The sequence below is a fragment of the Chenopodium quinoa genome, unplaced genomic scaffold, assembly GCF_001683475.1.
Source record: "Chenopodium quinoa cultivar QQ74 unplaced genomic scaffold, ASM168347v1, whole genome shotgun sequence".
Taxonomy (NCBI): Eukaryota; Viridiplantae; Streptophyta; class Magnoliopsida; order Caryophyllales; family Amaranthaceae; genus Chenopodium; species Chenopodium quinoa.
Window position 1 is genome coordinate 2,977,235 of NW_018743448.1, and position 72,089 is coordinate 3,049,323.

Sequence of the window (72,089 nt, forward strand, 5' to 3'; positions counted from 1 at the left end):
CATTTTGGCTTGGCTTTCCATCATCTCTTCTAGGCTAGAATTTTGTGGAGGTGGTTGAGTGTAACAATTGTCTTGTTGTGCTCTAGGACCTCTCACATTGGAATTAGCATTTTGGTTGTTAAAGCCTCTATTACCATTATTATTCCAATTGTTTCGGTTATTAGAACTCCCCCCTTGGTGGTATTGGCCTTGATTTCCATAGTTTCCTTGATTGTTATGATTATGGTTACCATAACCACTTTGTTGGTTGTAATTACCTTGGGGATTTTGGTCCCTTTGGTTTCTACCACCCCATTGGTTGTGGTTGTGGTAATCATAATCATTTCCTCTTTGATTGAAATTATTCCCTTGCCCTCTTTGATTGGGTGGTAAGTATCGTTGGTTGTCATTCCTAGGTCTATTATCATAAGACAAGGCATTGACATGTTCATTTTCATACTCATTACCATCATCATTAAGGGGTTGGGATTGGGAATCAAAATTACAAGAAGATGTATCATGGTCATAAGACCCACAATTATCACAAAATAAGCATCCACTGGGCATGTTATTAGATGTAGAAGTAGAAGGGTTAGAACTCATACCTCTCCCCTTAGATTGGGAGGAAAAGTCTTGGCGCGAAGTGGAGGACTCAAGCTTAGCTTTGATCGATGTCATCTCCTTTCCAAGATTTGTAATTTGGGATGTCAAGTTGTTTATAGCATTGAGGTGATCTACCGAATAAGCCGCCCCCCCACTCTTGCTTGTGGATTCTCTTTCATTTTCTTACCAATCCATGTGGTGCCTTACCACATCTTCAATGATCTCAATCACTTGATCTTCGGTTTTATTCATGATTGGCCCACCGGCTCCCGCATCCAAGCTTGTTTTGCCTTGAGAACTCAAGCCTCCATAGAAGATTTGTAAAACTTGGTATGTTGGGATTCCATGGTGAGGGCACTCTCTTTGGTACTCCTTGTACCTCTCCCAAGCTTCATAGATAGTCTCACTACCCCTTTGCCGAAAGCCTTGAATTAGAGCTCTTGCCTCGGCCGTCTTCTTTTGAGAGTAGAATCTCCCTAAGAAAGCCGTGGTGACCTCATCCCAAGTCCTCAAAGAATTGGGTCTCACCTCCTTCTCAAGCCATTCGAGAGCCCTTCCTATTAAGGAGAAAGGAAATAGTTTTAGTCTCACAAACTCTTGAGTGACCCCATTCACCTTGATCGTGTTGCAATATTTCTCAAACTCGTTCAAATGTGCAAGAGGGCTCTCGTGTTTTTCTCCACTAAATTGTCTCCTCTCAATCAAATTTATCATTGCGGGCCTAATCTCGAAGTCATTGGCCGGGGTGTTTGGGGGAGCAATCCCACTTGAAGCTCTATAAGCTCCCGGAGTTCCCATCTCCTTCAAAGGTCTTGGAGGTGGTGGTGGTGGGTTGTCACCCATTGGATTTCTTTGTGGTTCCGGGTTGGATTCTCTTCTTGGGGAAGTGGAGGACCGCGAACGAGATCTCCTTCTTCTTCTAAGGGTTTGCTCAATCAAGGGATCGTAAGGCACCAACTCACGATGTTGAGTCCTACGCATACGCACTCAACAAACACAATTAGTAGCAAGGCTACAAGCGTAGCCAAAAAGGAAAACAACTCTTTTTGTATTTTTTTTAAAGGTGAATTAGACTCAAGCAATCAAATAGCAATCAACAACACCGCTCCCCGGCAACGGCGCCATTTTGACGAACGCTAAATCGGTCGCACAATTTAGGCTCATTCAAACACATTTATAACAAACACCTCACTCAAACAAGTACAATGGCAAGCAAAGGTTCGGTCCACGGAGAACGGGAATCAAATGCTAAATAATCTTAATGCTCAAGCTAAATCGAAATCAAGGTATAAGTGGTGATTAACTAACAAACTACAACTAAAGGTTGAATTCAAGGGATTAAAACACTAGGGGGAATGGGATTCACTCAACCAATAACAATTAGGCAAATAGGGAGGAATGAGGGTAATGGAATAGCAAAGACCACATGTAAGATCAACATCAAACGATATGAAAACAACTCAGATTACTAAGCTTAGATCCCTCATTAACTTAGCAACAAAAGATACATAATCATATTGCAATAGGTAATGAAACATTCAACTCACATTTCCATGTCGAACCAAACATTTCATGCCATCAAGTTCAATAATCTAGGTTAATTACTCCTATCATGAAGAACTAACAAGCAATCCCATATAATCAAGTTTAGTCGCAATCCATCATCAAAATCACTCCCAAACTCACATAATCACCAATAGGTTGAGTTTCACCCAACCCTTAGCCAAGAGGACTACTCACAATTCATTGTGAGTGCATGCAAATTCCAAGTTTGGATTATAAGCGATTCTAAGATTTGGAAAAACAAGTGATTATCTATAGACAAAGCTAACATGCAACAACAATATATCAAGATTGAGAGAAAATCAAGTGGCTTACAAAACAAAAAATAAAATCAGAAAATAATGAAGGACAAATGAAAGAAGTTACTATTGAATCTTCAAAAATGTTGGATAATTGCTGAAATTCTTGAGATAAATCTTGAAATTTGCTTCTACAATGATTAGATTTGGAGTTTCTAAAACTAAATCAACTAATTTAATGAAGTTGCTAACTAAGAGAGAGTATCTTTTTTGCTGAAAACTATTCTACTGTTTTTCTTCTCTCTCCCCGAAAAACGATCTCAAAAGGACCTTAAATAGTCCGTACAAAATTGGCTGAGATCGGGAAAAGGTCCGACCGAACTCTGGGTAGGTTCGGTCGGACTCAGGGTAGGTTCAGTCGAACTCTGTGTAGGTTCGGTCGAACCTCCCTGATCCTTGTTTGGTCGAACTTTTGAGGTTCGACCTCTCCTGCAAAATTGCTGAAAACTGGTTTGACACTGCCTTCACTGCACCCAGGAGGTTCGGTCAAACTTTTCAAAAGTTTGACCACACCTAGGTTCGACCGGACCTTTCAGAGGTTCGGCCACACCTCCTCTTGCACTTCCTTTTCTTGCTTCCTCTCCTTCCCTTTTGCTCCTCTTGCCTTTGTCCATGGCTTCCATACTTGGCCAAGGGGCCTCCCACCGTGCATAGGACCGTCATGGAACCTGCAGAAGATACCAAAGTTCACGAGAGCATGGGGATGATAAAATAATGCATAAAGATTATCAAAATAAGCGCAAATAATCATTACTTTTCATCAATACATAAAGAAGCCATAAGAGGATAAATGACGTGGAAAAAACTAAGAAAAATAAGAGGAAAAAGACCTAAATTCTACCCCTAAGAGTGACATAAATGTCACTCATCATCTTCACCCAACCCCTAGCTAATAAACTACTCACTAAACATGGTGAAGAACAACATAGATACAAGTTCTAATTCTAGTATTAATCTAACATGTTGAGAGGAATAATAAAATCTAAGTTGATTGACATGCAACAACAAATAATTAAGATTAGAGAAGAAATTAACAACTAAGAGCAATTAAAACAGAAAATAAAGAATAAGAGTGATCGGGGGACAATAGGTTGTTGGTCTACTATCCTAGATCAAATTTACAATTTATAATCCTAACCTAACTTTATCAAGTTTACACTAGATAGTGGCAAGCTAGGGTCGAACCTCAAGGACTAAGTGTATTAATTTGAGGAAATTAGACTAGTAGGAAGGTTGTGAGACAAGGTGAGAAACATCTAAAACACTACTTAAAGCAATTAACAAGATATTAGGGAAAGGGGAAGCGAATTACATTAATGAATTCAATAAAACGTCGCAATTAGATGATCATGATCTCAATTAGGAACGATTAACACACTCAACTCACTCCCGCGCAATTAAGCGTGCTAATTATCCTACTAAGCTAATTCACTCCCGCGCAACTAGCCTAGCAAAGGTATGGAAGAATATAGACTCTCAATCAACTCACTTCTGCACAATTGATTTAAAGCACAATTAAGAACCAAGAATCAATTAGCTAAAAAGATTCTAGTCAATGTAAGCATCATACAAACACAATAATCAAGAATCAATTGCATACTAATTACAACCAATCACTTAATTCATCAACATAACCTTCATCCATTTCCCTAGAACAAAATCTAAGCAAACATAATGAATGAAAACATGGAAAACAAGGTAAAACTAGAATTAAAGCAAGAATCAAACAAGTAAACTAATTAACTACTCTAATCAACAACGAAATAAGCAAAAACAAGAATTAAGCAAAGCAATAAAGGTGAGAGAAATTTAGAAAATCTCATTGAATAGATGAGAAGAGAAACCACAAAATTGCTTCTTCAAGCTCTCAAATCTCCATTAAAATCCAAGCTTTCTCTCTCTAAAACTACTCCTAAACTAGAGAGAGAAAATCGTAATCTAAACCTAATCCTAATTAGAGGAGAGAGGAAATGTAAAACTCCCCTCAAGGAAGTCTAAGAAGTACTCTTTTTATATTACAAGAAGAGAAAGAAAGAAATCCGGAAATTAAGCTTGAACAAGACCTAGAAACCCGCGCCCGCGGCAAGGCTTCTCCGAGGCATCTGCAGAAAGTTGCAACGCCTGGGAATAACAGAGGGCCACGCCCGCGGCAAAATTAGCCGCACCCGCGGCACAAATAGCCGCGCCCGCGACGGCTACGCAGCCTGGTAGCGTCTTGCAGATTCAAATGCCATAACTTCTGTTCTAGGAGGCCTCTTAGGATGTGCGACCTACCGTTGGAAAGTTCTTCATGTCTAGTTTCCAACGCAATTTTAATCGCCTCAATCCAATCTGTAAATCAAATGTTATGGTTGAAAGAGTGAACAAGACTCGGTTTAAGGCCTTCTACGAGCTTCAAGCTTTCTTGTCTCAAGCTTCTTAGCTTCAAGCTTCTTATATTGAACTTTATTGCCTTTTCTCGGGTCATAAGCATTGAAGAAAGCGTCAAGTACCTACACAAATAGACCAAGAGAGAAAAGAGTGAAAGAACACATAGAAAAACATGCAAATCAAGCTAGAAACCGAGCAAAAAGCATATTATTCACAACTGAGGCCTAAAACCTTAAACTATGACAAAGATAACTAAAACAAGACTAAAAGGAATATAAATAACAAAGAAACACCGAATTAAACCTAAAACTAAGGGAGAAAAACGCCCTAAAATGTGTTATAAATGATACTTATCAAAGAGATAGAGGAAAGAGATTACTAATGAAGCTTCAAAGTTGATAAATACTTGAAATCAAGAGAATAATCTTCAATACTCAACTCGATGTGATGACACGACATGACTCAACTGTGTTTGTGTGACTCAAAAATGCAGAAAAGCAAAAAACTTTCGTCATTTGTGGAGGGTATCGACTTTCTGCCAAAAAAGAAAGACGTAAAGTGTCGGAAAAAATGAAGTTTTTGAACTTCCCCCAAAAGGAAAAATATGAAAAAAATTAATCAAGTAATGATGCATGTTGAGTAAGCTTAATCAAGTGTATGCATTGGTCGTTGTATCTCATGGTGCGAGGATTGTAGCATCCTAGATTATCTCAAGTGATGACTCGATAAAGAAAGTATTTAGGTAACTTAGGCATGGAGGCTAAGTACTTCATACTTTGTTATGCAATGATGATTATGATAATGAGTAATTCGAAGATGACAAGGTATGCTTCAAAGTTGTATTAAGATTTCATGACGGGGTTCCTAATTAAGGGAAGGATTATTTGGCTATGTATGTGTAATGTGTGTGAAAGTGACACTAAGGTTAAGTTGCAAAAGCTAAGGGTGTGGAAAAATATTTTGAGAAGAGTCAAATGGAGTGTTAGGCTGGGTAGGCTAATGATGTAGGGATCAAGCCCCCAAGTCTAGCTCTTAATGGATAGGGATGAACATTGAAGATCCCTTGATATGATCATACATGTATATGTGATGGATGTGAATGTGAATGAATAAATTTTTATTACGGCCGCACCCCAATGTGAGGTTACCTACGTATTCGTTAGGAATCAGGCCAAACGTAGCTCTAGCCGAACCTCGCACAAGTGTTTGTATACCTCAAGGAGGTCTTTCAAGGGTTGTAATGGGGTTAGGCTAAAGGTTAAATAAAAGAGGATAAAAGGCTCAAGGCCCAAAATAAGCCCCTAAGGTGTGCAACCTTTGAATCTTGGTATTTGTATGCTTGAGGTTTTCTCACTTTTAGTTAAACTCTCTTTTGTTTATTTTTTGCATTTGAAATTTGTCTTTGAATTTTCTTTTGTATAAGTGTGGGCAATCCCGATCATGTGGTCTATCACTCACTTGGCATTCATGTTTCTCAGGCATGGTGCCAAGCACTCGATAGGAGACGCTATATGAGACGTGTTCATATCATAGACATTGGAACACTTGCCCTTTTGCACACTTTTTTTGCTTTTTAAACTTTTTAAATTTTTGGTAAAAATCACTCAAGCTTTTGTATTTTGCTTTGAAAATTGCATAAAGTGTACACCATCCCATCCCAAGGTTAGGTAGATGTGGGTTAAAAAAAATGAAAGGCCAATTGTTAGGCGAGGCTCAAAGTGGTTTGTCAAGAAAGGAATTGTAATTCAAAGGGTGAAGGTGATATGATGTGGATACAAGGGGTTCCTCAAATCATTGGTATACCTTATACTTAGTTCGACATGGATTTTTTATTTATTTATTTTTTTAAAACGAACTGTGATGCAATGATCATAAGCAAGGAAATAAAATGCTCATTTTATTGAAATGAAAAGGGTAAAAATCAAACTCATGAAAGTAAATCTAAGAAATGATGGAGGGTGCCTATGCTAGACTTATTGGGAAAAAGAAATAAAAAAAAAGGAAAGAAATCATGAAATCTTGTCATTGAAGCACACCTTCTGCTTTGTTCTTATCATCACTCAGTCTTCTTGTTAGCTAGGAACGGGAAGCTTGTTGTTATCGATCAAATATTGGATGGCCTCTTTTAGCTTCCAACAACTCTCGGTAGTATGACCCCTACCTTGATTGTATTTGCAGTGTGCATTTGGATTCCAACTAGGCAACCTCTTTTCAGGTGTGGGATCTTTAATGGGTCCTATAGGAGTGATAAGTCCCTTGGCATGAAGGCTATCAAAGGCAGTATCATAGCTCATCCCAATAGGGGTGAACTCTTTCCTTAGTTGTTTTCTTGGCCCTTGATTATCCATGGCTAAGACATCATTGAGGTTAAAGGTGCTAACATTGTCACTAGAGTGGGTAATTTCGGAAGAAGAAGGATTATCGTTCATTTTTCCTTTCCAGCCACCATTGTTTCTATTGTTAGCAGCTTTCGATTTCATTAGGTCATCCTCAATTTCAATGCCTATGTTATAAACAGCTTTGAAAGTATTCAAGTTGCATTGATATTTCAAATGTTTTTGGTATTTCTCTTGGCGGTTCTTAATGAACATCCTTATAGATTCTTTCTCATTAAGAACTTCAATCATTCTAGCGGAAGTTTCCCTCCATTTATTATTGAAAGTAGTAAATCCATCATTTTCTTTTTGTTTAAGTATTTCAAGGTCCTTATGATAAGTTTCTACTTGGATATTACATTTGTATCTATCAATAAAAGCATGCGTGATAGATTCCCAAGTAGCGATCTTCTTGGTACTCATGGATAAAAACCATTGTTGGCATACTGGTTCAAGAGAAAGTGGGAAGAGCGAGGGAACAACCTTCTTGTCAATCCTCTTGATCTTCATGATTGTCTCAAATGCCCTCAAGTGGAAGTAAGGGTTGTCAATAGCTCTGAACTTGGGGATGTCATCGGAAGAGAACTTGTGCGGAAGAAGTTCTTTGTCCACTGAGACCCCTTTGGAGCTAATCCCATGGTACTTGTAGTCATTACACATCTGACTCAAGCTTTCTTCTATGCGCTTGATGGTCTCGACTGGTACTTGCTTGCTAGGGTCGTGAACCTAAGTGGTGATCCCCTTAAGCATCTCGGTGAGTCCATTGACGGTTTGTTTAAGTTGGTCGACTTGTTCTTGACTGGCCATTATTCTGAACCTTCTTCTTTGTCGAATCGGTCTATCAAAGAGTAGTACTTGAAAGAAGGTGTTGTCCTTGATCAAACGCCCTTCTCTCCTCGACCAAACGCTGTGGGAAGGGAAACCATGGACACTCATTGTCAATTACTTGACTCAAACTCGATTCAACATGCATAGATAGGGAAAGATCATAGTGTATGGGGTGAATTGTATGTATGCGGGAAGCACGTAAGAGGAAAGCATGTAAAGAGGGAAAGTGTAATGTATGAGAAGTATATGGGAAAGTATATGTGAATGTGGAAGGATATGGAAATTTTTAGAAATAAGATGAACCCTCAACTCAAATGACGGAAAGGACGACTCATGCATGGACCTAAGACATGGTCATGATGTAAAAAAAAAAGTATGTACAAAGTGTGTGCAAAGACTTGTGAGTGAAAGTGATATGTTTAAGACTCGTGTAACGACCATGGGACTATGTGATTAGACTCAACAAAGACCAAAGTGAGACCTTGGTTATTAATGAAAATTAATTAATCATGTGAATTAGACTTGACATGAAGACTCGGAAAGAAACAACTGAACCATCGCGCAACGATGGAACTATCGCGTTACGCCGGCTCCATCGCTACGCGATATTTCTATCGCGTCGCGATGAGAGCTGATGCTTCGCGTCACAAGCAAAACTTTTGCGCCAGAACTGGAACGTTAGTTTTAACTTGTTTTTGATATTTATTTCAAAAGGGTAAGCTTATAGTCTTGCTAAGTCAAGTATATTTAGACTATATCAATCTAAATTTAATTAGTTAATTAATTGAGCAAAGTCCATCTTTAGTCATTAGTTAGTTGATTAAGACTTTTTAAACACAAGTCAACACAAGAGGTTAGTTTATCACAAGCAAAAATATGCACAAGTAGGGAATGCACAACTAGTCAAATAGTCACAATATGATGCAATGAGTTTGCAACCTAACCATGGCTCTAGTTCTCTAAAGTTCATGGATTATGGTAGTCAAAGAGGGTCCATGGTTATGAGTCCGGATGCATTGCGCGGAAGCCTTACCTTTGGAAGGGTTGGCGCGTATGGATGGGACCCCGCAAGTTAGACTTACTTCCATGGTTTGGTGAATTCACAAACTCGGATGTACCCGTCGTTGCATAGAGCGTTCGATTGGTTAGATGGAGCGTGAATTCCCAAGGGCTAAAATCATATGTAGAACACATATGGGCTCAGAAAAGAAGGAAAAACTCAATCAGGAAGTAGAATAGGTGAAACAGTACTAGAATCGGTCAAAACAAGAAGGCATATTCCTGGCGTGGTGTCAGAAGAACTTGGCGCGAGAAAATAAGAGCCATCACGCAGCGATAGCAACATCACATCACGATATAGCCACCTCATGGCGATGAATCTTGTCGTTGCGACAGTTCCTACGCTTCAAGGCAGTTTTCTGTGTTCTTCAAATTTTCCTATTTTCGTAGTATTTTTTCGATTCTAGTTGTGAAAGATATTTCCGACTTTCCCTATGTGTAAAAATCCTATGTTTTTTACGCATTTTGGATGGTATTTCCAATGCGGACCTTTTTATGCTTATGCCACAATGTTAATCAAAATTACGCACAATGAATATCTAGAATTTTTTAAGTCTCATCCACTCATTCTAAAGTCAATTGCCAAAATAAATTTTAGGAATCAAAATTAAAAATCCTCCCCAACAGAGTCGCCAAAAAACTGTAGGGAATATTTCAACACTCAACTTTAAGCCCCACTGTGTTCATGCACTTAAGCATGGTGGCGTCCAAAGGGAAAGAAGCTAGAAATAAAAGAGTTGCCAACAAGTTTTAGGAACTTGTAAACCGTTCACAAGTGTGAAGGTTACACCCCATTTACGATCACGGAGATCGCTAAGTCCATAGTGGTTTGGAACCATGACTGGATATTCGGGGATGGTGGTACGAATCCAACCTAAAAGAGATTGAACCCGCCCTAAATCGGCCTCTACTTAATTCTTATGATATTCATGTGCGCTTTCTGATCAACATACATACAACAAGTTAATCCTAAACCTGTTTAATCTACGTTGGTTGATTATTAATGCACAAATAAATATATTATTGGCGATCACTTGAATTAAAATCATATTAAGCCTAAATCAAATTATTAATTATCTTATTAGGCATGATTCAAGTACAAATTCCCCTTAAACCTACAAGAAAGGGCGTGATTAAGCAATAAAAATAAATAATAAATAATCAAGTAATGTAATTATTATAGTTGACACAACAATCATCATAATAATAAATAGCAATATCTCCAAAATAATATTAGCATGATCCTAGGCATGATACTAAACGGATTAATAACAAACCCTAGCATGTCACTAAACAATAAAAATCGAAGCTTTAGCCTAAATATGATACTAGAAACCAACATGATATTATAAATATTAAAGTAACACCCTAACATGATACTAGGAATTAAAATAATATTCTAAGCATGATACTAGAAATCATAAAGACATCCTAACATGATACTAGGAAATCAAAATAATATTCTAAGCATGATTTCTATATCAAAAGCAAGGAATAAAGATAATAGATCTACTCACTATGATGCCTCGTATCTCTTTCTATCAAAACAATAAACACGTTAGTAACTTCAAGAAAGAAATAAATCAAATAAACAAATCAAATAATAATTGAAATAAGGATTTGGGACCAAACCCTCAGAAATATCAACCTTTCTCGTCGAGGTCGAAAGCACCTACAAGATTGGCTTGGAGTATTCAAGTCTCGCAAAGGTCGTATGGTGTGATGTGTGTTTAGGCTAAGGCTAAGAAAGAGAGAGAGAGAGAAGCTTATAGCGTAGACAGGAATTAAGATGATGATTGTTGGTGATCAAGCTTGTTGATGATTGAAAACGGGGTAAAACGACCGTATTTAAAGAAAAAACGAGCGAAAAGATCGGAAAAAGACTCAGAATCCGACTCGGAGTAAAACGCCTTTCATCGTGTGACGATGGTTACATCGCGTCTCGATGCTTATATCGCTGTGCAATATTTGCATCGCTCTGCAACATTTCCATCGCTGCGCGATGCTTTTTAGAAGATAAGATCCGTACGGAATTCGACTACCAATCAAATTGGGTTAGTCGAATATCCGTACTTATCCTTATTTTATCAAAATTAAATCTTATAAAAACACATGTTTTGTCCGATATAAAATCCTTAAATTTTAAATTTTCAAAAAGAGGATAAATTAGAATCTTCTAGAAGATTCTAGAAGCTAATAATAAATTCTAAGGGTTTTAGGAATGATTTTTAAGGTTAATGGAACCTCCACATGATCATTGGGTCCGTAGGTAAGGCTCGGTTTGGGCCCAGTTTAGTATTTTTGTCCTAACTTCCTCGTTATAACTCGGATTTGGGATTATAATATATCGTTGGAAAGCTCTTTTCAATCCCCATCAAACTACATAATTATTGGACCCAGATTATGTAACATCCTAGAAATTCCTTTCCTTTAAAATACTTGTTTTGCCCTTTTTAAAATATGAATTATGAAATCTAAGACATTATCGCCACCGTGAAAACGGCTTAGGCAAATATTAAAGACACACAGCGGAAAACTATCTTTTAAAAACTTAAATGAAATAACGTTTAATAAAATCAACTCAAATTTTAAAACCAACTTACACTAAAATAATAACTTGGAACCATTAAAGGCCCTTTAAAACCAAAGTAAATATAAACATTAACTAATGTCAGTGTCAACAATTACATAAATAATTTAATACAATAAATAATAAACAAAGAAACATCTAACCCTCTTCGCTCAACCTCATAATGCTTGATATGCTTCATCACCTGAAAGCTTCTCTTTACTTGTCCCCACTACTTGCCATTAGAAATGGGTCGTCGTAGGGACAAGATAAAGACAAGGCCAAACAAACATACAAACACACAATCAACAATGCTGAGTACATAAGCGTAATAAAACACACTAACATGCTTTCATTCTATCAACACACAACTTACCTTGTTGCACATGTTGACAAGCATACAAACATTAAACACTCAACTAGACCAATAACTAGTCCAATTATTTAGCTTGATTACTCATCGAACGGGTTTCCCCCTAACCTACCCCAATAAAAAGGGTACTAACACGGGAGCTAACCGTGAAAGTATAAAATAAACCACTTGTAAGTGGCGGAATTCCTCGCATAATTAAAAAGGAAAATACAGTGTCCTATACTCCCAGTAGAAGTTATGGTCATATATAAAGTCGCATAAATCCCCCATATGTTTATACTCAAGGTATATACGTTCCAAGAATTTTGGTGTGTAATCTCTTTCACTTTACGTTATTTACATATTATTAGACTTGGTGATGACTCTCAAACCCAACACAGATCAAACACTATAATTTATTCAAGGAATCAAACATACCAATTTAATTCTTGAATAATTAGTGACCACATAAATTTAGTGTTGAATCCTTTTTAAACTACCTCGGTGTTAAATAACACCTTAAGCGCATAAAACACCTCAAATCCTATCCCTCGGTGTTAGAAACACCTTAAGTGCACATAGGCACCACAATATAATTTAACCTTCGTGTACATAGACACTTAAATAGCTCCTTCCTCATGCTTATAGCATCAATAAAAATTATATGAATCATAATAAAATTCCCTTTTCATATTCCAAACCAAATTAAACATTTAGTTTAATCACACATGCTCTCTATCATGCCAATAATAAAAGTGTGGTTCATATCCAACATGCCAATATAATTCATTCCAATCACTAATTCACCATAAATAATTCATACATCACAAATCATTCACCAACATCAATCCAATCAACAAATTCCAACCAACACCTATCATGATACTACTTGGAATTAATTAAACAAAGCCTAGCATGCTTTTATATACTTAAACCATTACCAAGGGACACGAACGCACCTTAAATCATCTTTCCAACTAGCCACAATGCTAGAAATTACTCAACTTAAAGTCTCCTACAATACCAAATACATAAACTCAATTACTCCCTTGCTTACACAAATTTCCATCAACTTTTAAACATTTTAAAACCTCTCCAATAAGCTGAAATTTTGGTTTAAAATTAAACCTTTAAAACTATTTCTTTAAGTGGGTAATTAAAACCACAAAGTAAAAACTCATTCATGGTGTTTATATAAAAATTCTAGCACACTTTTTAAGATTTAAACCCCTCAAATAAATATGAAAATTCCATTAAAATCAATTAAAACCTTCTTTACTTATGGGTAATCAACCCCTTTTTTTGATAAAACACAAAAGTAGTGCTTAAAATAAAATTCCAACAATATTAATTTATTAAAAACTCATTAAAACTCCATAAAAATATAGTCTTTAAGCTTTATTATCACTTACAATCAATAGGTATATAAAACCCTTAAATCAATTTGCAAGTTAGAACCCTAAAAATCAACTTTTTTATAATTAAAACCCTAACTTTTAATACTTTTAAAAATCATAATTTAAAACCATACAAAATCAAAAATTTATACTCTTTAGTCATTAAAACACAATTATAAAACATACCAATCATATTTCAATAATTAAAATAAAAAACCCATAGTATAAAATTATAGGAATAATAATTAAAACAAGAGGAGGGAGATAGAACCACCGTGGGTGGTGGCCGATGGCTGGACGACGTGGGTCGCCGGCGGGCGGTGGCCGGCTGACTGGGGTGCTTCGTGTGGCATGAGGTGGTTGCAAGTCTTGGCCATGCGTGAGGTGAGGTTTGTTCCCCATGATCCTCACGTATAGCAAGAAAGAAAGGAGAAAAAGAAAAAGAAAAAGAAGAAAAAAAAAAAAGAAAAACAAAGAAAATAATACTTACCCCCAAAAATCTGATTTTTAAGTCTCTTCGTGTGGGAATATGTAAGGATTTTGAGTCTCTTCGTGTGGGGTTTTGAGGGATATTTATAGAGTAGAGAGTAGAGATTGAGTTTGAGCTTAATAAATAAATGGACTTTAGTCATGAAATATTTGACCCACAAGGGTTTAAATAATAGAATTGGGCTTACTTAAATGAAATGGGTCGGTCTGATTAGGGGATTTTGCTCCCACCAATCGGAATGCGCCACGTGGGCCAATCAGGTCCTGCCAAGTGTCCCCCCAGTTGGACCTCTCAGGGCTTTCCACGTGGCACACGCTTATTCGTCCACCCTGGACCTATTATGTCATGACACGTGGCATACTCCATGCCTAATGGAGAAGTCGGCCACCTAGGCCCAACTTCCGAGGGAAGCCCAATCAGCCCAAGGTTAACCTAAACCTAGGATTGGCACGTTTCCCGAGGTTATAAATACCTCCCTTAATCCTCATTAAGGGGGATTACGCAGATTACACACATTAAACACTCTCACCCAGAGAGACCCAATCACTTTAATTTCCGCATTAATTACTCCTTAATCAAGTACTAACTTGACCGTCGGAGGCGGATCTCCAATCATCCGAAGCATCCGTTTGTTTTGCAGGTACAGGTGTCCGGTTCCAGTCTCGGAATTGTAACTCTCCCGCAGGACATCAGAAAACCCCGAAACATTTTTGGCGCCGTCTGTGGGGAGAGTACTTCTGAGATGGCATCCATGTTTGTACCGGCTCCTGAAGAGAGACGTCCCCTGGACGACCCTCTAGTTCAGTCGGACCACAATACTGAGAATGAATTTGAAGTTGAAGCTCACACAGCTTCAGACGGGACCCTAAGGGCCCGACGTACCCGTCATACCGAAAGGAGGGAACGGGAACATCTTCAAACTGGAAGTGAGCCAGCAGGCGCACCGCCTGTTCGGCAGCAGCCGACTGATGGGTCTGCTCCCATCACAAGGAACGAACTCATGACCTTCATGAGGAACTTCAAGGGAGAAATTCAAGAGTTGATCAACAAGAAGCCGCCTGCTCTGGACAAGGAGCAGTCGGCTAAGAAACCCTCCACTTCACGGAAGAGGAAGCCAGTTCAAGGGCGAGAGGCGACCCCTCATCCTAAATCTAGGAAGTGGGAGCCGCCTGCCCTTGATTTCACAAAATACCGTTTTCCTACTCCAGGAAAGAGGAAACCTGTTCGTCATATTCAGGCGGACGGATCGAGGAAAACATACACAGATGCTCGGCTACTGCTAGAGCAGAAGAAGAGTGACCGATTGTCAGAGTCGGCCTTTACTTCAAACTTCCAAGACAGTCTGCGCAATACCTCGATGAGGAATACTCATTCGTATCATGAGAGTCAGTCAGGCGGCACCTCCCGTCAGTCCGGCTTTCATAGCGACCAAGCGGTACCAAACTTACCGTCTGTACCGCAATAACAGTATTTTTTGCAGCCACCTCCGTTTGGTGGGCATGCAGCAAAAAATGTCCAACCTATGGACTGGCAGCTACGGTTGCTTAGACTTGGCGAACAGCCGTCGGCCTTCTCCAAGGAAATTACTGAAGCCGCTCAGCCGGCCAAAGTGAAAAATGTATTAGTAGGCGCCTATGACGGCACTACTAACCCAGAAGACCATCTGATGGCATTCACCAACCCGATGTACCTTCAAGGATTGGATGATCCCACTTGGTGCAAGTGTTTCCCAGCGACTCTCAAAGGAATCACACAACAATGGTTCGACAACCTGCCGACTGGTTGTGTAAATAACTTCAGGACGCTTGCTTACTTATTCACCTCCAACTTCGCCATGAACATCCCTGCGAAGAAGACGACCCTATATTTAGGAACGATTCAGCAGGGCGAGAAGGAGGGGCTTCGTTCTTACATCAGGCGGTTTAACCTGATGAGAATACAGATTCAAGGGTTACCGGATGAAGTAGCCTATACTGACTTTTTCAGAGGTCTCAAAGACGGGTCGACCTTCAAATTTGATTTGGTCCGAAAGAGGGTGGCGACTCTTCAAGAGGCCTTGATTGAAGCGGAAGCCTATATACAGGCGACTGATCTTTGCAGTACAAAACAGTCGGACGGGAAAAGGTTCGACAAAAAAGAAGGGCGACAGAAACAGTTGTCGAACAAAGATGAAAAGAAGAGGAAAGAGGTGTGGGCGGCTGATTCCTCTAAACAGCCGGCTCAGAAGAAGAAAAAAGAATTCAAACCATACTCCCCAAAGTATGCGCTTAACAAGGATAGCCAATTTATCCTAAAGGAAATCAAGGGACGGATCTCAATTGAGAAGTCGGTCCCCATGAAGGGTTCTGCAAACAACCGGAACCAAGAAAAATTCTTTGATTATCATGAAGATGTTGGTCATCACACCAATGATTGCATCAGTCTCATGCGGTATCTGGACCGCCTGGCTGAGCAAGGTGATCTTGACACTTATGTCAAGAAATCTACGGGGAACACTTCCTCGAAAAAGCAGTCGGCCAAAAAGAATCAACAGGCCGACAGCTCCGATACAGATGATGCAGTCGTCTACACCATTGCAGGCGGCTTCTCAGGAGGCGGCCCTACTATTAGGGGCAACAAAGACAATATCAGACGGCTAGATGTAAATCCCGTTCACCAAGAACGGCCCTCCAAATATTCATTTCCTGAGATTGTCATCACTGAAGAAGATCTAGGAGGGGTACGAGGGCCGCATGACGACCCTATCGTTATTGAATATAAAATGGCCAACCAGAGAGTTGGCCGAATCCTCATAGATACCGGAAGCTCCTCAGATCTCATCAGTAGCAAATGTATGTCGAAACTAAAATATCAGACTGATTGCATACATCCGGCATCCCACCCTTTAGTAGGGTTTGGAGGAGGAGTCGTCCACCCAGTGGGACGAGTGGATTTACCCATCCGCCTGGGTGAAAAAGGGGAAGGATGACACATGGTAGTCCGGTTCCTGGTAGTAGAAGAACTCTCGGCCTACAACATGATTCTGGGACGACCAACCCTGAATAATTCCAAGGCTGTTATAATCCCATCTCTTATGTTGCTCAAGTTTGAGAGGGATAATGGAACAATCGGGTCCCTAAGGGGAGATCAGAGGATGGCCCGAGAGTGCTATCTCTCGGATGTCAAGCCCACTATTATGGCCGCTGGGTCGAGTGGTGGAAAAATAGACCTTGACAATGTCAAGGAGAGTGCGCCTATTCAAGAAGCAGGCGGCAAGAAGAGAAAGGCATCCCAGACGGGGGCCGCAAGAAAAGACAGAAAATAGCAATCATTGGCATAGGAGCGGTCGGATGAATTCCGCCCTCAACCGGCTGGTGAGCATACGGACCTGATCTTAGATGACTCGCGTCCTGACAGAGCAGTCAAAGTTGGGACGACTGCTCTAAGGGTCCTGGGTGACGACTTTCACAAACTATTGAAAGAATACAAGGACATCTTTGCATTCGAAGTCCATGAAATGCCAGGCATCAGTCCTGATATGGCGGTACATAAACTGGTCGTGGATTTGAAAAAGAAGCCGGTAAGGCAGAAGAAGCAGAACCATGGCGAAGAAAGAAGTCAGGCGGCAGCCGCCGAAGTTAAAAAATTACTTGATGCAGGGTTCATCCGGCAATGTTACTTCCCAGACTGGGTTGCAAATGTGGTGCTTGGTAAAAAGCCGAATGGCAACTGGCGAATGTGTGTAGACTACACAGACTTAAACAAGGCGTGCCCCAAAGATAGTTACCCTCTGCCTAAAATTGATAACCTGGTCGACTCAACAGCCGGCCATGCTTTGATGAGCTTTATGGACGCCTACTCTGGTTTCCATCAAATTCCTTTATGGAAGAAAGATCAGGAGAAGACGGCCTTCGTCACTGATCAAGGGTTATACTGTTACACGATCATGCCGTTTGGTCTTAAGAATGCCCCGGCCACTTTCCAGCGAATGATAAACACTGTGTTCTTTGATCAGATTGGGAGAAATGTCGAGGCATATATTGATGATATGATTGTCAAGTCTAAAATTCAGAAAGATCATCTGTCGGACCTCCAAGAAACTTTCGCCACACTCAGGCGGCACCATGTCATGCTCAATCCCAAGAAATGTGTCTTTGGAGTTGAGTCTGGGAAATTTCTCGGATTCCTTATCAATCAGAGAGGAATAGAGGCGAACCCTGAGAAGGTGCAGGCGGTCATCGACATGCAGTCGCCTCGTACCATCCGAGAGGTTCAGAAGTTAACAGGTTGTCTGGCGGCCTTGGGAAGATTTCTAAGCCGATCAGGCGACAAATGCCTATACTTTTTCCAGGCAATTAAGAAGAAGGAAAGGTTTGAATGGGGGCCGGATGCTGAGGCGGCCTTCCAGAAATTGAAAGTTCACTTGCATTCCTTGCCGAGGCTGGTCAGCCCTTTACCCAAAGAAGTACTTTACATGTACCTGACCGTCTCTAATCATGCGTTAAGCGCTGTTCTTCTTGCTGAAAGAGACGGCTGTCAGCTCCCGGTCTACTTTGTCAGTCATGTACTGAAAAATGCCGAGTTGAGGTATCCCTTAGTGGAGAAATTTGGTCTTGCACTCTTCATGGCTGTTAAAAAATTGAAGCCCTACTTTTTGGCACATGCAGTCGTCGTGTATACAGATCAACCTATCAAGCGGCCACTGACCACCATGGAGTCGTCAGGCCGAATGATCAAATGGGCCATAGAAATACAGAGCCTCGAAGTTACTTTCGAGCCTAGAAAAGCAGTGAAGGGGCAAGCCTTTGCTGACTTTATTGTTGAGATGGCTCGTCCCCCTGATTCTCGAGATCCAGACCAAGTCTGGAAGGTATATGTGGATGGAAGCTCTACATCAAATGGTTGTGGAGCAGGCGTCATATGTCAGTCGCCAGAGGGCGACAGGTACGAGTATGCTCTACGCTTCAGTTTTCAGGCCTCAAACAATGAGGCAGAATATGAAGCTTTACTAGCTGGAATCCGCATGTGCAAGGCGGCAGGGGCACGAAAAATAGACGCTTGTTCCGATTCACAATTGATAGTGAGTCAGTATAATGGCGAATACGAAGCAACCCATCCAGCTATGATCAAGTATTTACAGGCGGTACGACAGGCGGTCGAATCCCTTGAAGATTTTCGTCTGACTCAAGTGCCTAGATCAGAAAACAACCAGGCGGATGCACTTTCAAAATTAGCATCATCCGCTTCTTGTGATACTCCTCGAACTGTTTTTTGGGAAGAAATGGAGAAGAGAAGCATCGAGGAAGACCCTATTGGAATCCTAGACAGAAGCTCAACCTGGATGGATCCAATCAGGGCATATCTGACAAACGGTACCCTGCCGGATGATCATCAACAGGCGGCAGCACTGAAAAAACGAGCAACCAGTTTTGAAATGATAAAGGGAGAACTTCACAAAAGGGGGTACCTTCAACCCTTCTTGAAGTGTGTTACTCCAGAAAAGGGGCGAGAGATACTAGACAATCTTCACTCTGGTTACTGTGCTTCCCATATAGGCGGTAGGACGCTTGCTCAACGGGCAAGGCGGCAGGGCTACTTTTGGCCTACTTTAGAAGCAGATGCAATGGAGATGGTGAAAAAATGTGACAAGTGCCAAAGGTTTGGCAAACTAATTCACCGTCCGGCTACTGACCTCACTACCATTCATAGCCCACTACCGTTTGCTAAGTGGGGCATGGATATTCTGGGTCCATATACGCCTGCTACAGGCGGAAGGAGGTACATACTTGTTGCAGTCGACTACTTCAATAAATGGGTAGAGGCGGAGGCTGTAAAGGGAATCAAGACGAAGGATGTAATTTCATTCATTTGGAAAAATGTCATCACTCGGTTCGGGGTTCCCATGTCTATGGTTTTTTATAATGGTCCCCAATTTGAGACGCCTGTTCTCAAAAGCTGGTTGGGTGACCAAGGAATTGCACACTACTTTGCATCTGTCGGCCGTCCACAAGCAAACGGCCAGGTAGAAGCCTTTAATAAAATCATCTCAGACGGTCTCAAGAAAAAGATTGAACGAGCAGGAGGCCTATGGGCGGATGAATTACCACATGTTCTCTGGGCCATTAGGACGACTGAAAAAGGGGCGACTGGAGAAACTTCATTCCTCCTAACTTATGGTGCGGAAGCTGTTCTTCCAATAGAACACTACGAGCCGACTCTTCGAGTAATGCTATATGACGAAGAGGCAAACTGGGAAGCCATGCGCCTGGCATTAGACTCACTCCCTGAAAGGAGGGGCAATGCTGTCTTGCGCCATGAAATTTACCGCCTGAGAATGACTAGATCATACAACAAAAAAGTACACAGGCGTCCACTCAAAGTGGGGGACTTTGTACTTAGAAAAATGGAAGCAGTTGGTAGGGCTAATGAGTCTGGCAAACTAACTCCCAACTGGGAAGGACCCTACCAAATCTGTGAAGAGGTCAGGGACGGTACCTACCGTCTGGAAACACCAGACGGCCAACCGTTGCCTCGAACTTGGAATGTAGATAATCTTAAGAAGTATTTCTTTTGAATGATGTAAATAGTCAAGGGCTACTTAATAAAAGTTTGCTGTTTCATTCAATTTTGTACTAAGAGGGGCACGCCTACTAACAAATAGTCGGCTACTCTCCATATTTAGTTTTCATTTTTACCTAAGAGGGGCATGCCTACTGACAAACAGTCGACTACTCTCCATGTTTAATTTTTATTCTTACTTAAGAGGGGCACGCCGCTTGTTTCACTCAACCGGCTACTCTCCCATAATACAGTTCACCAAGAACTATCAAAGGCCCATGGCTAAAATGATCAGACCAGGTGTCAAGCCAACTGATCAAAATATAAAAATTCAATTCGACCTGTCCCAACGTTATAGCAGGCGTCCGACGGCATCCATCCGGATGAAATTCGTCGTAGAGAGCAACTCCCTTTTGGGTGGAACATTGTTCTATAAAATCATTACACGACACCTATACGACTGTCTAAACAAGACAACCACGTAGCCGTTTCCCGGACAAGGATACCTCTCACTTAACTGACTAATCAGGTCAAACAAGTGTTCGCAGTAACCATCCGTGTCAACCAACCGACTGAACTACTTGGGATAAGAACAGTCGGTATCTTATGAGTTAATAGCCAACAAACATTGGTGAATAAAGGGGAACAACCGGTACCCACCGCTTGAAACCTCTACTACTCAGTCACTCGGCGACTAGGTAACAATCATGTTTACTTGGTCACTCCTTAAAATTTTAGTATGAAACTAAAAAGGTGTTCATACAGCACCTGTTCACACTAGATTCAATGTGGCGGGGAACAGTCGGCCTAGATTGCCTAAAGTCTCTAGCCTAAAAACATGACAGGTAGGAAACCACTTTCCTACTTGGTTAATTTTACAAATGACAGGACCGCCTGCCTAAAGGGGATCCAGTCTTTAAAATGAGTCGAATACCGATTGGATAAATGGCCGACTGATCGCCTAGCCTGGAAACAGACAACCAGTCATCCAGGGGCATAGGCGGCGTGACTAACTATCCGTACCTGTCTGCAACTATCGGTCATGTAAAACAGTCGGTATAGTGTGCAATTGGATATCAGAATATTCAATACTTAAACAAATTTGAAGCAAAACAAAAATATTCATTAAAAGGAAGCCGGTCATTAAAGACCGACCAAATATTCTGAGCCCCGGCCCCCTGGCCGGGTAAATACAAACAAACGGCACGCAGGCCGTGGAAAGAAGACATAAAGCTTAAGAAGGGGGCAGATCTTCAATATTAGCAGCTGCCGCCTGGTCAGCACTCTTTTTGCTGGACTCGGCTTCAGCTGCATCCTTCTTCGATGCATTACCCCCAAGCGGCACAAGCGCCACTACCGGCTCCTCCTCCTCCAACGCCTCGTCCTCAGCAGCCGCCAGGATCTCTTGATTATATCTATCAGAACACTGGCGGTACGTTTTTTCCCAGGAGGAATAGTCGGCATTGGGGAAGAGGCAGCCCCAGGTCATGCACTGGATTTGAGCAGTGTCTTCCATCATCTCCCGGACCAGCTCTTTCTTTTCTTGCTCGACCTTTTCCGAGAGCTCCTGAGTAAGACTCTTCTCCTGGGTCACCAGGCGTTCCTTAACAGCCGCCAAGGATTTCTCCAAGGTGTCGTATGAGGACATCTTTTGGCGAAGAGATCTCAGCTCGGCCTTGAGATTGTTGATGGTCGCCTCCAGCTCGCTATTCCTCTTCTGGGCCGCCTCTAACTGAGCCCGGATAGCGGCGGTAGCCTGCGCCTGATAATAAAGAATATCAATTGTCAGAACCTCATTTTGGGCAATTTGAAACATTGCCTTATCACAGTCAGAGGCGGCCATAGCTTTTGCAGCCTTTACCTCTTTGTTCTTCCTGTCGAGCGGCTTACGGAGGCCGTTTACTCGGAGCAGGGCCTAAGTAAAAAGGGGAACAGGCGTCAGTTTCCAAACAAAAAAAGGCGTCCTAGAATTCAAATACTCAAAAATATGTTAAGTATACCTCAGCAAGGACTCCTGCAATCCCGTCTAGGTCAAGGGTGCCGATACCCCTGACCGCCTCCCTTTCAGCTGGAGGAACGACCTTGATCATAGACTTGGCCAACTCGACCAAGTAAGGCTCCTGAGGGCCTGCTGCATTAAGCATAGACAAACGGATTAGACCTAGTAAAGAAGGGAGCAAGTCTAAAATTTACAAGGACAACTTCATACTTCTAGGCGGCCCGATTGGAGTTTTGGAAGGAGTGGCCGGCTGTTTCTCAGCCGCCGCATGTTTCCTGGCAGAACCAGGAGAGCTCGCAACAGTCGTCCTCCGGGCCTTGGAGTCCGGCTGTTGGGAAGAAGAAGCTCTTGAAGCGCCCGTCTAAAAAAGAAGAAAAGAGTCAGTATATGCATAAACACAACTCCAAAAAGAGAGTGAAAGGTTCGAAGCCCACCAAAGGTGCCCCCTTGTTGGGGGAGTCGGTTGAAGACTGTTGCATGATGGAGGCCCGCAACATGGCCGCCGCAGTCTTGGAGGCGGTAATTTTGCTCATGGCGTCCGCTGCAAAAACAAATAGCAAAGTTAATAAAAGTCATAACAGAAATGCATGGAACAACAGAGTATTCGACAGGCCGGCTACCTCTTGAGCACCGACTGCTGAGGCCACAGGCGGCCAAAAACTACTCGTCGTAGAGCCATTTGAAGCTCGGGACGCAGTGCAGGGGTACTTGCTCTCGTACCCCTGAAGTAGAGTTCACCTTCGACTCTACTTTAAAGAGTCCTTTATCTAGGATCTCTTTCTTAGCCTTGGGGGGAACAGGCGGCATGCTGCGGCTGCCTGCAAGAAGGGGCGGATTCCTGTTCCACCTGTTGAAGCACTTGTTCAGCTCTGTGTCTGAACTCTCAATGATAAGGAAGGTGCTCCGCCAGTCCTTCCATTTGTTTGCTTTACCTCTTGTCATGAGGTAGCCCCTGTGGCTCGTCAATTGATACCAGCCGGTACCGCCTGCCTAAGGGGTCCGGCTGAGGTAGTTCATGTGGGCGATAGCCTCAAAGTTCGGCTCCACCCCGTGCAGTTCGCACCCGGCCACATAGCCGAGTACGTTGACCCAGGAGTTCGGGGCTAACTGCCATAACCCCAACTCATACCCATCCAAGATCCGCTGAACAGCCGGATGTAGTAGGAAGCGCAGCCCAGCCTTGATGGCCGCCTCGTAGCAGCCAAAGCAGGCGCCATCATACTAGTACCAGCCGGCCAGACGACTGTGTCTTCTGGATCCGGCACGAACACTAAAAAGCCGGGGCCCATTGTGTGGTTTGCGATAAAGCTCCCCACTTTTTCTTGCATGGCCGTGATCCGGCCCCGAGGTACCGTGCAGTAGTAGGGGGTATTTTGCTCTCGGTGAGAGGCGGATGGCTCCGCCCAATTGTCCCCCTTCTCAACTGCGTGAGAAAGCCTCGCCTCTTGTAGGCGACTGTTTTTCTCTTCTGTGTCCAGAGAAGCATGGCCAGAAGAGCTAGACTCAGATTCGTCCTCTGACGAGTCCGAAGAGGACGACTCCTCCCCTCTCCCAGAGGTGCCCGCCTCCTCTCCTTTAAAAGGAGCAGGAGAGAATGTAAAATTGTCAACTGTAAAATGGGAAGGGGTCACTTTGACTCCTCCCTCAGAACTGCCGGCTTTCAAGCCGCTTTGTTTCACTTCCACATCTGGCGCCTGGTCAGATGTTTCACTAATCGGCACCCTGTGGGAGGAGCCGTCTGAGTTCAAGATCCTGGCAGTCTTTTTTGTTCTGGCCATCATGTTCTGCATAGACACAGATACAGTCGGACTTTGTATAAAGGGCAAAGATGGGTCCAGAAAAGGGCAAGCGGCACTCCTAGTCCTAGATTCAGCCGTCCCTGGTGACCGGTTGATCGCTAACCTAGGTCGTGTCGTGTGCTTTCGTGGTGCCATTTCAAAAAAGAATAAAGTAAAGAGAAAATTAAGAGTAAGAGAACCGACGGTTACCTGAACGAGTGACGATTGATGAAGTTCTGAAAATCCTTTGCAGTCGGCTTGTCAGAGCAGGCGGTAGGCAGAAAGGGTCCAAAATGTCAGAGCAAGTTCAGGGGTCCGAATGTTCTCTCACAAAGTTCTCAAGTGTGAAAATGACCGAAGGCAAAACTCCCTTATATAGGCGAAGTGAGAAGGCGAAGGGTCACTTCCGGAATTCAAAATTTGGGCGGGAGAATCTCTCGGCCTTTCGCCGAGTGACACCTGTAGCAGGCCGTCGCCTGTTACAGGGCAACACCTGTCACAGGTAACACGTGACCAGTCACGTGCCACCTGTGAGGGGCAAATGATTAGGGGATTTTGCTCCCACCAATCGGAATGCGCCACGTGGGCCAATCAGGTCCTGCCAAGTGTCCCCCCAGTTGGACCTCTCAGGGCTTTCCACGTGGCACACGCTTATTCGTCCACCCTGGACCTATTATGTCATGACACGTGGCATACTCCATGCCTAATGGAGAAGTCGGCCACCTAGGCCCAACTTCCGAGGGAAGCCCAATCAGCCCAAGGTTAACCTAAACCTAGGATTGACACGTTTCCCGAGGTTATAAATACCTCCCTTAATCCTCATTAAGGGGGATTACGCAGATTACACACATTAAACACTCTCACCCAGAGAGACCCAATCACTTTAATTTCCGCATTAATTACTCCTTAATCAAGTACTAACTTGACCGTCGGAGGCGGATCTCCAATCATCCGGAGCATCCGTTTGTTTTGCAGGTACAGGCGTCCGGTTCCAGTCTCGGAATTGTAACTCTCCGGCAGGACATCAGAAAACCCCGAAACACGGTCCACTAGGAATATGTAAGGATTGTTTACATAATATTATTTAAACGAGCCCAAACAATTAATACACGTTCAGCCCAATATATTTTACTTTTTATAAAACTCAATAATTTAAATACTTTATCCCTTTAAATATTTAATTAAAATAATACTTGAGCCCTAAAAATATATTTTATGATTAATTAAATAATTTATAAAATACATAAAAATACGGAGTATTACAGATTATAGACCAAAATAAATTGGTTTGGACGTTTTTATAAATTTGGACACGAAAAGGATTATTTTAAGGACACGAAATGAATGACTTTGGCTTAAATTAAAACATTTTATTACAGATTATAGACCAAAATAAACTGGTTTGGACGTTTTTATAAATTTTGACACGAAAAAGATTATTTTAAGGACACGAAATGAATGACTTTGGCTTAAATTAAAACATTTTAGAAAAGGTTAGAAATGATCAAGGTTAAAGGGATATTCACTAGACTGTTCAACTCTTCACCGAACTCGATAATCAAAGACGTGAAAGGTACTCGTCACTGAGTTTGGTTTTTGGGGAGACACAATCAAGTGTCTACATTAAGAAAAAAAAACTCGAGAATGAGGTATATGCCTAAGATCAACCACGTACGGTCATGACTAGCCAAGGCCTAGCTAACCTTCCCGAATGTACATACTCAACTTTGGTCCATTCAACCAATCTTACCGCTTTCCCAACACAAAGTTCAAATTCACCCTAATGGTAGTGTCTCATGACTCCTCGAAGGAGCCGGAAGATAAATAGACAAAAGAAGGTTTTAGAACACTCGACATCTCAATGATAAGTACCCTCTCCATATGCTTGTAAACCAACTCCCTCCAGTGACTATGGCTTCAACTACTTTTACTAACATTACACAACTTGAGGATTACGACACAAAGTTAAGGCATAGGGTGAACTAGAAGTATTTGCATTTAAAGTCAAGTCAAGATGTACAACGTTAAGAGAAAACCTAAGGAGGTTTCTAACTTTGACCCAAATCACAAACCATGAATAAACTTGAAACAAAAACGCACCCCCAAGCTACTTTAATTGCTAGGGCGGTGGCTATTCATCACTTCTTTTCTGTTTTTTTCCCTTTTTTTCAAACTTGAACATTTACATCATAAACTACTAATCACAATAAACTAAAGAATGAACTATGGAAACACGGATGATATGCCTTAACTTTTTGTGAATAAACAATACATAACAACCTTCATCAAAACTAAGCGTAGTTTAGGCCGCGATCTTGGGAGTTGGGACTCAAGTTCTCGATCTAGGTACTAAATCAAAGAGGATCCTTGCCACTCATTCAAAATGTAGTAGGCTTGAAAAGTATTAAAACCTCACTTTTGGGAACAATGTGGGATCAATTACTACCTTTTGGGGTTCAAATTCCTTTGACATGCATGGGCAACACCTTCTTACCACAATCCTAGACTTTAGGCCTCGTACATTCGATAAGGTTATTCTCACACTGGCCTAAATTAGCCAATTCTATGTTCAACCAACGGCATCTAAACCATGCTCGAAATTTTATTACCAAAAGAAAGCAATTATCCATCACATGCAATCCAATATCATCATTAAGAACTAATCTAAAAGCAAAAAGATTTTTCATTTTTCATCTTTTTCAATTTTTTTTTCTTTTTTTTTTAGATGGGATTATAAACAAGAATAAAAGGGAATGAGGAGATACCATTGACCTTGGTGTAGTAGTATCTTTCATATATACAAGATGATAAAAGAATAGTGATTTGTAGCAAAGAAAATAAAGATTATCATGAGTGGATCGTACATATAAAAGTCAAACAATCATTCCACAATTCATTGACAAACTATCACTTGCAAAACTAAGGCTATTATATCACATGCATACTTGAATTCATTTTACCATCAAAGAACTACTCAAGCTATCAAGCCAAATAGCTAAGAAAAAAAAAACAATATATAAAAAGTCTAATTTAAAAGAAAACACAATTTTTTTTTTCAAATACCTGATGAGAGGAGCGGGCGTGCACTCGGTCTGGAGCGCCCGCTCTGAATCTTGCTGAGGTTCCTGCCTTGTTTGAAGGAGACGGGAGCGAGCGTGCACCTTACTTGGAGCGCCTGCTGTGAAAGTTACTGCTGAATCTGTTTTGCTGTTGTACATACAAGAGCGAGAACGCATCTCTGTAGGAGCTCCCGCTCCTAACTATATTGCCTAATCTGCCTTATTTTCATCTTCTTGAGCTAATAAACCATCAACAAAAGCAAAATACAAACAAACACCCAAAATTGTTAAGGTGTTAGTTAAGCTCTTTCATCTCTCAATTTTTTTTAGAGTAAAAATAAAAATACTCGGGTTGCCTCCCAGGAGCGCTTCTTTAACGTCACTAGCTTAACGCAAATTCAAAAAATATCCTCAAGGTGGGATAAAGTTCGAGACCATTTTGTCACAAATGTTTTCATTGTTACAAATTGCCATCATGGGCAAAACCAAATTATTTTCATGACTAACACCTACAACAAATTCATTCTCAACTTCTTTTGAATCCTTCTTCTTTCTTTTTCTCTTTGCCTTTCCCTTCCTCTTCTTCTTGGAAGCTTTGGTGTCTTCCTCTTCATCCTTGTGAGCGTCGGGCTCACCTTCTTCAAGCATCGTCTTGAGGCAAGCAAGCATGGCAATCACCTCATCAAACCTATCCAAACCTTGATTTGACTCATGGACATTAAAATGAGGATTAGTGGCACAAAGCATTCTCAAATAATGCAAATCATTGTCACTAAGAGCATCCAAGATCATGCAATCTTTCATGGGGGAAGGACATCCTCTCTTGGGATCAATAGTAAGACAAAATTCATCATCACCCACATTCAATGTGAGTTTTCCTTTCCTAACATCTATAATTGCACCACCCGTTGCTAAGAAAGATCGGCCTAGGATGATAAAGGTGAGGGCATCTTCTGTCATTTCTAGCACAATAAATTCAACCGGAATAATGAAATTGCCTACCTTAAGAAGGACATCCTCAACTTAACCCTTTAGAGAATTTGATGGATCGATCGGCAAGTTGAAAAGTGACATTGGTGAGTACCAAACCACCTATACCAAGCTTCTCATAAACTAAAAGAGGCATCAAGCTCACACTAGCTCCTAGGTCACATAGGGCATTTTCAAAGGAAATGTTCTTAATAGATCAAGTAATAGAGAAACTTCCGGGATCTTTTAGTTTAGTGGATGAATGGTTCATGATGATTGCACTACAATTTTCGGTTAAGCTCACCGTGGTGGTCTCACTCATGACAACCATCTCATCCTCACTTAACTTAGACACCTCACATTGTTTCTCTTCCTTAACCTCCTCTCTCTCACTTTTTAATTGCAAACTCATGGGTGGAGTATCATCTATGGTAGTCCCACACCTAGTCATGATTGCATTACAATGTTCTCTAGGATTAATAGCTTGACTAGGTAAAGAGGTGCTAGGATTATTACATTTAAGTGCATTAACTAGTTGAGTTAATTGAGTTTCTAGCATCTTATTGTGGGCTTGCACTTGCTTGATACTTTCCTCTAAGTCATTGGTTTTCTTAGTTTGAACACTAACAAATTTTTCCATTGTTGTTTCTAGACTCAACTTAAGAGAAGAGCTTGAATTTGGAGAGGTGGTTATGGGATAGGAGCAAGGGTAGGTCTATTTCCTCCATTAAAACCGGGTGGGTTATTGTTAGAAGAATATTGACCTCTTTGGTGGTACCTATTTTCATTTTGATGATTCACTTGGTTATTTGACACATAGTTACCATTACCTTGATTCCTATAATTTTCTTGGTTGTTATTTTGAACATTCCTTTGGCCACTAAATTGACCTTGACCATTTCCTTGGGTTTGGCCCCCTTTCCAACCAAAGTTTGGGTGATGTTTCCATCCCACATTATAGGTATTGGAATAAGGGTCATACCTTGGATTGGTTTTACCATTATTAATTGCATTAACATGTTCCATGGAAGGGGAGGGGGAGCATGAATCATATAGCAAATAACACTCTGAAGTCACATGATCATCACTTCCACAAGTATCACAAGACATCATTTATATTGACGTATTTTCATTAGATAAACTAGATGCATGCGAATTTTGATGTGGAGAAGGGGATAAGGAAGAGGATTGCAATTGATCAAACTTAGAAGACAAAGCATCTAATTTTGAATTAACCATGTTGATAGCATTTACCTCATACTTTCCCCCTTTCTTGTAAATTCTTCTCTCATCGGGGCTCCAATCAGTGTAGTTTTGAACTACATCCGCTATGATCTTTAGAGCCTCCATGGGTGGCTGGTTCATGATTGGTCCTCCCGATGCTCCATCCAACAATATGCGGTCCGCTCTCAAAAGACCTCTATAAAACCCATGGAGCAACAGTCAATCTTCCATGCCATGGTGTGGGCATTATTGTTGGTAGCTCTTGAATCTCTCCTGAGCATCATAGAGAGACTCTTTGAGGTCTTGTTGGAAGTTTGATATTTTTTACCTCAACTCCTCCGTTTTCCAAGAGGAATGAACCTCCCAAGGAATGCCGAAGTCACCTCATTCCATGTGTTTAATGAGTTTGGAGGTAACCTATCAAGCCAATCACTTGCCTTTCCCGTTAAAGAGAACTTGAACATGCTCAACAAAATGTATTCCGGATTCACCCCATTTGCCTTCACGGTGCTACAATACCATGTGAATTGATTAAGGTGTGCAATGGGATCCTCATGATTTGCCCCGGAGAATTGGTGACCTTCTATCAAGGTGATAAGGGCGGGCCTTATCTCAAAATTATATTGTTTTCTTCGATAGCGGGAGTAGCAATCCCACTTGCTTCTTGATATGGTGTAGGAACACCAAACCCTCTCAAGGTTTAGTTTGGAAGAGCCATTTGAAATTGATGGGGGGTGAAGAAGTTGGAGAATTAGTTCTTGGTGATTCTAATGGAATGGTTCCTCCACTAGACTCACTAAAACTAGAATAGTCAGACTCATCCACCACTTGTGGCTCACTTGAACTAGCTCCACTATCTCTCGCCTTCTTTTCTCTTCAATTCGCCCTTACAATTATTTCAAGCTCAAGATTCAATGGCACAAGAGGTAGTGCTCTATTGCATTTGGTCATAAAACAAAGAAGACTAGACGGGAGATTAGTAGGTTACTCAAAGAAAACAAAGAAAAATAAATCTATACAAATGAACTAGTCTCACATATTTAACAAGTAACTCAATGCTCAACGCCATTCCCCCGCCAACGGCACCATTTTTGGTAGAGGATAAATCGCTCATTGGACAATCACCCTAATCGCTCCTACTGACAGGAGGGCCCGCTCCTCATCTAGGAGCGCCCGCTCCTAGCTCTCTTGCACGCCCTCTCCTGGCTTGTAGCAAAAGGGCAGATTGTTGAAGCTCGGTGAGGAGCGCCCGCTCCACTAAGAACGGGTCCAAGGCAAATTGCGGACCTTGGATTAGGAGCGCCCGCTCCATGAATGGTGCACGCCCGCTCCTAAGCTTGCTGGGCTTCTTGGAAGAGTCTTCGAGCCTAAGCTAATTCTTCACATTGCCTTTGTACCTATAATCACGAGCAAATACACAAGAGGGACGGGAATACCAAAAGCTACAATCTTTTACAAAAAGGAGTTAGAGAAATGGTTAAAGAGGGGAAAATGACTACAAAATCATGTTACAAATACCATGATAAGTGGACAAATAAAACACTTATCATATCTTTAGTCATGTACTTAGAACAATCGTTGTCGAGGTACCACGTGTTGTTCCCCCTCACTGGAACCTGCATGAAAAATCAAACGTTAGTGTCAGGAACACAGGTCTCCTTGGGTTCCTATGTAACAGATGTAGATTCAGATTTCTTCACCGATATCTTTTTAACATGATTTTCATTCTTAAGAGTGCTTTTATCTTTCTTAGGACATTTGTTTTGCTTATGTCCTGTCTTACCACAAAAATAGTAGAAAATACTACTAGGTAGGTCAAGATACTTCTTTTCTTTTTGGAACTTCTTCTTATACCCTAGACCTACAGTTCTTTTAGTTTGAGCATTTGTAATCCAATCAGGTATAGTATACTCAACGGATTGCTTGCCCTTCTTAACTTTTTCAAGTTCCCCATCAAGTCTAGCCTTATCCAATTTTAACTCTTCTAGATCAGATTTCAATTGTTCAAAATTAGGATATTGATCAAGAAGAGGAACTTCAGAGTTAAGAGTGGCACCGCTGAGTTTTAACAAAGAAATTTCTACATTCATCAGTATGTTGTCATGTTTCAATCTTTCAACAGTTTCTTTTAATTTCAAATTATCATCAAACAAATCAAAGAATCTTTGTTTAATGTCAAGTCTCATATTATCTATCCATTCACTATGTTATTTATGAGTTTAAAGTGCTTTGTCACTTTGCGCTTTAGCCACATGCAAGTCAATTAACTCACCTTGAGTTTCCAAGACAGTGTCAATTAGATTTTCTTTATTTAGAGAAATGTTGTAATTGATTATAATCATACCATACCTCAGCCTCTAATGCTTCCAGTTTAGCTTTTTCATCAGTTTTGGCCATCAAACACAAGTGTGCTGATTCTTTCAAAGGTTCTTCTTCTTCTTCTTCTTCTTCAGATTCTAAGTCTCCCTAGTCAACCATCATAGCCTTTCTTACATCTGTCTTTGAAAAAGATGTCTTGTAAGCTTTAGTCTCCTTTGCTTGTTCCTTGCCTTTGAATCTTGCTCTATCATTTTCCTTTAGAGGACAGACTCTGATAAAGTGTTCTTTTAAGCCACACTTGAAACAGGTAGTCTCTTTGGAACTTGAGAATTTTTTGTTCCTATCATACTTCCTGTTACCAAGCATCTTTTTGAATCTTCTCACCAACATGGCCATCTCATCTTCATCAACTTCTGAGTCATCACTGTCCTGAGCTTTAAGAGTCAGGCTTTTATTTTTGGAACTTTCAGCATTAGTTCCTAAGTGAAGTTCATGTGTCATCAAAGATCCATCCAGCTGTTCCATTTTGAACTTGGTGAAGTCCTTGGTTTCTTGTAACGCAGTCACCTTGGATCTCCAGCGTTCGTCTTGGGGAAGACTTCTCAACACCTTTCTAGCCTGTTCATCTATATGAATATGTCTGCCAAGGGAACCCAACTCATTCATTATATCATTATATCTAGTAAACATCTCTTCTATGGTTTCCTTAGGTAGCATTTCAAAGCTTTCATATTTAGACATCAACAAATCAATTTTACGTTTTACCTCATTTGTACCTTCATGAGTAACTTCTAGTAGATTCCATATTTTCTTAGTAGACTTGCATCCCATGATTTTATTGTGTTCATGGGGTCCAAGCCCATAGTGCAACAATTTTATAGCTAAAGAATTCAATTCATATTTTTGAAATTTTTTTTTTCAAAATCAGATAAAGGTTTAGAAACTACCTCGTTTTTCTCATTAGTTTTGGTTACCTCAAAATCACCAGACTCAATAACATGCCAAACAGTTGGTAATTTTCAGCCTTGATGAAGATCTTCATCCTATTCTTCGAGTAGGTATAGAACTTACCATTGAACATAGGTGGACGATGGGTAGAGTACCCTTCTTCAAGCTTCTATCGATAATTCATCTCTCCTCAGGAACTTACTCAACAAAGTGATTTGTTTATACGCGAGAACCTGGCTCTGATACCAATTGTTAATTGAGACGAACTTCTACAAGAGAGGGTGAATTGTAGTGAGTTCCTAGTGACTACTTTTTGCGGAATAATAACACAAAATATTAAAGGAACTTGCAATGCACATACGATTTTACGAGGAAACCTTCTAGGGCCAAACTGGAAGTAAAACCTCAACCCTCCAAGGGATTTCAAACCAAATCAATCCACTGTAATAGGGAAACACTCCTAGTTACAACCTATTACTCACAGACCTTTGCTCACAAGTTCCAGACTGGACTTGCTACACAATAGAACCCTATTCTACCCAACTTAAGTCCCTGACTTTACGAGGAAACCTTCTAGGGCAAAACTGGAAGTAAAACCTCAACCCTCCAAGGGATTTCAAACCAAATCAATCCACTGTAATAGGGCAACACTCCTAGTTACAACCTATTACTCACAGACCTTTGCTCACAAGTTCCAGACTGAACTTGCTACACAATAGAACCCTATTCTACCCAACTTAAGTCCCTGACTTTACGAGGAAACCTTCTAGGGCCAAACTGGAAGTAAAACCTCAACCCTCCAAGGGATTTCAAACCAAATCAATCCACTGTAATAGGGAAATACTCCTAGTTACAACCTATTACTCACAGACCTTTGCTCACAAGTTCCAGACTGAACTTGCTACACAATAGAACCCTATTCTACCCAACTTAAGTCCCTGACTTAAGTTCACTCGGCATCCCAAAGTACTCACAACTCAGCTTCAAACTTAAAGCCTACCAACTGTATGCAATATGCTAATCACTCACCCAATACCCAAAACAATAAAAACGTTTGAATCTAATATGTGATTGGAAAGCTACACATGAAATTTGAAACTAATATGACAAAGCTATTAACTTGGCATACTTACTCTTAAGCACTCTTCAGATTTTTCACGCATAAACTCACGAGTTGTATCCATTATGAACACTTCTTTATATACATAAACTTATGTATGTAAAGTAGGGTTTTCAAAAGATAGAAAATATAAAACTGTCGTTTACCAAAACCCTTTGTGAAATAAATCTTTTGGAAAACTTATCAAAGATATAATTTAGAAAAGATTATTATTTTGCAAAACCAGATTTTATGAGATAAAATCTCTCAAAGATCTTTTCCTAAATTTAAAACTTATCTTTCATAAAACTTTCCATATTTATAAGCTTGCCAAGCTTTGCCACACTTCTAATAGATTTCATGCGTAAACCAACCAAACATATTTACAGCAATCCTATAAAAAATAAACTTAACAAAAACCTTAATAATAAGACTTTTAGTCTATTGCCGAATTGCTTCCTCAATCGTTGCATTGTATGAATACTTGGGCTCTACGCAGACCAGGACTGAGTTCCTGTTGTCTTCAACTCTCTAGCTCCTTGCTGGAACTCGCAGACCAAGTGTTAATGGAACTTGCTATCTTCAACGCAGTCCAAGCTAGTTTTCTTAGCTCGTTGTCAAGCTCCTATTAGGGAACTTATCTTCATGTTCTTGTTAAGGATCACCTCTAGTTCTAATAAGGAACACTTCTTCTATACTCTTTATCTTTCCTTTAATTCTCCTTGGATCTTCATAGATAGGCTACTCTTCCACTTCCAAAGTCAACTTCACCTTTTCTAATTAACACTTAGAAAAATCGCATTAGTTGAAGTTTGCTTTTACTCATCATCATCAAAACCTCTTAAGCTTCAACGGGAAGTATTAAAGTGGTTGAGTTGAGTAATTAGGTGATCAATCTATCAAACCTATGATAAGAGTTTAAATCTGTGATAAGAGTAAAAGGTTGTTATACTTGTTTAAGCGTTGTTATGCCTCACATAGATATGACCTAATTAATCTCATCTTCTTTAGATCATAATTGGTGTTATCCTACCAGTTTTACTAGTTTAATTAGCTGTTGTTTTCTTCACTTTAAAAAATATTATTCAAATAATTTCAATCTATTGATTAAAAATAAGTTTAGTTTAATAAAAATCAATAAATTTAAAGAAGAAATATAATAGAAAATCAGTAAAAATAATTTCAGTTCAGTATAATGAATTTCTATTTAGTAAAAATAGTTTAAATTCTAAAAAAAAAAATTCATTTGAATAAAAATAATTTCATTTAAATAAAATTAAGGTGAAAATAACAATGATAGTATTCATCTTATTTTCTGCCTTGTTTATTCCATATATAAATATATAATGCACAATTTTCATTGTTGAACAAGTTAGAGCAGCAAGTAAAAGAAGTATGAAATTTCGTGTTTCAACATCGAAAGACTGAAAGAGACACTTTCAAGTTTCAACTAATTATGTTAAATAATTGCTTTTATTTTGCAAATTAATTCATGACTTTGAATACGGAGCATAGATATTAAAATTGACCCGATCGACCTAATCTGATATGAAAAATATTCGATTCAGATTTTGACTCATATGAAGTATGAACATAATAAATTAGCATGATCCAACTTTGAAATACACCTCCGACCCGATCCGATCTCACCAAATCCAACCTAAGTATCTGAATTGACACTTCTAGTTGTGACTCTTGTGAGCCTTACACAAATTGTTAAAAAACTAAAGGATAAATTAAATAAAAAAATTTGTCTTAAAACAAACTTCAACTATTACGCATATAATATGGAGAAAATACAAGTTTATCATCTTGATAAACTCAAAAATTTATAATAAATATCAAAAATAAAACACTGTTCATGGCAGAACTGCTAATGGTGTTAGCAGTTTTATCATAAACAGTGCTTTTTTCACTATTCATGGTAGAACGCTAACACCATTAGAGGTTCTATGATGAACAGTGCCAAAAAAACACTATTCGTGGTAGAACCACTAATGGTGTTAACTGTTTACCATGAACAATTTTTTTATTTTTTTTTTATTTACAAATTTGCCATTTGATAAACAACTCATGTTCATCAAGGTGATAAACCGGGCAAGCCTCTATAATATGTAGCCTATTAAACAAAATATCTACATCAATTCTCTTGTAACTAACAACTTCTAACACATTATATTAATCGTACATACTGTCGTACAAATTATAACATGATGCCTTACAACAGTGCTTGACAAAGAATCTTTAACAACAATTTTGAGTTTGACCAATAAGAAACATGTGCGTAGTATATAATTTTTTTTTATGTTCCCTCTGTTGGAACTAGTAATGTGACAACTAACTTTATATACGACTGTTTTCAAATAATGGTACACTGTCCCGGACTGTCATAAGATGGTGAAGGGTACGACTGAACTGCAACGAACTCACAAGGCATGTTGTTGCTGTACGAGGGAGCGAAGTGGCAAGGCTGGTAAGGAAGGGGTTCAGAAGTACATTGAACATATGGACGACAGAAGTTACAGATGCAATAAGGAGGACATTTAGGGCGTGGTGGTCCGACGCTTATAATTTCAGGCGCCTTGCCAATCTTCTTAAGCTTCTTGAAAATTGGAACTGGCTCAACTTCTCCAATTATGGTCAATGTACCTTTGCTAACATCCACTTCCAATTTTTCTATACCTATTCAAAGTACCCACAACACCATAAAATAAGATTAATGAGTTAGTATTTTATTATCAATCGAGTTAGAAATAATAAAGGTCACTATCATATATATAATGGTGAGTTTAGTGGCGGATCTTAAACAAAATTTCTTAGTTGGCTAAATTAAGAGTGATATATTATGAATTATACTTTGTCTCAAATTATGAGTTATATTATGAATTATGAGTTATACTACTTTTACACTATTTATGTGTTTCACTTTGACTAACTTTGGTGATTTATAGCTATGCAAACATATAGTCATGTCTTATTATATTCGTCTCGATTTATACTATTTTAATATTAAATGTTTATAATTTTATATATTGGTATTTAAAGATTAATAATTGAAATTATGCATCGACAAGCGTGAGAAGAAAAGTGTTGCAACTATAAAAAAAAATAGATAAAGTACTTCATATTATATTTAGTGAGTAGGCACTACAAGTAGGGATTTTTCTTGATATAATTATTCGCTCCGTAGTGATAGTGGGTTCAAAGGGATATGTAGGAAAAATAAAAATAAAAATAAAAAATAAAAAGTAGACTCATGTCATTTATGAAAAGAAAGAGAAATATATCAGCTACTAATTAAAACTACTACCTCTATTTGTCATTTTTACAACAAAGGCATTTTTTTTGTCTCACAAATCACAATACCCCTTAGCTATAAATAATAAAAATCAGAGATCAGAGGTAGTATAAGTCTATAATAGCTAAATTTTTAGGAAAAGTGTGTATTAACACAGAGAACTTATATTATGGCAAACCTTAAATAACAATTACGTCATGGTTTATGATTTAGGTTTTTTTTTTTTTTTTGTCTTTGTTGTTTACACTATGCATATTAAATTACAGACCGTGATGAATAGCCATAACTTACTATGCCACGCATAAAAAATAAACCTTTAATTAGTTTAATACTTTAATTTATCATGCGTATCACCGTTGTTGTACACCCATAATCTTTTTTATTTCGTCCATTTGATCATTGATTGAAAGCTCTCCTCACAAGAGAAAACATGCGAAATAGCTTCGTGTGTAAAATACATTTGATTGCACAAGTATAATGGAAATTTCTACAAACTATCTAGCTTGCCGATGTAGTTTGTGATTTAGATTGTGATATGGGAACCATCCCAAACCAAACTAGCTAGTATACAAGACTCCTACACCTTTCTTCCCCTTTAGAAATTAAATTCAAGAAAATATAAGTTATTGATAATACAAGTTCATATATTAGGGTTAGCAAGTTCATTCTTTTTGGAGTGAAAGTAGTGTTAGACTTGGTGACAAATTTTGGAGTAGTTTATCTTGGAATACAAGGAAACTAAGTTAGGAGAAAGATAAATTAAGTAAAAGAAAATGAGTCAATATAATAAACATACCATCAATTTTCGCTACAGCCTTCATAATATCGGTTTGACATTTCTTGTTTATAATGGCGACTTTTATAACAGTTCTCTGCATTATAATGATCGATTAGTATGCATGCAATCAGTAGAATCAAACATTAGATACATTTCATCAAAAGTTATAATTGCACAATTGTACACGTATAAAAGAACTTGAACAATTATTAGCAAATTAAACTCTCTCATCTTCAAGGTATATAACCCGAGGACTAGATGCGAGCCGAATTCTACCGAGCTCAATTTGAGTGGGTTTTTACTCCCTCTCAAAGCGAACCTTAGCTTCTTATCTTACAATACAAACTTCAGGAAACATAAGGAGTATATCATATAAAGTTGTATACAATACCTTCTTAGCCATGATTTCAGTATTAGGATACAAGAGTAGAATATTTCTTTCCTCGATGAGCAGAAAAGAATTGAACTTGAAATGAGTTAGTGAATAATTAAGAAGCTTTATATTTATAATGAAAGTATTAAGAACCATTTAATTTATTATTGAACATGTGGTATTAAGCAATGCGACTCGTTGACTCCATTGACTTTCCTTAAGATAATCTCTCTAACATGTACAAGTATAATTTTAGTACTATATAATAACTACAAGTTGTTAACTTGTACACCTTCCTCTTTCCCGTACAATAATATGCACAATTGCTTAGTTTATGATTATGTGATTATGAGGTCATATGACTAGACTATTGACTTGGCTTACATACATGCAAAATTTGTAGTTTCCTTAGTTTAAGGGGAAAAAATAAACAAAAAAGGACAAGACCATTAAGACGAACGAGTTTATATTTCTTAATTGATATGTCGGCTAATTATACTACTCTCTTCTTTTTTAAATAAAAGTCTTATTTATTAACCTTTTGCATATAAAATTAGGAAGATGAATACTCCGTAAAAATTAATATACGGAGTAGTGGAGTTTGGTTGATATTGGATATGAAGAACAACATAGTAGGAATTGGTTTATTAAAGGTGAATAAAGGGTTAAATCTAATTGCTTGATTTATTTATTTACCTTTTTAATTTATTTTTCACGTTTATCAATGCATAATTACAACTGTTGATATTTTTATTAAGCATTTGTAAAAATTACAAAAATTAAATTTAAATAAAAAATAAACATTGAAATGAATCTTAAATGCAAGATCCCACGTGATTATATTTTTTAACTATAATTAGAAAATGTATGTAATTGAAGTTAATTATGTGAATAGTGTACACTATTGAAATGTTGTAGGCTGAGAAAGTATCTATTTTTTTATTTGTATTTCATAGGAATGAGATGTCTTTTTATTATACAGACAAGTGAATAAAATGAGATTTTTATTTGGGACTAAGGGAGTATACTACATTTAAATAGTATAACCAATGATTTAAAATATTGATCATTTTATATTCAAATCACCATCAACAATTATTATAATACTCCCTCTATTTTTTTATCCTAGTTGTTTTTTTTGGCACAATTTTCGATGCAATATTGTAATAAAAATATTCTAACTACATATTATCAAAAAATTTAAAAATCATATATTTGAAAATTAAAAATTAAAACCAATCTAACAAGATCTTGCGTGACTATGTTTTGAAACCTAAAAAAAACCATAAAAGTACAAAATTCATTTGCATGAATTAGAATCTCTTAAGATTTTAAATGGGACTGAATAATACTCCCTCTGTACTCATTACTGTAGTTATATAAATGAAGGCAAATGAGTAAAAATGGGGGCCATGCTATGAAAACATTTGTTTTAAGAAGGAGAGCGATAGAGAGTAAGAGATTAATTTAATATTATTGGATAACACAAAGTGGGGTTATAGTTGTTAGGAAATAAGGGTGTAATTGTGTCTGATTAATGCGGAAAAAGACAATGAAAAATAAGAACGAGAACATCAATTAAGAAGATAAACAAATAACACAAGAATTTACGTGGTTCGGTCAAATTAGACCTACATCCACGAGTGGGGGGTTCGAGAGCTTCTTCACTATAATGGAGAAAGAACGACAGAATAATACAAGAACTAAATCTAATGGCTCAAAAGGTATGATCTAATTGATCAACTAAATTGTTCCCCAAGTATACTCAAATAGCTAGCATAGAAAAGATAAAATTTTAGGAAATTATCTCTAAAATAATTAAGCTAAAACTAGACCAAAATTCTTAATTTTCCAACTAGGCACAGATAGGAATGTCAATGGGGTGGGGCGGGGCGGATGTTGGCCTTCCCATCCCCATCCCCACCTAAAATTTTCATACCCATCCCCATCCCCGCGGTGGGTCTAAAATTCATCCCCATCCCTGCCTCGGCAGGTACAACTCTAAAACCATCCCCGCCCCACCCCCCCACTTGGATATCCACCCCCACCTAAGACCCGCCTAATCCCCGCCTCCCAAATACACAATCCTTCATAATTAATAAAGATTGCAAAAAGAAAAAATTATTGTTAATATTACACTTTATAATATAAGTGTATTACAAAGTATTATATTAACTATTTTATTTTACATAATTTTTTTTAATAAAATAGTATAAAAGTATATAATTTTGTTTTTAAAAATATATGGATGTGGGGATGGGGCGTGTACGAAGTGAGGCGGGTGGGGATGGAGCGGGTATGAAGAGGGGCGGGTGGGACAGGGCGGGTACAACCTTAAATCCACCCCCACCTCATCACCCGCCAAACCAAGATCCATCCTCGCCTCGTTGGGGCCGGTCTCCTATTTGACCTGCCCCACTAACATCCCTAGGCATGGACATGCCTCTTTTAGGCACGGGCGTACCTGATCGCGTACTTCGTCAGCATATTTTTAGTATCGTCAGTTCTTCGTAAATTGGCCATAACTTTCTCATTTCTTATCGGAATTGGGCATATGACCTATCATTGGAAAGCCCTTAAACCAAGATATTTCCTCCAACTTGAATCACCTCAAAATCACTTGTAGTTTGAGAGGTATTTTCTTTCAAAGTTAACCCTACTAGATTTTGAGTCACAATTATTTAACAAATCTCCACCTTGACTTGAAATCGACCAAAACAAGGTAACTCCACCTTGAACTAAAAAACAAAAAGTAACGCTCATAAAAAACATAGAACCTCCACCTTAAACAAAATTCCATAAGCCTACTCAAATTAGGCAATCAACAAACGAACATCTTCATAACTTGTGAACCGGTGCATCTCTGAACACAAAATTCCGTACACAAAACCATTACATGGCCTAGATCAAGAGTATAATGTCACAACGCCAAGAATTCTTATCAAAATTGACTAAAATCTCTTTGAACACTTCTTCATCTCGAAACCAAACTAAAAAACATAAGCAATTCTAAAAAAAAAAAAATTATATCAAGAATTTCTAAATTGCAATTGTACTTAACAAATCATAAAAGTACCAAAATTGAGATAAGAAATATCATAACTAGATCAAAATCTAATGCATAACCAAGATTGCTACTTTATTACAAACGAAAAAATCAAAAGCAATCTATCATAGACTCCATACCAAAACCGCACGGTTTCTCGTTTCACCAAGAGATCTCAAATGGGCACTTATCATGAAGAGATCGTAGAAACCGCAACCCCAAAACTCGTAACCCTAAAGTGAATAGTCATCATCATCATCAGTGTTGGCAATATTTGCGGATTTGTCCTCATTGGACTTCTCCTCATTCTTCTTCTTCAATTTCCAACACTCGGCTTTGATGTGACCCTTCACATGACAATAGTTACAAACTTTTCCTTTACCAAAATTCTTATTACCACCATGAGCAACCAAAGAATTATTTTGAGCCGGATTATTAGATTTATTAACCAACTTATTGTCAATTAAATCTCTCTGGGTTAAGGGATCCTTAACATCCTCCAAACTCAAATCATCTCTAACATACAATAAAGTATCTCGAAAGTGCTTATACGGAGGCGGTAAAGAACACAACAACTTAATAGTCATATCCTCATCATCGATCAACATCAATGTTTTGCAAATCCATAATAATAGAGAAGAATTCATCTAAATAAGACTTAAGCGATTTACCTTCTTCTAGACGAAGATCATGAAGTCTAGATTTGAGTAGTAGACGATTGGTCACACTCTTTGTCATATAAAGTGACCCCAACTTTAACTACAAAACACGCAGTAGTCGTCTCCTTGGCAACCTCTCTCAAAACATCATTAGAAAGACATAATTGAATTGCCGAAAGAGCCTTCAAATCGATCTCCTCCCACTTATCCATCGTCATGCCTGAAGGCTTTTTGGATACACCTACAAGAGCCCTGTCACAACCACTTTGAACAAAGATGGCTTTCATCTTCAATTGCTATAGGCCAAAATTCACTTGCCTATCGAATTTCTCAATGTCGAATTTCATTGGCATAGTTTAATCAAACTAATCTATAAACACCTAAAACCTAAGATCTTAAAATCTTGCTCTAATTCCAATTTGTTAGGAAATAAGGGTGTAATTGTGTTTGATTAATGCAGAATAGGACAATGACAAATAAGAACTAGAAAAGCAATTAAGAAGATAAACAAATAACACAAGGATTTACGTGGTTCGGTCAATTTAGACCTACATCCACGAGTGGAGGATTCAAGAGTTTCATCACTATAATGGAGAAAGAACGAGAGAATAATAAAAGGAGTCTTAAAGCTAATGGCTCAAAAGGTATGATCTAATTGATCAACTAATTAAATGGTCCTTTTTTAACACAAGCAAACCCTAACAAAACCCTAAATTGTTCCCCAAGTATACTCAAATAGCCGTCACATAAAAGATAAAATTTTAGGAAATTATCCCTAAAACAATTCTGAAATTTCCAATTAGGCACGTCCGTGCCTGGTCCCATACTTCGTCAGCACATTTCCAGCATCGTCAGTTCTTCGTAAAATGGCCATAACTTTCTCGTTTTTTTATCGGAATTGAGCATATGACCTATCGTTGGAAAAATCTTGAACCAAGCAATCACCTCCAACTTGTATCACCTCAAAATCACTTGTAGTTTGAGAGATATATATCTGCATTTAAAATCAGCCCTACTAGATTTCGAGTCACAATTTAACAATAGCTGATAAAAAATAATAATATAAAAGGTATGTCATAAATATAATATAATAAAAATGAGTACAATTATAAAAATGAATGAAAACTGAAAATGAGTATATATATGTGTGTGTGTTCATTCAAAAAATTCTCATAATACCCTTTATTCTAAAGGCATTATTTTATTTATTTATCACAACCTAATATAAGAAAATCATTCATTGTTTGGAGGGGGATGTAAAAAAATCCCAATGCAACAACATTCACTAGGATAATGTGGCCCATCTCCACAGAAAAACTCATATGGTATGATACCTGCATCTTTGCACTTCTTCAAACATTCATCTTGATACTTGCATGGCCCTACGAATATGCAATTTTTGTCCCATGTAGAATCCACTTTACCTAAGAAATCATTATTGACTTTATTATCCAAGATTATTACAGAAAAAAAAATTAAATAAATAAATAAAGAGTAGTACTTCCTAACAAAATTTACTTAACAATATGTAATTAAATATAAATGCAATAAAAAGCCCTAATAACCTAGTATATTCATGGCTAATTTCCTACATGTAAATAATTAGAAAAGATGGGTGTATGGTATAAAAATCTTCAACAACATCACATATATATTGAAGGTAATTAAATATATAATTAATTAATAATTTTTCACACATGCTCGGTTCCTTAAAAATATTCCTATTAACATTTTTAGCCAATCTTTAATGTACTTAATTTTTTAACATCAATATTTTTAGTTTCATAAACATAGTACGTACTCTGTATTTTTTTCAATAACAAAAGTTATTGAATGTGAAATTAAATAAATAAATAAATAAATAAAAGAAGTAGTAGAGGTGTGGGAGAACTTAAGAACTTAATTTGTTTAGATCTATTATTTAATTTGCGACTTGAAATAAATTTAGTGAAATGGGAAAGAGTTTAATTGAATGCACATATATCTAATTTACAAGTGATCTTAAAGTAATTCAAGTTGGAGGTGATAGAGTTTTTTAACGATTGGTCATTTGCTCAATTCCGATAAAGAAACGAGAAAGTTATGATCATTTTACAAAAACAGTCAAAGCTGAAAATTTTATGATAAGTGCCCGATCAGCATGTCCATGTTGCATCGAGGATCAGTGTTCTGCCTCAGTCTTTTGGAAGGGGCACGGATGTGCTCTGCATAGCACGCTCGTGCTTGGTCAAGTGATAGCATTTTTTGTCCGGTTAAAGCATAGTGTATTTTATATGCATGTAATGTTTCCTAATCAGATTATTCCAATGACGACTATTAGAGCTATACTTGATGAATACTCTAGGGTTTATTAGGGTCGGGTTTTCTTTGTTATAAATGGACTCGTTAGGTGATCATCAATTAGATCACACATGCACCTTTGAGCCATTAAGTACATTAGGACTCCTTGTACTATTCTCTTTAACTTGTTCTTTCTCCATTATAGTGAAAAGAAGCTCAAAAATCCCCCATTTTGTGGATGTAGGTCATAGGTTTAATTTGACCAAAACATTTAATTAGATCCTTGTGTTCTTTATCTTCTTTATTATTTTTCTCGTTCTTGTTACTCCATTGATTTTTTCCGCATTAATCAAACATAATATCATATATTTCCTAACAAGATCAAATGCAATAACATGAAAAACAGTTGCATAAAGAGACAAATAAGCGGTGAAAATGTAAGATAGTCAGATAGATGAAATACCTATGGATGATGTGATAACCACACAAATGGCAAGACAGACAATTGCCAATTGATGTTTTGATGCCATTCCTTCTTGTAAAATGTTGATCTTTCTTTTTGTTTTGTAAAAGTACAGAGTTGTGTTAACGATAATATATCTCTTAATATAATTGTTAATATCATCATATCTTGTTATCTTTTTGGTATATTAGGGTATTATGTTCTATCCATTTGATATCATTATTTGTAATAATCTCTTAATTAAGTATCTTTATTAATCGTTTAATTTGTAACGCTATATGTATGCCATTAAATATATAATAAAGCTTTTCAACAATTTTTTTTTTTTTTTTTTTTTTTTTTTTTTTTTTTTTTTTTTTTTGATAACTCTATCCTAAGTATATCCTATATACCATAGATAACAATATATGATATTAACAATGACATGTAGAGATTCGTCATTAATTGCTATTTTTCTATAATTTGTACTTGTAAAAGACAATATTTTAAACTTGAAAAGAAGGAATAAAAAGAATACAAAGTTTCATATTTGGTTAACTGGGTTTATTTTATCAGGGGTTACTTGATCAACAAGGGTTACTCAGTCGATTAGAGATTACTCGGTCAATAGTTACCCAGTCAGTGTTTTGGTGTGTGTCAGTCGAGCACACGGTGTGGCGAGCTACATGAAAACGCATTGATAAATTTATTACTTTCAATATGAACTAAAAATATACAACATGTTTTCTATGCAGCAAGACACACCGTGTGACCTCTTGTAAAAAAAAACGAGGTAACTCCAATAATACTGACAGAGTAACCCCTATTATACTAATAGGGTAGCCCCTTATTATATTCATTGAGTAACCCTTAAATAATAAAGTAACTCGTACAACGAACACTGATAGAGTAAACCCTATATTATTAAATAAGTTTCCACTATATAAACGTAATAGAGTAACCCTTATAACACTAACCGAGTAACCTCATTGTGGATGACCACACACTATTGGTAAAAACAAGAATGGAGGGAGTATAAAAAATGAACTAATTCTCTTATTTATAGTTGATGTATTAACATTTATATACACCTGAGTGTAAAGTGCATTCAAGGGTATCTTCTGCTTATTTATTATTATTTGCTCATTTTAAGGTATTTTCTACTCATTTTAAATTCTTAAAATGAGCAAAAATTAAATATATACAAATGATCAAAAAATCATTATTGAGTGCACCTATCTCTATGTACACCCGAGTGCATATAAAAGTCGTTAAGTTGATGAAATCATAGATATATTTTTATTTATTAATTTATTTATTTATTATAATAAGAAGATAGTATTAGATTTATTACATAAAATAGTAGTCTACAAAAATTAATATGTAAAATAAGAAAGATAGGAATATTCCTATCTTTTTCCTTCCCTAAAAAAGAAAGACTTAGTCTATTCTTTTGTTGGTAAGAACGTACTTAAAATAAATTTGTATATTTCTGATTTGTCGATTGCTAAGTCAAAACAAGTAGCTAGAGCCTTGAAGATCGAAGTAAAATAATCTAAATGAAAGTGCATGAGGGTTGATTAGTAACTCCTTAACAACCACCGTAGATTTTGAAGTATTCAACTGCATGCATAATCTAGTTTATATTTCTAATAATTGGAGTACGTAGCTAATAAAAACTTAAAACTAATTAAGAAGCCACTTGTATTTTGTATATAGTTGTATAATCTATGGGATTCCAACTTCTAAGGTATCTTTAATTTGTGCCAAAACTAGGGTTTTGTTTTTAGCTAATTTTAAGTTTTAATGAGCCAATTGTGTGGACTACCTAACTGCATAAGATTTTCATTAGTGGAACGGGAGAAAGGAGAGAAGTAAATTTGTCCATCTTTTTATTTTTTCTGACAAGAAATTTGTCCATTTGATTATGACCATTAACTAAAGCAATAAACATTAACTGATAAGAATATCTTGGGTAATTGTAGTACTATAGCGTTTCCGTACGTGCTAATGTACGAGATATGTTATTCGTGAAAGAAAACAATATAAAGTGAAATGTTGGTAGTTATTGGAGCGATAAAGTCCCTTAAAAAAATTAAAGAAAATTAGTGGGCAAGATAGTTATAAGTTAAAAATAAATAAATAAATAAAAGGGAAATACCTAGAATTTAAGTATTGAGATTTTGAAGGATGATGGTGAAGTGTTGTAAGAAAAAACTGTTAAAATATAATATACTCCTATTGAGGTATGTTTACCCAATATGAGATATGTTTTAATATTTTTCAAACCATTTAAAGATGTAAAATTGCAAATGACACACCTGACTTACCTTACTCTTTATAATCATTAGATTTGGATTATGGATCAAAAGAGTTTCCACCTTCCAATTAATGTCCACAAACCTTGGCCTTGTTTGGTAATTAGCTAGTTAGTTGGTAGTTGTTTTGAACTAATTGATAGTAATTAGTTGTGTTGTGTAAAAATATTTGGTAAATAGTTAATAATTGGCAGTTTTAGTGTATAAACAACCAAAAAGCTAAAGGAAGTGTTTACTAAATAGCTTATTAGGCAAAATTAGCTTATTTGACCAATTTTGTTAATTGACCACTACAATGTGTAATACTACCTCCGTCTTTTTTTAGTTGACACGTTTTGACTTTAGCACTATTCACCCACTCCCCTTTGACCGCGTTTTGTGTTTTATACCTAATGAAAAATATAGTAATGTGGGATCTTGTTAGATTCGTCACGATATATATTTTCAAAATATCAACTTTTCATAATTTTTGTTTATCGATAATTAGAGATATTAATTGTTAAAATTGTGCATTGGCAAACGTAACTAAAGAAACCGTCAACTAAAAAAAATGGAGGGAGTATAAGTTAATTAGGGTGTTGGTGGAGCCTGTTCATTAGCTTATTCAAGTATTTTAAGGTGAAATGACAATTATACCCTTATTTAATCCAGAACGTTACCATAATAATATATGTCAATTTCCTTATTGGTTATTATACATACTCAAACATATTTAAGAAATTAGCTATTTACAACCGGTTAGTCAAATCAGTTAATTCAAGCAGGTAATTAATTTCAGCTTTTAACTTTTTAGTTTTACACCACGGTAAAAAAAAAAAAAAAAAAAAAAAAAAAAAAAAAAAAAAAAAAAAAAAACATTGTAAAAAAGCTTCTCATATGAGGTTTTTGAAAATGAGCCTTTTGGACCCAATACACTCTTTCTTATAGTTCTTTGGCTCTGTTTGGTAATTAGTTGGTAGCTGATTGACATAACTAGTTATACTGTATGGTTTGACCAGCCAATTATATTAGCTATTTTGACTAGCTTGTTGTAAATAGCTAGCTACTGGTGTAAAAATGTTTGGTAAATAGTTGTTAATTGTTAACTGTTTAAATGTATTTAATATCTAAAAAGCTAATTGTTTAATAAGCTAATTTCAAATAGCTCTTTTAATGAGCTCTTTCTAAAAGAGATTTTTGAGCCCCAAAGGCTCTTTCAATAAGCTATTTATCAAACACCCAAATTAGCTTTTAAAATGAACAAATAGCTTTTTAAAATGGTCAAACAACACTTTCTGCTCCAAAAACTCTTAACCAAAAAACCATAGTTCGGGAGCTAACTAAACTAATATCATAAATCAACCTTTACACTCTCCCTTTTTTGTATTACTAGGGGATCCTACGCCCGTGTTGCGCGCGAAATAGTTAGTTTTTATGGTTAAGTTTTAATAGCTTGTTTTAACACCTAAAACTTATTGGATGGACTTATGAACACACACTAAGATATCGATGACAATCACACCCCTGATTTCTTGAGTGAATGTGGAAACATTGTTTCATTTTAAACGGGGTTGTAAGGCTTTGGTGTTGCAATATGGCTTTTGTTGTGAGTTATATATACTTCATCACTTTTAGTTGCAAGACTTGAATATTATACTTTTATATTTTTATAATTGATATTTATTGATTTATATGGAGCAAAATATAATCATGTGGAATCTTAGATTTTTTACATTTCTATAATTAAAGATGCGAAAAATTAAAATTATACAGTAGCTAGCATGAAAGTCAAAAGGTTACTACTAAAAGTAAACAGAGAAAATAGTAAAAGAAAATTATCTAAGTAGATGATGTGGCCAGGCCAGATAAGTTTAACACGGAGTGATTCAATGGATATTTAATGAAAATAGTAAGAAGTGACATAGTACAAAGCATATAGTACGGAGTAACTCTGTACTCCGTATATTTAATGGAAAAAGTCGACCCCTCAACTCCAAGCTATAAGTTGTACGAAGTACTTCATATAACTTTGGGGGGTTCACTTCCGAAAACAATTCCTTAATTGACTACCATTACACTTTGTATTTTTTATAAAGGAAAATTTAATTTGAATAATCCAACTTTTACACGATTTATTTTTAATAAACTGACCTTTTGATTATACATGAATAATCCAAATTTAATGGCCTATTTTTTTTTTTATTAGGCCAAGATGACCGGTAACCTGTTCTTCAAGTATTTTTTTTTTCTTTTCTTTTGAGTTTTAAAAAAAATTACCAAAAAAAATAATAAAAATAAAAACCCTTTCTTTCTCCTCCTCCCAGCCATCCTCCACTACCCCTCTGCCACCCATGTACTCTTCCCACCTTTCCCTTTCCTCTCTGCCTTCCTGCTCGATCTCCCCGTCAACCACCCAACCCCGCAGTGCCGTGGGCTGCGGTTTTTCTTGTTCGAATTGGTGACTGCTAGTGGGCGATTCTGATGCGCGAGGGGTTGCGAAATGGAGTGCAGTTGATGGCGCTGATGAGGGAGCAGCGGGGACGATTTGTGGCGGCTACTTGCGGCTGCTGTCGGAGGAGGGTAGTAGCGTGATAGGGGAGAGGGTTGCGCGTTGTGCTAGTGTAATGAGAGGGAATTTCGAACGGTGCCAGTGAGAGGGGAAAGGGTTATGGGCGGTATGCCGATGCTAATCTTTGATCAATAATATCTTTAATTATCAATAAGTATAAATTCTGAATATATTTTTTTTATGTATAAATTACAAACATTAGTCAAAACAGGACAAATGAATAGTGTAAAAAGTAGAAATGAAGCAGTATTTAAAAAGATGAAGAGAATAGCTAACAAGAGTTGCCTCAAGACAACTTAATGTTGGTAAAGAGAGATCTCGAGTTCGAGTTTCACCAAATGCAAAATTATTGGGATACTCACTCGGGTGGGGGCAAACTCAAAAAACAAGTATTGGGTAATAGAATCCCAAATTCAATCTTAGAATTTTGTTTCGGATTTTCTCTTCCACCCTTTCGCTCCTTCCTCAACCACTGTGCTGCTTTTCTACGACCGCCATTACTGCACCTCTTTACAGCCATTGCAGATGTCAGACAATCCCTACGAGAGAGTTAAAGGAGGTCGCTTAAGTTTCAAAGGTGGAGAGCTAGCAACTCGCACAAAAACCATTGACAAGAAGAAAAAGAAGAAGAAAAGCAAAGAAATTCAACCATCTGATATTCTAGATGAACAACAATCCGCCATTGATACTGCTTCTGGAGAAGGTATTTATACCATTGATGCTGCCAAAAAGATGAAATACGATGATCTTTTTCCTGTTGAGGCGAAGAAATTTGGGTATGATCCTAAAGCTGCTAAATCTAAGTCTGTTGAAGAAGCTCTTGAAGATCGTGTTAAGAAGAAGGCTGATCGTTATTGTAAATAGAGGTAATTGAAATTGAAACCCTTATTTTGTTTTTTGGGTTTACTTGATTTTGCTGAGTTTTGTTTGATTTTAATGCGTGGTTTGAATTTTAGGGTTTTGGATTAAATTATGTTTGCATTGTTTTATTGTTGTGACATTTGTTGAAGAATGATTTGATTAGGAATTGAATTGAAAAGATGGTGGGTTTGAAATTGAATTGTTGAATTGTTGGGTTTTGAATTGGAATTTGTGACTATTGGTTGATATTAGTTTGATTGATTGTTGTGAAAGTGTGTAAAATTTGTTCAAGGATTAATTTGAGTGAGAAATTGAACTGAAATTCTTATGTTGGTGTCTTGAGGATTGGATTAATATTCTAATATGAAGTATTATATTGTTCGTCTATCGTGAAACTACGATTAACCTAAAGCAAAAGTAGACTCAAATTGGGAGATTTATGTTAAAAAGACATCTTAATAATATAAGGATTATGTCGTGGAGTCTGGCTAGTATATAAGGCGATTGAAGTGGGTGAAGAGAACTCTCGGGGTTGCTTGTACACGATTATTTTATTGTTTAAATATTTTCCACCATTTCACTCATATTGTCACTTAACCCACCATTTTTGCTATTAATTGTTCTAGGTATGTTCTAAGGTGTTTCCAAGTTTTGCTCTGTGTCATTGAGCCTTTTATTCGGATACTTTTAACTGTATGGATGGTAATAACATTTAGGATATTTTAACACCATAATTACATCTTGATATCTTGATAATGTGTTTGGTTCTCTTGACAATGTGATCAACCAAAGTCTCCAACTTGCACAGAATACAGCCTCAATAGATAGAATGCCATATGATAGTGTTGAAAGATGTGTGAGTAGAGTCTGCTATTGACCTGAAAGCCCTCACCTTCATCTAGACATCCAGTTTGACACAATCTATCTTTGCTCTCAGTAACAATATGCTGTATGGGCCTCAGGCAGAAGAAGAAAATGTCATTAGCACTACTTTGTAAAGGTACTATGAGTAATATGTTTTGACGCCAATCTGCTATAACCCTAACCTCCTTGCTGCATACCAAATCTGTCTTAATAAGATACATTTTTTTTTCTCTTAGCACCAACCCTGCTTCTTAGGCCACAAAGATCCCTCAGTATACTCTTCGATTAGAATCTCAAAAAAGGAACAATGACAAAGTTTATGAAAAGCATAATGATACATCCAATGGACTATATAGACGTTCAATGTATCTACCCTCCTTGAAAGGTTTGCATGCAATTAAATGCTGCCTCTGAAAGGATATTTCCTCTAACTGGCACCTGTAGATAACTTAGCTTGCAACATTGGATTTGATACCCAACTCTGTAACACACTTTGTGGCGGCTTTTGGTACCCTAAAGGTAAATATTGAATACACATATGGTAATATTTAACAACTTATATGTCATTTATTCTTGGACTCATCACTAGCCTTGCCATACGGCCCATACCCAAGTCGACATTTCTCAACAAAGTTTCTGGACACAGCTATTCACACATTAACAGATCAATATTTTCATCTCATGTTAATGCTCTTCTCGGTGCTTAATCCACATCTCTGACATTTTGCATGTCAAGAGTCTCAAGACTTCTGGATCCATGCTCAGTTTTATCCAAGTTCCAAAATTGGTGAGTACAACCATTTTAAGAATTTGATTATATTTACCTAAACAGCTATACCTGGTTAATGGACATGGCAGTTCAATGGGAACTACGGTCGCCCAGTCGGACCATGTTAAAAGGGCTATAACACATCAACTATCTTATTAGACAAGGCTTGTATAGGGTCTTTAAGGGTCAATATTGGGCTATAATGATCAACCCAGTAGTTATGAAAGTGAACAGAATCACTTAAAAGGATCACCTGAAAATAGTTGTAGGTTACTTCTCTCCACCCTTCTCTATCTCTCCTCCCTTCCTTCTCTTCTTTACCTGCATCACAGGGCTTTTGATTCGCCTGAAGATTCATCATCCCTTTCTTCTCTCCTTTCTCCGCATCACAGGGCTTTTGATTCGCCTGAAGATTCATCATCCCTTTCTTCTCTCCTTTCTCCGCATCACAGGGCTTTTGATTCGCCTGAAGATGCATCATCATCGCCAATTTGCCGAATAATCTATTATCTGCCACTGCTTTACGCACAGGCTGGAATCATTCTTCATATTTCGTTTATTTATTATTCTTAACAATTTGTTTTCTTTCTTCTAATTCCCAAGTCTAAAAACATAGATTAAATATAAAATGAAATAAAAAATAGAAAATCACAGATCGAAAATAAAGTTGATGGGTGTATATCTTTTGTTATGATTTTGAGGACTGGTTGGACCGTTGGATACTACTTCGTATATTTTTTTTGGGATGTAGTTGTTGGAACTATAGTGAGATTTAGATAATGGAGAAGAAATTTAGTACTTTCATGTGTGTAGCTAATATGTTAGGCAAAATGCCAGAATCTCCTTGACGTGTTAATGACTCATTTAAATATTACCCCTGACCTTGACCACCACTGAGCTACTCGGTCCTCACACTGCCCTTGGAACTCTAAACTGCCTTTGGAAAGACCGAAAGGCATACCTTGACAATTTGAAGACAATGATATTGGTTCGATTACAGTTCAATTATAGGTGAAAAAGCCCATTTCTGTTTAGAATAAGAAGGGCTTCTTCCACCTCATAAAAGACTTTCTGTCAGTGATTGTGGTATTCTCACTGATAAAAATGACCTAGAGAGAACTCTTAACTGCCTTTGGAAAGGCATACCTTGACTATTCTAAGGCAATGGTATTGGTTTTCTTGCAGTACAATTTTGTTGAAAAAGCTGTAATAAATTAACTTTAGGAGGGGCACTTTGGGAAATTTTGTATTATTAGGTTAATAGTCCTTGGTATATGTAGAAGGAGAGGAAAAAGGAAAGGTTAGGCAGAATTTTGGAGTGATTCCTTAGGAGGTTTGTGACCTTAAGTCACTATTTGGAGAGTTGTGACCTCAAGTCACTAATTTGAGCTTTGTAGGCTAAACCTACTACTACCTTTTATGTTTAATCAAATTCCTAAGCTTTCTCCTTATTTTACTGTTATTAGCGTGAGTAAAATCAGTCCATAACAAAAGCCTCATTTCTTATTAGAAAAAAGGGCTTCTTCCACCTCATTAAAGACTTTATGTTAGTGATTGTGGTATTCTTACTGATAGGATGACTGCTAGATTGAGAGTGTGGGCCTCGAGGCACCTTTCTTGTGCTTGAAGATTAGTTCTTGTTACTTGGTACTCATTTCTCTCTATGGGAGTTAGTACCTGGTTGCTTGCTTAGAGAAAGAAAGAGATCTTGGGATTTCAACAACCCCCGATAAGATATACTGTAGCTCAATCTTAATTTAAGAGTTTTATCTCAAATCCTCTTTTTTTTAAACAAATTTATCCAAAGACCCAAAGTTGAGAAAGCAAGTTACATACTAGCTTATAAACCAACTTTAATGAGCTCATAAATGAATACGAACAAGCTGTTGGGAAGCCTAAATGAGGTTATTGTTAGTTGTTACCGCTAGGTTTGTTTATCAAACTAGCCCAAAACTTTTGTTCAAGCTCATATATCTACCAAATGAACAGCCTTTTGTTCAAGCTCCTTTGCAAGTTATTCATGAGTGTACTCCGTATTTCCTTAAGAGGTATCCATTGGGGTTCTATACTTCTATATACTATTTTCTCCTCTGCTTTTCTGATGTACTGTTTTGAGATGTGTCATTTTACTGTATTTTTTTAATTGCACTTGTAGTCTTGTGTATCCTGATTCTGATTTCTGTTTTCTATATTGTTGATGCATTTGTATTGTAGGCTTTCAGAAGGCTTATTGAGGCTTATGGACAGAAAAAACACTAGGATGCTCATTATTATCCTCATGTTAGCTAGCAAAAAATGCTCGAGAGTTTGGAGACCCATGCCTTTCAAGGCTATTTCAGTTGATTGAAGCATTGTATACATTTTATGTAACTGACCAACTGTTAATGGTATTTGGGTTCATTATCCATTGTTGTATATTCTTGGCTTGAAGGTTAGACTGTTTCTGACATTAAGGTTAGAAAGCTTTTTTTTAGCTCATGTTTAGCATATCACGCGAAAGTGGAGAAAGGTTCATTATTTTTCCCTTGGTTCCTCTATCCCCTTCCCCCCTTCCACTCTTTTTTCCTTAACAGATTGAGCTAGGTTTTATTATATTTTTTTATTTTGAGAGGATGAACAGGGTTCGGAGATGATACTTTATACACATGCTCTACCCCATTAAACAGAGCTAGTCTAGCTGCAAATTGAACTACACAATTTCCAGCACTTTAAATATTATTATGCGAAAAATATTCAAGCTGACAACCACCATGGCATATAATAACCAGATCATAGGACTTCAAACAGATGGCTTGTACAGTTGTACTACATTGAGAGTGCACATTCCATCTCAACTTGCTGGCAGCCCAATCAAAAGGACCTTATTCTCATATAGCCAAAGCCTTCGTGATTGCTACTGAGTTGAACCTTCACTCTACGCACAATTACTGCTTACAGTGCACAATTACAGTAATTAGCTTGCCAAAACAAAACTAACCCCCTCTATAAACACGACATGTGTATTTATCATTTACTCGAACCCTTCCCATAGTAGGTGGCAGCCATGGGTTTATAGGCGCACTGTTGTTTGGCCTGCCAAAAACCAATGTAGCATATTTCTTAAATCTTTCACCAATTATACCAAACCCAACAAGGCAACAACACAACCTCTTTGCTTCGTCACGGTTCATCGAATAGCACAAAAATTCGAAAAACCAAGCATCCAAGCCAAAGTTGCAAACATCATAAGGTCTTCTCTATTAAATTTTGTTTGCATCAAGTAAATCTTCCTAAAATAGAAGATGAAGGGGTGTCCGGGTCTTGTAAATGACTAGCAAAAGGAGAATGATCCTATACGTACACTAATTGAAAATAGCATGTATATTACTTGCTCCCCATTGCATACGCCACATAGTTTATTGCTTCGAAGGTGTATTTTAGCTAGGCTTGCATCAAATGCTGTTAATGATCCTGTACTCGCTCTTCCTGGGGTCTCCTATGTTCTATATCAAATTCCACGCCTCATTACTGCCTCCACTGAATTGTGGCGTCCAGCTACGATTCTGCGAATGTGACCCCAACGACCAAGTCGTATAGTCTCTATAGACCCAATCAAAAGTTGCCCACTAATATCTCACATCAGCCATTCATACACTAGTGTCGGACCCATGAATTCGATATGGGGGTATGAAATTAAGCTTAATAAAAAAAATTAAGTAATATATGGAGTATTATAATTTTTGCCAATGAAATTTGAGTTATTAGTTCATTCAACTATTACATTAGTCTTTGCATGTATGGAAGTACGGTGTACCCATCATCTGGCAATGATGAGAGATCGATTACTGGTAATCACTGCTCTTTTTTTTATCAAGAATATAACTGATTTAACGAGGGAGATCTCTTAGATGATACCTAAGAGACCAGTTATCAGAATTATCGGTCTCTTCCTTATTTAAGTATGAGTAATTTAATAAGTGAACTAGACTGACAGTCTCACTTTGTTTGGAAGGGTACTTCGTATGATATTATAGTTCCTAAGACTGGTTATATGCTACAACCAGTCTCTTTGTTATTATTTTTTTCGGAAATGGGGGTATAGTTGTATCTCTATGTATAGGATCCATCACTCTCGTATACTCAATGATATCCTCTAGGCAAGAATGGTACATCCTTGTTTTGGGAATCATTGTATAAGAAATCATTACATGGTATAAATGTTTTATGTAACGTTATTTCTCAAAATCATGTAAAGATATACTTACTTATTTAAAAAAAAAAAACGGCTAAGGGACAAGGGGTATTAACTTGTTGACACCTTTTAAATATTGTAATCAAACTGCATACAAATATACATTATCATTTAATAAGGTGGTTGGAAGTTTAATACTAGTGTATCTAAGGTAAGTCGGAATTGAACACGAATACTCCTACATCCTTAATCCATTAATCCTTAACCCCACCGTTAACACGGCACACTTGTATTAAACGGCATTTTATCCACGATTTTATTTCACTCTCCGCGCCATATAACCTCTCTATCTTCTACTCCTCTATCACCTATTTCTCTCTCTTCCTCCCTCAAACCGCCATGAATGGTCTGTCAACGAGCTTCAATCTTCGGGTCTCAGCGCCCTCAAATCGCTTCCTTTCCCCGCAAGATTTCGCTCGCAGCCGGCGAACTCCTAGCTTTCTTCTATGGCCATCTCCGAAGCTTTGCCGGAGCTCCGGCGTCATTTGCATGGCTGTTTGTTTTCTATTTCCATTTATCTCAATTTTTTCTCAATTTAGTGAATTGAAATTTCTGGATATGTATTTCGCGAATTTCATTTTTTAAAAAATATTTTATTTGCAGGAACCTTATCTAATTGCTAAGCTGGAATCTGCTGAAAAGACGTGGAAAGAGTTGTCGGTATGTAATTGATTATCAATTGTTTGGCGCCATTTTTTTGTTTTGTTTTGTTTTGTTTTCTGTTATTTAATTATGAATTGTTGGAAAATTGGTGGAATTTGGTTGAGATACAAGATAATTGTGCAGTTGTGCTGTGCAAGTAATTGGAAACAAAATGTGGAAACGGATAAATGTGGAATGCAATTTTTCATACAATTAGGAAATGCGAACATGATAATAAATTACTGGTGATTTTTCTTTGAAATTTTAAACAAAAGGAGTGAGGTAAAGATGGTATTGAAGTTATTTTGGCTTATTTTAAGAGTTATTGGAATTGGAAAGGTCATTTTGTAACTGTAAAGAGACTTAAGGGATAAAAACTTGCTGGTAAATCAAAACAATTTCCCTTAAATTTTGAGTTTCCGAGTTTTGGCAATGGGAAATGTGACCTTAATGAGAGTTCCCATGCATCTAGTTGAGGAAAATAAGACAATATATCCCCGAATTTTAACTTTTCCATGATTGGAAAATGGGTGGTTATTATGTAACTCTCTTAAAGTGGAGAATGGAATGTATTGGGGACACTTGATTTTTAAGATAATTGATCAATAGAACCCCGAATAAGAAATGGAAGAAGCCGAAGAACAATGGTTTACACTTCCGCATAGCAAAGTTCAGGAACCCTTTTCTTGTAAAAAGTATTTGTTGAGTCCCCATGGATGTGTGTTTCTATGTAAGATGCCCCCCACCCACCCACAAACACACATATGCTCTTGAAAATTACATAAATAACTACCAACTAATTCAAAGGGAGTTTATCATTTCATTGCTAAATGGTTTTGGGGATATAATTCTCTTGTACTATTAACGGCCCGTTTGGTAGCCAGTAATAAGTAATAGGAATGAATTTGAGTGTAATGCAAGGAAAGTAGCATTATAATGTCCATGATAATGCCATACTATTCTCAAGCTTAGGTTTTTTTTATTTATTTTTTTTCCGTAAATCTCCATTCCTACCCAATATCACTCCCCAGGCCAAGTTGTAATGGATGGTAATGAAATTTATGATAAAATTGAAATATTAGAGGTAAATTAGCATTACTATTTACTATGGCCTCGGTAATTGCTATATGATTTTTTTTTACAAAAATTTCCTACATATATACAACACAATAACATTCCCATTACCTACATTTATTATCACCTACCAAATGGGTCGTGACTGGTTTAGCTTTCTTCTTACAATCCTACAGTATGGTGTACCCTTAACCTTTTCTACCAAAATCTAGACTGACTTATTTTATAATCTGGGCCTTTAACCATTTGTAACTGGTAAAGGATTTGGCTCCTATTGGATGGTTCTCCTCAATGTAGATTACTGTTTACCTTTCTATTTGCTCAGGTTTAAAAGGTACTCAAAAGTGAGAGGGTGTTATGAGTTTATGACTCCCATTTTCATAACATGCCTGCAGTCTCTGTACACATTAATGGTTTTACTTTGGAGTTAGGGAGACTAGGAGAAGCATGCCACTTATATGCTTGGTAGTTTCTATTCCATTGCTAATTGAAACATTTCAGCTTGTAAGTGGTTTGACACTCCTCTATAAAGCCAAATTCTAACACTTCTTTCAAAGTTAAGAGGATGTGGTGATATACAATTTTTAAGTGTTAAATACTAACTATTTGGGTGACTAGGGTCTATCTTATATTCCTGACCATGTACTATTGATGGCTTTTTCCAGGTCCCAACAACACACTTTATATTAGTTGGCTTGCTAAAGTACACTTGAACCAATGACTTCATAAATGTGTATCACACTTGATATAAATTGACTTGCTAATAGTACACTTAAACCAATGATTTCCTGACTATTATCTGCTTAACTGTCAAACAATGCCCTGCAACTCGATTGTAGCATTTAAACTCATGCCACAAGCTGCCAGCTGCTTGCTTCCTCTTTCATGAGTCATGGGGTAGCCTACTAGGATACTACATGGCTTGATAACATAGTGACTCAATTCCAAATGTTTAAACTGCACTAAATCCCTTTTAAACGGATGATTCTTTGTAGTTAAGAAGTCAGTATCTTAAGTGTAGTATTTGGAAGATAATTTAAATTATACTTGCTGTTGGCAGAACCGCAGAAGCTAATAATACAATTGTAATACTGGTAATAATTAGAAGTACATGCCAGCTCCACATGACTAGTCAGCTAAATGCCTATGCTGCAAAAAAAAATCTTTCTTCACTGTTGCAGAAACAAGTGCTATTTTTAGAATCTGTTATTTATTTAATGTATTCTTCCTTACTTTTGTTTGTGGGTTAAGCAGGAAGTAGAGGGGAAATCCATGTGTTAGTGAGACCATCATTCCTTTGTCAGGTTGCCCTCTTTGGCTAGCACTCTGTATAAAAGAATTATTTTAGAGTTATGACTGCCGGATGTAATGTATAATTTTTTGGGTTGGGGTTGGGGAGGGGGTTGGGGGAGAGTGGTTGGTGCAAATTCTTTCCAAGTAGTTTCAAGAACAACATTCATATAAAACAATTTTGAACTGTTTTGTACTTCTATTTCCTGTTTTAGTCCAAGTCTAGCTCAATTTGCTCTTTAAGCTGATCCATGTGAGTTTGGTTTTGAGCTTTTGGCTCATCTCTTGTGTATTTTGGTGACATCATTGCTATTGGGAGTCAGGTTGTTAGCATATGTCTGGATTTGAGTCAGGGTGTATTTCGGTGCCTATGCATGTCATTTGCATGGTTTTGAGCCAATGCACAGATGTGAGTTGGATGGCAAAGGTGTGCAGTTAATTCGTATCTACCCATAGATTTTTCTAACACATTGTTAGTGAACTACGTAAATCTGTGTGCTCTTGTTGTCTTTTCGTTAATCTTTCTTGCATCTGTTACAACATGTAATACTATGCATATGCGGTCATTTGACCTGTAATCTTTATTGCTCTATTTATCCATTTGCGAGTGTCAAACTTCTTGATTTTGTTGTTTAAAAATGTCTTGACACCATAAGTACAAACTTACAATGTGTGAAAACCAAATCAGTTAAAATTGTTTGGAAAGATAATGGGCAGTATGGTTTAGCGTCATCTATCCTATTTGTTTGCTTTATGCTGTTAAGTTATAAATCAATCACTCTGATGAATTTCAATTTTAATGACAGGTCAAGCTTGGTGATCCAGATGTAGTCTCAAACCCAAGTGAATACCAAAAACTAGCACAGTCTGTTTCAGAGCTTAATGAGGTATTCCTGGTTCTGTTATGCTTTCCCTCTTAATCTTGGCTCGTCTTTGTCGGCCATCAACTTATCTTTTATAAATTGAATGATTTATTAGGTGGTCTCAACCTATCGTAAATTTAAGGAGTGTGAGAAGCAATTAGAAGATGCTAAAGGTTATTATCTTTCTCTTACTCTACTATATGACTCAGTCAAATATCTTGTCAAATTATAAATAATGAACTTGTCATTGCATAGGGTACAATTCTAAAAGGTCTATATTAATATATATATATATATATATATATATATATATATATATATATATATATATATATATATATATATGTTTTCTTATGACAGCATTAGCAAAAGAGGAAGGCATGGATGAAGATATGGAACAAATGATTGCAAGTGAAGTAGAAACTTTGAACAATGAACTCAAAGAGCTTGAGGAGAGTATAAAGGTGATTCACTAACTATCTTATTCACAATGTTTCTATTTCTATTTGCTTATTATATCCGGATATTCTATTATGATACATATATCTCTTGTGTTTTTGATATGTCAGACATTGTTTTTACTGAAAATCTAATTTTGTACATTGCAATATGGACAGATGCTGCTTCTTCCTGCTGATCCTCTTGATGCTCGGAATATATTGCTTGAAGGTAAAATGTGATTTTTTTCCAGTATTTACCTGCAATTGTTTATGTATAGTAGTCCATATTGGCCATAGGAAACACCAGACTACTAAGAACTAAGTTAGCTTAGACATCATTATGGCAGAAAATAAGGGAGGGAGAAGATGATTTGGTTAAACTGAAATTCAGAAACATAAAGGATATATTGGCTTTTGAGAGGCTTTGTTCTCTTGCAATTAGCATCTAAATGCTAAACTACTCTCATCAATATTCAACATCCTCTCTCTCCTTCATCTACAAGCCACTAGTAAGTAGTAACAGAAAAGTAATGCTACTCCCTAAAGTGCCCCACCCCCTTTATCTTGAACTTCAGGCCAGGATATTTTTTGCATTGTGCTAGAACTTTATGGTGAAAAGTGAAATTTGGGATGGAAGTGGCTGTGAGATTGTTATAGACTAGCAAATCTGACTTGTATACTTTACTGATTAAGAGGAAATTTAAAGGGGAAAGCTTGGAAATTTGATTAAACAGATTAATGATTTCTTACAAAAGTTAGTAGGTTTAGCCTACAAAGCTCATATTAGTGACTTGAGGTCACAACTCTCCAAATAGTGACTTTAGGTCACAACTTTCTCAAGGATCCACTCCAAAATTCTGCCTATCTTTTCTTTCCTCCTCTCTCTCTATTTATACTAAAGCTAAAGACTCTAACCTAATAATACTAAACTACCAATATTGCCCTTCCTTAAGTTAGTCTATTATATTTCATCAAAATAAAAATAAAAAAAAAAGTTAGTCTATTATAAAGTACTAATGAGCTCTTTTATTATTACTTTATTAACTAATGCTTGAATCCTTCATTTTGAATAAAACTATGGAATTGAACCAATTGGTCACAATATACGCCCTTTGTTCCTGAATTTTGACTCACTTTCCTTTTTTGGATGTTTTAGAAAGTTTGACTCACTTTTACTTTATTACATTTTTGGCTAACCCTTTTTACTTCCTTATCCCTCTTATCCCACATTATTTACACCTTTCTACTCACTCTCTCTTACTTTATCCACTCTTTTCTTACATTCACCAGCATTTTACTCCATCACTCTTACTTTAGTCATCTTTTCATGCACCCACTAACTTTTTCCAACCTTATACAAGAGTCTACAGTAGTTGAACTTTCGTAAATAGAGGGAGTATATCATTTTCATTCATGGCGGTTTGGCTTATCAAAAGTATTGACCAAGTAGTTACCATGTAGAAATTCATATCTAAATTTAATATCTAGTTTTGTTTGGTAATGCCACTTTATAATATGTTGTGTTATTGCAGTTAGGGCTGGTACAGGAGGCGATGAAGCTGGAATTTGGGTTGGTGATCTTGTAGGTACATATCTCTTTTCCTGCTTTCAAATATTATTAAGACATGATTTTTTGTACCTATACTATATTTGTCTTAGAATTGCCGCCTTAAATTATATTTATATTGAAATGAAAGTAAAATATGAATCAATGCAGGATTGTTAATTTCTTCACTGTAAGATCTATGCTTAAATTAATGAAAATTTGATTTCATTGTATTTTAGGAGCTTTAGATGGGCCACTTAAGCATGCCATGCAGGCAAGAATATAAAATAAAATTTAATGAATACAATGTATAACTTATGTGTTATGACTAATAAAATGCAGAAGTAGATTAGGATAATATCAAAGTTAGTTGTTGTTGAAAAATTAAACCATAACCATTTATACACATTCATTCAAATATATTTCTACTCAGACTCGTCTGTAAGTGCTTAACAATAATGTGACCAACATATGTCATATAATTGATATGATAATATGAATTTATGAGTATTAAATAAAATAGTAAAAGTTGTATCCCAAAAGATGAGTTTACAGGGTTTCAAAAGTGTGTAAGCAACAAGAAAAGGCACAAAAATTCGCTCTAGTATCACCCAATAAACAAAGCAAGCACTAAGCCCCACTCAATATTCAATATTTAATATTCAAGACCCTCAATGTTTACATTATATGGCATTATATAGCTGAAAGCAATAACCCTAACGCTAGAATATTCTTAATAAATAAGCCCATAATATATGCCAATTACTCGTAAAGCCCAAACCCAAATCTTGAAGATCCCCTAAACATCTTATTTTATTCGTGAACTAACCATATAGTCGTGGCTTAAAAAAGATTACCAATGTTAGTAACAAAAAAATTCTAGACAATTCTAAACCATATTTATTTTACAAGTATCATCACTCATCAGAGATTTCATCTTATATACCTTAACATAAGTAGATGGATGAAAATGGTTGCTTCTCCACGTCAATTTAAAGTACTTTTGTTTCTTGGTGATGAAATAATATTTTTTCACCTTTAGTCTCATTGTTTTGGAGTCTTTCATGAACCAATTGCATTTTACTTTTTTAGGCTTACATGGAAAATGAATTTTTATGGAAAGTTACTTATCATGTGAAATTTTATATCTTAGACATATTTGGCTGACTTTAGTGCTCTGTTTAGGAAGCTGTAACTCTTATTGATGGATTTCTCCAAAACACTGGGACCTTGTGGAATTTGATTCATGGATTTCGTCCTAATCAATAGTTGACGGTGTCAACATTTAAAATATCAAATGACCCCTAAATGGTAGTCATTTACAAACCCTTGCCAACTCTCTTTGTCAAATCCTGATCCACCCCTTCCTTCATCTGATAAAAATCTCCTTTTTGTTTTTTTTTCACCTACTGTTGCCATTAATATAGTCACCCCATGAAAAATAGTACCATTGTTACAATTATATTTCAAGACTTCATGTCCATGTATTCTAGCATTCATACCAAACCCCAATCAATATTTAATTCTTCTTTATACGCTATCTTTTAAAAATTGCCTATACTTCTCATCTTTAGTCTAAGTGGGCAGGAGTACTGCTCATTGCTAACAACTTGAAATTAAATGAATAAATAAATTGGAGGACCCTAGAGCCAAAAAAAATTACGATTTACTGCCGCAAATCAGTTTCTTGTACTATTTTGTACCACTCAAGTTGTAGGCTACTCTTTACCTCCTTTAGTATCCAATTCCAGAATGAATTTCTGAGGTATGTGTATGGGTGCTGTCACTATCCTATTAATGAATCCTCCACCCACTTCTCCTCCACTTCCACCCCTATAAAGACTCAAAAACAAAATTAAAAAGTTGCTTGTGGCAGTAGTTAATATCATGTGGATCTTATGTGAGTGATTTCTTTGTTGTTATTTTAGTTAGCATATTATCTTGCAATTCGTAGGTGCGCATGTATCAGAAGTACAGTGAGCGGAATTCATGGAAGTTTACACCAATATCATATTCAGAGGTATGTAGTTCTTACATGCCAAATTACAAATTTACCATTAAATTCTTGTTGTACATTTATGAAGTTCTGATTTTCAAAAGGCTGAAAAAGGAGGATTCAAAACATTTGTGATGGAGATAAAAGGAAAACGTGTGTATAGCAAATTGAAATACGAGTCTGGCGTGCACCGAGTTCAGCGTGTTCCTCTGACAGAAACCCAGGGTCGTGTGCACACTTCTACTGCAACTGTAGCCATCATGCCTGAGGTATACTCTTTTATCATCTTTCAACAAAGGACTTCATCCTTGTTTCAAAACGTTATTTTCTGGACAGCTATTGATGTTGTGCTAAGGTTGTGAAGTTATATGCCTTAAATTTGCTATGATTGCATATTTTGACCATTGTGTTAGGCATGGCAGAAAGGCACTGATATCTAAATACGCTACATCTCTTCTGAACCTCTATACAACATGCTGGCTTTAGTCTTTTACTTGAATGTTGCTCTTTCATATTTCGTAATCCAAATTGAAAATACAATCATAGATGTGATGCACATGCTATATTGTCTTGTGTTAATCATCTCCCGTGGGCATTGTCATATACTTAGTACATATTTGTAAATCATCAGTTTTTCGTGCTTCATATTTTTCTTGCTTCTTGTCACCTATGAAGCACGAAAAGTCTAGAGCTTCCTTTGGAGGTGTTTAAATTGTAAACATGTCTATTAGTCAGAGAAAAGGTGGATAAAGTTTAAATATTCACTTTGGCTGTTGAAACCTTAAAACATCAAAATTTTATGTTATTGCCATGTATGAGTCTTATTTCTATGACAATGTCCACAAATGCATCTACAAGACCTAAGAGCGATTGGCATCGAGAGTTTATGCCTTAAAGCCTGTAGGGGGTGGGGGAGATGATGTCTACGACTTGGGCTAATTGGGATCCACATCAAAAAGGTTTGGGAGTCCTAAAGGATGTGTGGAGGAAAGCCATTAACATGTTTGTGATGCTTCAAACAAAGTTAATAACTAGGCTAAGGCGATCGGGCGAGATAGTAAGTAGTTGGTAGACATGATTATACAAATAATTTCAAAGGATTATTAGGGTTCCTTATTGGGAATAATTGGAAGTTCATGGGTTCAACAAAGCTCATGGAACGAGCCACCTTAAAGCCTAGACCTGAACAAAGCTCATGCACGATGAGTGTTCAATCTTCAATGTGATTACAGATTGGCTTTTTTCTACGGAGAATTGTGATTACTCCCAGTCAGACTAAACATCATACATGAAAAGTCCTCAATTAGTTACGTGTAGGGGAAAGTTTTTGGACATGGTTCAAACCATGGGGGACTTTGTGAAACTTGAGAACCTTTTGGGCAATGGTGGGATTATTGTTGAATTAGAAAAATTAATGGGCATGGGTCGGTGTGTGTTAGTCATTTAGTTATAAACTGTATCTCATGCCCCATCTTTGTATTAATAATTCTAATAGGCCACATGCATTATTAATGTTATCATATAGAGTCATGAAGTTGGTCAAAGGACTTTATAAGCCTTAGGCGTTGTGGGAAATAAAAGCGGTTAAGTGGCGACAGCCATTCGTCTTATAAACTAAGAAGCGTGGGGCTCAAAGATCATAGTGGGAGCCTGAAGGTGGTTGCCTCCACTACCTGAAAGATAGGGATTAAGCCTTAATGCCCAAAGTGGATATCAGTTATCACTAGTGTGGTTAACACTATTGTGGCAATAACCTTGTCATTGATATTATTTGGACATCATATCCCAAACTTCTCACTCTCACCGACTGACCAGATGATGGAAATAGACGGATTATCACAGATATTCGTGTCCTATAGTTTTCGATACCAAGGAATAGGATTACCTTTGGTAAGGCGATGAAAGGCTACTTCAATCTAGGAAACTGCCAGAAAACCCGAGAGTGTAAAGGTTGTCCAATAGTTTCATGTCAACCCTGCTTTATTTTCAGCCCAATCCATTAGTCCGGTTTATTCTATCACTTAAGCCTTCTGATTCGTGTTGTGTTCTCGAGTCTTGTCAACTTTTGCCAGCTCTATTTTCAGTCCAATCTGTCAATCTGGCTAATTCTACCATATACTAGACTAATAATTAGCAAAAGAATCAAACTATCACTTCCGTGAAGGAAGGCATGGTTAATAAGTTAGAAGACGAACAGGATTACCTCAATTGGTGATCCATGAGCCCATGAGGTTGAGAAGTAGGTTTCACATTTGACCTGGGGGTAGGAAAGGGCAGGTGTTGCTTAAAATCGTGTTTAAGAAACACTTTGTAATATGTTACATATTCCACACACACCACTCTTCTCCCTTGTTACCCATATTTCCTTGAGAATTTAACTGTGGCTTGTGCTGTAATCAGGTTGATGAAGTCGAAGTATTCATTGATCCCAAAGATATTGAACTTACAACAGCAAGATCTGGAGGTGCTGGAGGTATGGATCTTTACAAAACACATGTTTTATGTGGTGACATCATCATAAATGTTTTTGCAATTCTTAAAGTGTTTTCTTTCTTATGCACAGTCTATGTTCTTAGCCTTTTTGTCTATTCTCATGCATTTATGTTATATTTCAGGTCAGAATGTGAACAAGGTTGAAACAGCTGTGGACCTTGTCCACAAACCCACTGGAATTCGTATTTTCTGTACAGAAGAAAGGACACAACTTCGAAACAGAAGTCGTGCGATGCAATTATTGAGAGCAAAATTGTAAGGGACAAAATTATTGATACTTGTCACAGTGGAATTTATTCAACTGTACATGCATTGCACCTGGTGTTTGACTACTCTTATGCATGAGATGTTTGTGTGGGATCTTATATGTAGAATTCGACAATATAAGTTCGAATAATACAAGTTCAAATAAAATAAGCTGTGATACTAACACAAGTTCAGCTAACTTCAAACAAAATAAATTTGGATAAGTTAAGGTAATTTCAGATAATATAAATTCAGACATAAAGAGTTAATAGAATAGAACCTAGATTTTAGAGGCATCAGAGTATTCTAAGTTTCATTTGAAAAAAAAATGTGTGTGTGAGAGAGAGGGGGGCAGTTTGGTCAAATATATGTGATGACCTTTAACCATATCTTATTTTACCTCAAGTACCCGCGATATTCCATACTCCAATAGGTATTATGAATATTTGACACTTGGGCCAAATACATGTAAGTTTTTAGAATGACTGCGGGAACACTTGCAATAGTTGAAAACACGCATGTCTCACATGAGTACCTGAGTCTGAATATCACTGTATACTAAGGCATAATGGATATCCGTTGAATATTTTAGGAGAATCCCTCTAACTTTAGGACCTTTTTGGTTCATGTATTCAATAGGATGGAGACCAAACAGGTGCTGATAGCCAACATTCGTTGTGAAAGTTGCGTAGGAATGATTCGACTTGTTATTATCCTTGACTGTTCAAAAAATTGATAGATATATACTACTCGTGCTTTCATCATGAAGGGGAATTAAGTCATTACCATGCTTATATGCATTTTTTTTATTCTTGAGAAGTTGAGGAGCATGCCCTTTTATCAATTTTGTTTTTGTAGATTTCCAAGATTATGGCATCATTTATTTTTCTGTTTTAAGTGTTCCTCTATTTCTTAAGCTGGATTTACTCACTGATGCAATGATATTGCAGGTATGAAATCAAGTTGCGTGAGCAGCAAGAGGAGATTAGAAATCAGCGAAAGTTGCAGGTTTGACTTTTAAATCACTGTGGAAAATTGAACTGTATTTTGCTCGGTTGATACATGAATATAAAATTAAGCATAAACTGGCACAGGGATAACATTCTATTATGCGATTGAGCTTTGTTTGCTACACGATTAGCGTGGATTGCATCCTTTGGATATGTCCTCCACATGAATCTAAAATGATGTCTTCCAGTTTTTTTAGAGTTCACCTATGAAAGGCATCTCCTTGTCTTTTGTCTTTGGTTATACTGATAGCTAGCCAAGTACATGCTGGTAAACCTAGTTATCTGGGTAGCTGCTGAGTGCTGACAATCAACTTTCTTATCTTGTCATGGAATTGAGCTGTTTAGTGGGAAGGGGAAAAAAAAAAAGTCAGTGTAGCATGTAGGTCATGAACCATGTCTCATTGCCACCATTACAATCTACATCTGTAGTTGGGATTGGGTAACAAACCTAACAGTTACCCAAAATGTTAATTCTTCTGAATGGAATAGATAGTATCCTAGTTAGGTATCATAGATTCATAGATGAACTTATAATAGTTTGCTTGCATCATCTTTTCTTTCGAAATGCTCATGTAACTTTGCTAAATGATAGGTTGGAACTGGTGCTCGTGCTGAAAAAATTCGAACATATAATTATAAGGTATGATTCTAATTTGCTGTTATCTGGCCATATAGGATACAGCTCTATTTTATTCTAGGATGATATTAACATTTCAATATGGGGAAAAAAAGAGTTTAAGATATACTCAAAATACAATGAGTTGAATAGCTTTATTGTCACCCATCCTTGGAGGTGCATTTGGATCTCATTTAATGAGTTGTATATGATTTTTACAATCTAAATTTCTTCAGGATAATAGGGTTACAGGCCACCGGTTAAAAATGAACTTAGCACTTGGATCTCATTTGATGAGTTGTATGTGATTTTCACAATCTAAATTTCTTCAGGATAATAGGGTGACAGACCACCGGTTAAAAATGAACTTTGAGCTCACGTCTTTTCTGGAAGGCGATATAGAGACAGCTGTCCAGGTAAAACATCTTGCTGGGAGCTTATTGCTCTTTGAGGATTTCGAAATCATTTTGGATAAGTATATGTTAATTCATGTTCTGGTTGTTCTCTTGCAGTCCTGTACAACTATGGAACAGAAAGAGTTATTAGAAGAACTTGCTGCTTCAGTAGGTGCAACAGCCAGCTAAATGGACAATTGCTCGATTCCAATGAGCGCTTTTGGTGAATCAGATTGAGTGGACATGTGATGTGCCCTTAATGACAGTTGAGCCACTGTTGTGGGATAAAGAGTAATTCCGTTGATTATAACATAATATCTCTTGTAAATTTTGCTTGAAAGATTAAAACATTATGTTGACCAATATTTGAATTTTATAGTAGTCTATGCACTTTGTCAAATATTAATTTTCCCAATCTTAGTCTTCGTGTTAATGCTACAAGTAATGTTGTCATTGTATGAGCGAGCACGAGAGTTTGTCCAATTAATATCCTGTATTAACAAAGTATGTTAATATAGCATTATTTTTATAATTTTAAATCCTTGAAAAACGCACACCAACATTTCTCTTCGTCTTCCTCCAAGCTATAGCACCTTTTTCCTCCAAGCATTAGTCACACCACACTTGCTTCTTCTTCCTCCATGTACGTCACCAACAACCCCTTTTTCCATGAGCACCAGCACGGATGTGGCTTCGCAGCCAAATTTAAAGAAAACCTTAAAGAATATACTTCCTCTGTTTTTTTTTTTGGACAACACTTTGCAAACTTCGGGCTCCTAGGCAATTTTTAGAGTTGAGAGAGATAGAGAGAATAAAAAAAAATGGATCCATATTGAAAACCGCCTCCATTTCTCTCTTCTCTTCTCTCTCCTCCCTCCTCTCTTTTCTAGGGTTTTAGTTTTCTTGACCATTTAGGTCGAAAATAGTTTAATTTCTTTGAAAATTAGACTATTTTCGACCGTTTTCTTTAATTCAATTAAGTTTTTGCTTGGCTTGTTTATGTTTTGTTTTCTTCTCTCCATTTGTGAGAGTTTGTCCTTATTTTTTTTGGGGGGGTTTTCCCTATTTTCTGGGATTTTGATTCTCATTTATGGATGAGAATTTTGTTTTTAGGGTTTTGATAATAATTAGGAAGGTGACTTGGATTCATATGGATTTAGGGTTTATCATCAACTCTACAATCAAAACATCGGTGCAGATTGCGAAGGTCTTTACTTGGAAAGATGCAAAGACATCGAAAATCACTACTCGCGTCAAAATTGAAGCGGTGGAGTGCGAGCTATGCCAAATATGCAAATTAGTTATGTTTTTTATTGGAAAAGTTATATTAATTTCTCTAAATTTGTGGTTTACAATTTTTTATTATTATTGTAGATGCCATATGGAATGATATTATTTCTTCCAAGTCAAAAAAAAAAATGGATCCATGTGATAGGAGAAAGATATAGATGTTTTTTAACTTAAGAGCGTGTTCGGCGCTAGCTTTTGAGTAGCTTTTAGGTACTTTTTAGTGGTTTGACAAAGTCAAACAACTATTTAACAAAAAATATGAGTGTTTGGCAATGTAGTGGTTGAGGTAGCTTTTAGTGGTGGAGGTAGTTTTTATCAAAAGTTAGAAATGTTAGCTTTTAATTTGAAATTAGAGGTAGTTGTTGAAAAATTTAATCTATATTTTAAAAATATATATATATTGATTTTTAAATGTAACAGTTAGTCAACTGTTACTTTGCCAAACATTCATACCTAAATCATCTATCTTCACAACTAACAACTTGTTGATAACTAACAGTTACCTACACCGCTAACAACTACCTTCACATCTATATTTTGCCGAACATGCCCTAAATTGGAAAGTGATGTAACTAATTTGAAACTTTCGTTTTAGAAAAGTGATGCAACTAAAAAGAATGGAGGAAGTAGAACTAAGGGAATTGTTAACCCAAAATGGTAGATATTTTTTTAGAGTACTTGGACTTAAACAATAGAGCTTTGGATAAAAAAAAAATTATGAATAAGGCGAACTTTCATTAAGTTATTGTTAGACTGGTTAATGTTACCTAATAGGCTAAAAGTATGTAATGTTACCTTATTATACTATAAAAGTTATCTTTTTTCAAACATAAATTTTACTCTTAGAAAAACACTTATCATGCATTAGATTAATCATATTAGACTTTATAAATTACACTCAATATAAGTATAAAAATAGGTTAGTTTCGTGCCATACACAATAATTTTCAATAACTATTATCAAACTATCATTATAATTAGTTTTTTATAAACAAAAAAATAAACCTAAAAATATAGTTGACACATTTTGATCAAAATAAGGGATTACGAAAGATATGCTAGATATAAATGAGGTAGAAAATGATCAAAATTATGTTAAGAATGTTTTCATAATAGCTATATCAGTATAAATCTACTATCTTATTGTTTAAAAAAAAATCTAATATCATATCACTAATAAATATAGCCGGTCTCGCAGCCAGGCCACGAGACAACGACACTTGGCATTCCAGTTTCTCCCCAAGTGTCACGCCACATAGGCAACACATATGTATTATTGTGACACATATGATGCTAAGTAAGCGATTCTTGGATAAATTTTTTTTTTAAGATAAAATTGTTGTATAGAATTTTATTATCACTATACTTCTAATATTTCATATATACAAAATTAATCATAACTTTTAATAAATATCATATAACTCAGTTTATTTCCATCATAAAATTCGTTTCAAAAAGTTCTTTAAAATAAGATCCATTTATTATACATTCAATTTAGTTAAAAAAAAAGAGATCAATAAAAATAAGTTTTAATTTGTAAAAATAATTTGGGTTTGGTAAAAAGACTTTCGGTTAAGTAAAAATAATTTAAGTTCAATAACAATAATTTCAAGTCAATAATAACATAGATATCTATTTACAAACAAAACTACAAAAAGTACATTATTATATGATATCATATGTCTAAATATCTTGCATTATCAAAAGGGATTATCTGTCCATATATAACATTTATGCCAAAAGTTTTTCCTCACAAAACTAATTGTCAAAAGGGTTTATTTGATCATATTTAACATTCAAAGCAAAAACTTTATTTTACAATTTTATCAACAATAAATAAAGTCGGTCTCGCAGTCAGGCCACGAGACAACGACACTTGGCATTCCAATTATTCGCCAAGTGTCA

At 36.9% G+C, this 72,089-nt stretch overlaps 3 protein-coding genes across 3 annotated transcripts; 2 read left to right on the forward strand and 1 right to left on the reverse strand.

Moving 5' to 3' along the window:
- Positions 1-35,916: 35,916 nt before the first annotated feature.
- Positions 35,917-38,365, reverse strand: LOC110739199 (heavy metal-associated isoprenylated plant protein 39-like). Its single transcript, XM_021919655.1, has 3 exons — positions 38,284-38,365; positions 37,911-37,986; positions 35,917-36,498 (listed from the first exon to the last, which is right to left on the reverse strand). Exons 1-3 carry the CDS (start codon positions 38,293-38,295, stop codon positions 36,176-36,178), a joined length of 411 nt encoding a protein of 136 aa, XP_021775347.1. The 5' UTR covers positions 38,296-38,365; the 3' UTR covers positions 35,917-36,175.
- An 11,416-nt stretch (positions 38,366-49,781) lies between these two features.
- LOC110739304 lies at positions 49,782-54,569 on the forward strand. The gene is made up of 2 exons (XM_021919770.1): positions 49,782-50,424; positions 54,267-54,569. Exon 1 carries the CDS (start codon positions 50,084-50,086, stop codon positions 50,420-50,422), a length of 339 nt encoding a protein of 112 aa, XP_021775462.1. The 5' UTR covers positions 49,782-50,083; the 3' UTR covers positions 50,423-50,424; positions 54,267-54,569.
- A 1,737-nt stretch (positions 54,570-56,306) lies between these two features.
- Positions 56,307-69,311, forward strand: LOC110739305 (peptide chain release factor APG3, chloroplastic-like). The gene is made up of 15 exons (XM_021919771.1): positions 56,307-56,778; positions 56,887-56,943; positions 60,096-60,176; positions 60,268-60,325; positions 60,513-60,616; positions 60,770-60,821; positions 62,125-62,174; positions 64,093-64,158; positions 64,239-64,403; positions 66,535-66,607; positions 66,750-66,882; positions 67,824-67,881; positions 68,476-68,523; positions 68,832-68,915; positions 69,012-69,311. Exons 1-15 carry the CDS (start codon positions 56,623-56,625, stop codon positions 69,081-69,083), a joined length of 1,257 nt encoding a protein of 418 aa, XP_021775463.1. The 5' UTR covers positions 56,307-56,622; the 3' UTR covers positions 69,084-69,311.
- The last annotated feature ends 2,778 nt before the right edge of the window (positions 69,312-72,089 follow it).

Coding starts and splice junctions, on each gene's coding strand:
- LOC110739199 (XM_021919655.1), bottom strand. Junction 36,499..37,910: donor GGCTGTAGCGAAAATTGATG/GTATGTTTATTA, acceptor TACTTTGAATAG/GTATAGAAAAATTGGAAGTG.
- LOC110739304 (XM_021919770.1), top strand. CDS start 50,084: ATGTCAGACAATCCCTACGAGAGAGTTAAAGGAGGTCGCTTAAGTTTC.
- LOC110739305 (XM_021919771.1), top strand. CDS start 56,623: ATGAATGGTCTGTCAACGAGCTTCAATCTTCGGGTCTCAGCGCCCTCA. Junction 60,617..60,769: donor AGCTTGAGGAGAGTATAAAG/GTGATTCACTAA, acceptor CAATATGGACAG/ATGCTGCTTCTTCCTGCTGA. Junction 66,608..66,749: donor AAGATCTGGAGGTGCTGGAG/GTATGGATCTTT, acceptor GTTATATTTCAG/GTCAGAATGTGAACAAGGTT.